At 47.3% G+C, this 70,567-nt stretch overlaps 3 protein-coding genes and 1 pseudogene across 7 annotated transcripts; all 4 read right to left on the minus strand.

Annotated features, from left to right (window-relative positions):
- Positions 1-10,942: 10,942 nt before the first annotated feature.
- LOC141572949 (mannose-binding protein A-like) lies at positions 10,943-15,434 on the minus strand. The gene is made up of 5 exons (XM_074339686.1): positions 15,231-15,434; positions 13,559-13,748; positions 13,031-13,147; positions 12,057-12,131; positions 10,943-11,401 (listed from the first exon to the last, which is right to left on the minus strand). The coding sequence occupies exons 1-5, from the start codon at positions 15,417-15,419 to the stop codon at positions 11,028-11,030; spliced, it is 945 nt and encodes a 314-aa protein (XP_074195787.1). The 5' UTR covers positions 15,420-15,434; the 3' UTR covers positions 10,943-11,027.
- A 6,070-nt stretch (positions 15,435-21,504) lies between these two features.
- On the minus strand, positions 21,505-26,530 carry LOC109456948 (pulmonary surfactant-associated protein A). 5 transcript variants are annotated; one of them, XM_019749508.2, is made up of 6 exons: positions 26,395-26,479; positions 25,874-25,938; positions 25,379-25,573; positions 24,977-25,096; positions 24,163-24,240; positions 21,505-22,979 (listed from the first exon to the last, which is right to left on the minus strand). In XM_019749508.2, exons 3-6 carry the CDS (start codon positions 25,548-25,550, stop codon positions 22,603-22,605), a joined length of 747 nt encoding a protein of 248 aa, XP_019605067.1. In that variant the 5' UTR covers positions 25,551-25,573; positions 25,874-25,938; positions 26,395-26,479; the 3' UTR covers positions 21,505-22,602. The 5 variants fall into 5 exon arrangements, with proteins under 5 accessions (XP_019605067.1, XP_074195788.1, XP_019605066.1 ...); XM_074339687.1 differs by having other exon boundaries at positions 25,743-25,938; positions 26,395-26,430; XM_019749507.2 differs by lacking the exon at positions 25,874-25,938 and having other exon boundaries at positions 26,395-26,530.
- Positions 26,531-38,144: 11,614 nt separating this feature from the next.
- On the minus strand, positions 38,145-55,409 carry MAT1A (methionine adenosyltransferase 1A). Its single transcript, XM_074339690.1, has 10 exons — positions 54,799-55,409; positions 51,507-51,584; positions 50,608-50,730; positions 47,641-47,753; positions 47,065-47,208; positions 42,693-42,911; positions 41,390-41,572; positions 40,928-41,061; positions 38,972-40,306; positions 38,145-38,914 (listed from the first exon to the last, which is right to left on the minus strand). Exons 1-9 carry the CDS (start codon positions 54,890-54,892, stop codon positions 40,204-40,206), a joined length of 1,191 nt encoding a protein of 396 aa, XP_074195791.1. The 5' UTR covers positions 54,893-55,409; the 3' UTR covers positions 38,145-38,914; positions 38,972-40,203.
- A 9,364-nt stretch (positions 55,410-64,773) lies between these two features.
- Positions 64,774-70,567, minus strand: part of LOC109456933 (small ribosomal subunit protein eS25) — an 8,132-nt pseudogene continuing 2,338 nt past the window's right edge.

Consider the following 70,567-nt stretch of genomic DNA (forward strand, 5'->3'; position numbering starts at 1 on the left):
CACTGCTAGCCTTTCTGCACTTTTATTAATTTCCTGAATACTTCATTTCAGGTGTAAGTAGCTGGGGCCAGGCCAGGGCCGCAAAGTCAGATGACAACTTCAGGTCAAGCAAATACATTATGTGACCAGAGGGCTGTATCAGGGCAGGAAAGGAAAGGTACCATTGGTTCTGGGTTTTGAGCAAGCCTGGGATGCCTGGCCCTGGCTTGAGAGGATAGGAAGGACTTGAGAGGGATGTGAAATCCCCAGAAACTCAATCCCCCAAATGAGTGAGGCTGTGAAGACCTCATCAGAAGGTTTTATGAAGAACAGCCTAGAACAGTCAGAAAAATGACTTTAAAAAGCACAATGAGAGTGAACTGGGTCATCTTGTGTTAAAGGGTTTTATACAACTAACAGAATTATAATAGTGTATTACAGGAATAGACAGTACAATGTAAAAGCCACCAAAAACAGGCCCAAGTATGTATATATACAATATACATCATCTATGCATGGTAAAAATAGATTACCAAGACTATAGGAAAATAACGAATTGTTCAATTAATAATGCTCAGTTAAATGGTTAGGCATTTAGAGGAAAAATAACATCAGATTCTTTTCGTTACACACAAAATTCAAAATCAGAAGAAAATATAAGTAACAATTATGTAGCTTTGGAGGGGAGAAGAGCTACCAAAGAATAAGATCAGAGAAGAAAATCCAAAACAATAATATTGATACATTTGACTACACAGACACACACAAATATGTAAAACTTCTCTGCCAAAAAGTAAAACAGCATAAGATTAAAATTAAAATGCTGATTTATTTGCAAAGTACATAACAGATAAATCAATAAGAAAATGATGAATGTCTAAGGAAAAATGGGATAAGAATGAGAAGAGAAAATTTATAAGAAAACTGATGGCCACAACATTTATAAGAAATAGTATTGAAAGATGAAAAATGTACAATCTTAATAGTAATTAAAGAAACTCAAGTTAAACAGCAATAAATATCCCAAAATCTATGGGCTAGAATTAAAACCATTCTCAAAGGAAAATATACTTTACTTTCATTATTTAAAATTAAAAAAATAAAATAAAAGCATGAGCATCGAGTGTGGTGTTAAGCCATCTCAGATGCATCCATCCATCCTGCATCTCAGACCCAGTCAGTGGTTCTACTTCTGGACTCTTCAGATCCCTTTTACATAGTGAATCCAAAATGCACACCCCTTTTTCTGATTCCTGCCTTTGGGGTGCTCGGGACTCAGACCTCATTAGTGTCAGGGGAGATGATTGCCCAGGAACTGGAAAATGGTCAGCTCAGGTGGGCAAGGTTTGCTCTCCAGAGGATGTTCTCGCTGGGGAAAAGGGTCACATGTGCAACTCTCCATATGGGATCTGATAATACTTCCATGATTGCCAAGGCCATGGGTCCTTATATGAACAGGGAGCTGCACTTGTCAAAGAACCAGGCAGGGTTGGACAATAAGATTTTTTCCGCACATCATCTCAAATCCCTTGGTTATACCTGCAGAGTTAAAATGGCTTCCAGGGTCTCATCCAGTCTGGGTAGGAGGTAGTTGATTAGCTATGTCTGCAAGTGATATGGGGGCAAAAAGGGGCAACATGTGTGCTACTGTTTGCCATTCTTGGCTTAAGAGGGCACTGCTATGCAGGACCTGAGGGAACCCAACTAGGAGGACGCCCTGAGCTTCTTCAGTGAACCAAGTGAAGGTACCTTCTGGGACCTCTGCAAGACTCCTGGTGCTTCCATCAGCTGAGCTTACAGGAAGCCCAAGGGCAGAGTTATAACAGTTTGACAGCTGGTGGGACAACAATGTCATCTCCATTTGAGACTGGAAGGGGTCCCCCATCCTTCTGTGGGCTGGGCCCTCTCCTGGTGCCTTCATAGGTTCCAAGGCAGTCTCTCGAGCAGGCCCTCAGCCTGAACTTTTGAGAGAATGTAGGGTCACCACAAAGATCAAAAGTAAACAGTAATGTTCCCCAAAAAACCTGATTCAGAGAAAAGTCCAGAATCTCTCCCTGCTGAGGGACAGAGTGTCGGGGGGATGGAGGGGGCTGGGGCTTGATTCTGATTGGACTTCAGAGAGAGACCCCGAAAGTGCATAGAGGGGAGCCCAAGGAGATGCCCACACACCGGCTTCCACAGGCCCAATCCTGTCCTTGTAGGGGTTCTGAAATTGTCCTGGACACAGATCTGAGGGGGGCAGACAAAGTGTGTGTGGGGAGGTGGCACGTGGGTCTTGCCCTGAAGAGCTCAGAGTGAGGGTTTGGAAATGAGACAGACACACAGATAAGGAGCAGACAACTCTGCTAGTACCAGGGCTTGCTGGACAGTGAGGGCTGTCTGATCACCCGGTTGGAGCGTGAGTCTGGATCTGGCCTTACAGGGTAGGGACATTTATGAAAGGCATTCCAAGTGAGTGTACAACCAGAGCAGAAGGGGAGAGGAGGAAAGCAGGAACAGCTGAAGTTGCAGACAAGGGGCTCATGGGACACCACCGCCACCCTGGCGGTGACTGTGAGTCTGAGTTTGCCTTTCCTCAGAGACAGCCAGCAGACGGCAGCATGAGGCCACGGCTCCTGCTGCTCAACTAAACCCAATTACCGGAGAAAAGAGGCTGTACCTAGAGCCATACTCCAAAATATGTCTAGCTTCTCTCTTGAATCCAGCTTGGAGCTGAGCCAAGCTCCAGAGAATGGAGTCAGGTCACACATTTTGGAGGGGACTGTCATTCATTCATTCATTCATTCATTCATTCATTCATTCATTTATTCAGTCACCAGTTATTCAATGTGAAGTGATTCCCAGTCCTTTTCTGGGGACTGCAGAGGTGAATGGCATGGTCTTGTCATCCTAATCACAACGACAGCGAGAGCGAATGCCTGCATGGCACTTACCGCAGGCCGGCGCTGTCCCAAGTGCCTTACTTGTATCAGTCCTGTGAGGTGGGCACTGTGAGTGGCCCAATTTTACCAAGAAGGGGACTAAAGCACAGGCAGTGTGTGTGAATTGCTTAGGGCCACACAGCTGCAAAGTGGAGGAGCCAGTCTGGCTCTGGAGTCCTCTTAAGGACTTTGCCACACTGACATAACTTAAACAAGTGAATGGACAAGATGATTTCCGATGACTATAACTGTTAATAAGAAAATAAAACAGGTGACTGGGGTTGGGGCAACCTAAGATTCAGTGGCCAGGTAAGGACTTTAGAAGGAAGGAAAATGGTGACATATGAGCCAAGACCTGGCATGGGAGGGTATCATATTATCTATCACTCAATCTCTGTTGAGCCCTAGGGGTCTCAGCACACAGCTCAGGGCCACCTGTGGACCCTTTTGTCCATGACCAAGCACCCACATACCAGAGCCCTTGGAACCACCCGAATCCAATGCTGCTCAGTGAGGGATGTGCAGAGAGAGGCCTGGACACAGGCTGGGGAAAGGTAGGGGCTGAGCTCCCTAGCAACAGGATGCTGGGAATTTCAAGCACTGGGTCTATAGACACTCACACACTCACACATGTACAGAGACCCTCAAATCCATGTACACACAACTCCCCACTCAGGGTCTCCCCTGCCCAGTGCCTCATCTCCTCTGACACTCCCCAGAGCTGTACCAGGCCCAGACCCCCAGCCTGAAGTCATGGGAGACAGTAAGACCCTGGAAATGCAGAGGGAAGAATTTGGGTTAGCAGTTGCTTTTTACTAGCAGGGGCACTGATCAGCTGAGGAGATTATTTGGGGTCTGATACTACAGAGTTAAGCAGGACCGCCTTAACCTCATGAAGGGCCTACAAGGTTGGAGAAGCTGTGGCTTTCTGGCTCCAGGGCCTCTCTGCAGAAGTGAGAAGCAGGCAGAAAGCAGCTATGGTGACTAGTTTTTGGAGCAGTGGTTTCCAAAACTGGCCCAACATTCGATCACCTAGGAGCCTCCCAAAGATGACAGATTTCTGACATTTTGATGCACTGGGTCCAGTGTGGAATCAAGATCCTATGATTTTGTCCAACCTTCCAGGCAATTCTGCTGGTCACTACTCTGAAGAGCCACACAAGGTGGCACAAACACTCTGCTTGGCAGGACACGACAGGTTAGACCTTGGGTTGGCAGTGGCTAGCTTAACCCAAGGCGTTTATTTAGCTAATAAATGGCTACTTGCACCCAGCTTCTATTGAGCGTGACATGTGTGTTGACCTGGACAAACCACTGGTCCATGGTTGGAGATGCTGTCTCCTCCATACACAGGTTGCCACCAGGGTTGGAAGCATGTCTTCCCAGATGGACCCCTGCCCTGAGCTCCTCCTCCTCTCTTCCCAGCACTCCTTCAACCACCCAGGGTTACTAGGACAACATTACAAAGTCTATTTCCTGACATCTCCAGCCCAGGCCCCATGATGACATTTGATCACTTCCTGGTTAATGAAAAATCAAAAAATCCCTGATTCCTGGCAGGTTCCAAAGCACAGATCAGTTACACAATTGTGAGCAAACAACCTTCCAGGTCAGAGGCTCTCTGTTACGCACATACGCGTAGTTCAGGGTCTGACTGTGTCCCCGGTGCGGGTTGATCTCTGGCAGCCACAGAGAAGGGCGGCAGGCTGGTCCTGGTAGGAAGGAGGATGAGGGATATGAATACCAGGGCTTCAGCTGGTACCCGAAGCCCCCATATTCTGGAGTGGGCATGGCTAAAAGTGCTACTAGCAGAGCTGCAGGACTCCAAAGAAAGATTATTCCGTAGGAACAGGGCCCTGCAATTCCAGGATCCAGAACCCAGGCTGGAGCCTGGCTTTGAATGTTGTGAGCTTTGGTACCTGTGTTCACTCTGGCAGAGGAAGCAAATCACATTGGCTGTGTCTATACTCCCACAGGAGACTGTTGACTTACAGACACAATTTAGATAAAAAATTCCCACCTCGAGAGCAAGGTGTATTTGCCATTCTAACTTACTCAGACTGGCTTTCTATGGACTTGGAAAATAGGTGATAAGTGTTCAGGCCACAATTACCTTGGACAAAACTGACAAAACTGGAAACAAAAACTGGTAACAAAAACTGAAAACAGTTCTGAGATCCTGCAGCTTTTGCTCCTGAAATGGGCCCTACAGGTCTGAATCTGTGTGTGACCATTGATTCATCCAGCTTTAGAAGGGGGAAGACTTGACAGGCCAATTTACAGCTAGGGAGATGGAGGCCCAGGGAGCCAGCATGCCACTCAGTGTATTAGTCAGGGAGACGCTTCCAAATCCTGAATCTCCCACCCACCAAACTGCCTCTCTGTCAGCCCTAACATGGCACACACAGACCTGGGCCTTGTTCTCCCCTGGGCAGAACCCTGGAGTCAGAGCCTGGGCTCCACAGAGGTCTAAACACCAGCTGCCTTTTCCAGCAGTGCTCTGAGGTATGATCTTCAGGTTCTTACTCTTCACAGGAGGCAGCAAAGGAAGATTGCAGCTCAGACATGTCTGCCAGTTTCTGTTCCAAAAGACATCCTGGGAAATGATATGGCTCAAGGGGTCACTCAGAGTCATCCCCATTCCTGAAGTCCTGAGGGGAATGTGCTGCCTGAGGTCCCAAAGGTCTGTCCTTGGAGCCCCTAGCTTCATAAGGTCCCCTGTGCAAGAGACGGCAATCATCGTATGTCCCTTGATGGAAGGAAACTGCCTGCCCTCAGTTCTTGAGAGAGTGAGAGACTATCCTGAGAGTGACCTTGAATCTATAATTTGCCTCTTGTTTCAGGTCTTGGAAAGCATGGATGAACTGCAGTTTCTATCTTTCTATCTTCTTGTCTCTCACGAGAATCCTGTATCTTTAGATTAACGCCTCCTTCTCTTAAGCTCACTTGCGTACGCCCCACTGCTTGCTGATCGCAATCGGGAGGTGAATGTAGGGAGGGGGTGGCCTCAATTCTAGATTGAGGGAAGAATGGTGTCAAGTGGGGACATCTAGAAGAGCTCTGAAAAGACGATGTCGTGCGGGAGACCCTGCTCGCTGCGCCATTTGTCGTGCAGGGAGGCCTGTAGGGTCTCTGCTCCCGCTCCCCATACAAGAACGCAGGATATGGTGAGGCCAAAAAGGAACACCCACGGAGCCATAGGTAGGGGAGTCATACCACTTTATTCTCTCTGGCGGCACTATACTCTCACTGGAGGCTGGATCCACACTGTCCGCAAACCGCCATCCACGCTTGCCAGCCCAGCCGCCATCTCCTTGCTAGCCCCATCCTTCTTCTCTTTCTCTTGCGTAGCCACAGCAGTTATATTGTGGCCAATGGCTCACTGGTTACAGCTGACGGCCAACTAGCCACAGCTGATGGCCATGCAATCACAGTTGGCCATTTACTACCTGAGCCAGCACCTGTCTATGTGAGGCCGAGAGCCTGGAAACTACTCTCTGGGGCTCCGCCCCCACACTCCACCCCTACAGGCTCTCGCCTCACAATCTACGCGACAAGCGTCTTCCGCGAGGGGACCTGTGCGAGGAGCCTGGGGGTGAATGCAATATCCTGGACACAGCCAGGCTCTCTGGGCACAGCCAGGGTTTCTCAGGGCACCACCAGTGCTTCTGGGCACAGCCAGACTTCCTGGACTTCTTAGGGTACCACCTGTCTTCCCGGACACAGCCAGGGTTTCTCAGGGCACCACCAGTACTCCTGGGCACTGCCAGACTTCCTGGACTTCTTAGGGTACCACCTGTCTTCCCGGACACAGCCAGGGTTTCTCAGGGCACCACCAGTACTCCTGGGCACTGCCAGACTTCCTGGACTTCTTAGGGTACCACCTGTCTTCCCGGACACAGCCAGGGTTTCTCAGGGCACCACCAGTACTCCTGGGCACTGCCAGACTTCCTGGACTTCTTAGGGTACCACCTGTCTTCCCGGACACAGCCAGGGTTTCTCAGGGCACCACCAGTACTCCTGGGCACTGCCAGACTTCCTGGACTTCTTAGGGTACCACCTGTCTTCCCGGACACAGCCAGGGTTTCTCAGGGCACCACCAGTACTCCTGGGCACAGCCAGACTTCCTGGACTTCTTAGGGTACCACTAGTTTCCCCGGGCACAGCTAGGATTTCTCAGGGCACTGCCACTTTCTCTGGGAACAGCCACACTTCCTGGACACAGCCAGGGCTTTCAGGGCACTGCCACTCTCTGTGGGCACAGCCACACTTCCTGGACACAGCCAGGGCTCTCAGGGCACTGCCACTCTCTCTGGGAACAGCCCGACTTCCTGGGCACAGCCAGGGTACCTTCAGGGCTCTACTACTCTCTCTGGGAACAGCCCGACTTCCTGGGCACAGCCAGGGTACCTTCAGGGCTCTACTACTCTCTCTGGGAACAGCCCGACTTCCTGGGCACAGCCAGGGTACCTTCAGGGCTCTACTACTCTCTCTGGGAACAGCCCGACTTCCTGGGCACAGCCAGGGTATCTTCAGGGCTCAGCCAGACCTCTCAGCGCACTGCCACTCTCTCTGTGCCTGCTGGAACAACAGCGACTCACAATCAAGGTGCTTACATATTCCCAATGGCGGCCAGTCAAGAAACAAAAGCAAATATCCCCCAGTTCCACTAACAACAGTTCCTAAACAAACAGTCAAGCGGTCCATTAAATTAGGGATGGAAGGCAATTCCCCATAGTCCATAGTCATTCACCAGGGCTGTCCTGGGGGTGAGGGACGACCTTGACCTCACCCTCATCTCCCACGGAGGACTCAGCAAGCGTTACCTCCTGGGACTATAAGTCCTGCATCCGGGCTGCCTGAGCAGGAACTTCCCGGCCCACAGGGCTGCAACGACCTTCGCTTTCTCCGGCCTGTGCTGGTTGGGGAACCGTCCACATCTTTCCACCTCTCCACGGGCTCCATCTCTCCAGCAGCTGCATGGCTTTTCCTGTGCTGGTGGGAGAACCGCCCACGTCCTCCCACCCCTCCACGGGGTCCAGCTCTCCGGCAGCTGCTCCTCCTGGTCTTCCTCAGACTGAGTGTTCATACACACAAACTGCTCCACCGTCCTTTGGAGAGCTTTGGGGCACCATATCCTGCCGACCACGCCATGTGTCGGAGACCCTGCTCGCTGCGCCATTTGTCGTGCAGGGAGGCCTGTAGGGTCTCTGCTCCCGCTCCCCATACAAGAACGCAGGATATGGTGAGGCCAAAAGGAACACCCACGGAGCCATAGGTAGGGGAGTCATACCACTTTATTCTCTCTGGCGGCACTATACTCTCACTGGAGGCTGGATCCACACTGTCCGCAAACCGCCATCCACGCTTGCCAGCCCAGCCGCCATCTCCTTGCTAGCCCCATCCTTCTTCTCTTTCTCTTGCGTAGCCATAGCAGTTATATTGTGGCCAATGGCTCACTGGTTACAGCTGACGGCCAACTAGCCACAGCTGATGGCCATGCAATCACAGTTGGCCATTTACTACCTGAGCCAGCACCTGTCTATGTGAGGCCGAGAGCCTGGAAACTACTCTCTGGGGCTCCGCCCCCACAGACGACCAGGTGTGAGATCTGGGGAAGAACAAGCAAAGGAGAAGCTGGAGAGGGGAATGGAAGAATTTGAGCCTGTCCTGTAGATTTTTATTATGTTTTCCTGATGAGGGGCAATACTTACATACTGGGAAACAATCCAGGTAAGGCACATGACTTTGTCTTCTTCAGTTTTACAGCTAAAGATACTGTCCTTTGTGCACAACATAAACAAAGGAGACATACCTCTCAGGGTAGACCATGATCTCTGTCCCTCTTACGTAAAATAGAAAGTTGTATAATGGTTACCTGTTCATTTTCTCATGGTTGACTTGGCTGTGAGAAAATTCAGGCGTGACTTTCGTGCTTGGTTACAGTAATTGTTTTGTTTTGAGTCATGTCATGTGTATCTTCTTTTCTTCTGAAGTTTCTGGTCTTTCCTTTTTCTACTTGCCATAACTTATGGTTTCATATGTGCCTCTAAATTTTAAGCAGTTTCCTGTTCCTTTGGCAAGCAGTCTGGATTTGAATTGAAAATAATGAATTGTCCTGCTCTACATGACAAAAATACTCTTTGCATTGCCCCCAAGGGCAGTGCTTAAATAAGAGCCACGTGGGATTGACAGGTCAGTGATGTGACAGTCTAGGTGTTCAGGAGACCGAGGACAAAGGTCCTGTCACCCTCACCCTACCAGCCCCAATGCCTTTAGCGTGTCCCAGCCCAACGTCAGCCCTGCCCTGACAGCCCAGCAGAAGGAGCTCACCTAGGAGAGCGCTCTCCCCTACATTCATTTCTCAGTATACAACCCACTCATCCACTTGGGAATTCTTTTGGTGTACCCAGTCAGCAAATACTCATCAAGCACTAAGTATGAACTGCTCGCTCTGGTAGTTCAGATACAAAGAAAAATACAACAAAAAATTAATTTTCACAAAAATACTTCATTAAGTTAAAGTGGCCCTTGGTCCATTCATGAGATATTTTCCAATCTCATTTTGTGAATGGCATAGAGTTGGAGCTGGCATTCACTCTCTTCTCCCAGTTTGCTGCAAGGGCCCTATAGAATCTCAGCTCCCCCGACACTGAGATGGCTAAAAATCATGCCCAGTTGTGGGCAAGACTGTGGGCCAACACAGCATCTGAACTCTGTTCAGAGGGAGGTGTGATTTGCCAACTGGATGACGCCGCGTAATTTGCCCCACAGGGTGTGAAACTCACCTTTGGGGAGTTTTTCCTCTTGCCTCTACCAGTAAGGGAACCGTTGACCTATGATGGGATAAGGATGTCACAAAAGGAAGGGGATACGGAACATGGAGGGACTGAGTTCACTGGTGTCCTCCAGAGAGGGAGGTCAGGAGCCTGCCTGACCATTTGCTTTCCCCAGTGGTGCTGGCATGTGCCACAGAATCAAATCAGTCTGCTAACAGCGTGAGGGAAGGAAAAGCTGCCCTTTGTCTCAAGATCACCTCAGTGGCTCTCAGGAGGCCGCCGCCACTTGGGCAGGGTGAGGGGATTCCCAGGGTTAATCATTGTTACCTGTGTTGTGTGGACAAAGAAAGAGTTCTACAGAAAGTAACTTCACAGGGTGATCTGACCATCAATTCCTAACTGGGCACGTCATGGTGGGTAGTCGTGCTCCAGGCATATAACTTCTTTAGTAAAAAGTTTATCTTTGCCTTAAGCAAGCCCTGTCCATTGTTTCTGGGCATTTAGTTGACATATCTTTGAAATGCCTCTTTTCAGACCCCTTGAGAGAAACCACACTAAGAGAGCACATTATCTTGTTAACTATCCTGTAATCCATCCCCTCCCCTTGCTTTTTTCCACCTTTATGTAATCTTCCCTACATTTCCTGAATTCCAAATGCATGAAAGAAGCTGCAACTGTCTTTCTGAGAAGCGCTTTCTCTGTCTGTTGAGATCTTGCTCTCAGGTGTATCCTTAGTTTGGCTTGAATAAATTTTTATAAAAATTCCCTACTGGTTTGGATGTTCTAACATCAACATTAGGTATTGCCAGGTGTTACAGTCAGTTGGTGAAAGGTTTTCTGGTGAGGCTTATGAACAACTAAACACAACATCCATGTCATAGACAGGGCTGGGCTAGCCATGGGAAGGAATTGAGGGCAGGAGAGTTTGGCATCATGTAGTGGCAATGCTTGAACAAAAAGGAATTGAATCTTTTGGAGGCTGAGACCTGCTGTCAACTCTGACACAGAAATGGCCCCCCACTGGTCCCTCTGGTGGGCTGCAGTGTCCTTACCGAAAAAGGAAAGGGCTTGACTTGGCCCTTTCCATGGTTGACTGTGACCCCGTGCTACGCTCTTATGCAAGACAGAGCATGTCCTTTGAGATGAACTGGACCGGGAACCCTTATGCCCCACCATCAGCCTCTTCTCACTTCTTCATCCCACAATCAAATACATCCCCTTCATTTTTCTCTGATTCCCACGAAGGAATGAGACAACACCGGGCACAGGGAAACCATCATTGACTTCTCTTTAAGAGTAGCAGAGAACTCAGCAGGGAGTCAAGGAACAGGCTGAGGAGCTCACTTCTTCAGGCTGGGAATTCGCAGACGGCCAGGTAGGAGGAAGAGCAGGAGACGTCGTTCCAGAGCCCTTCCTTTAAAAGGACCACGCAATCCTCCTGTGAGCCATAGTCATTAGGCTCATCCTTCTTCCAGTTACTGTAGGCCAGTCTCCCTCCTGTCACATACACAAAGGTGCCTTCAGTCACCTCATCTGTAATGCCCAGGAAAGCATTGTCCTTGGCCACGTCTTGGATGGCTTTGTTCTCTTCGGCATTCTTGGGGGTGGCCACGGTGGCCTGGAGCTCAGTACACAGAGCCTTCACTTTGGAAAAAGGCATCTTTTCACCATTGGTCACATACAGCTTCTTCCCAGACTTTCTACCCAAGGAGAAGGTTTGCACTGAAATCACAAATGGTGGATGAGGTTGACTTGGCTCAGAGCACAGCTCAGGGCAGTAGGGAAAAACACCCTTGTCTGGGAACTGAGGACTCTGGAAAACAGCCCCTGCTCAATCGCCTGAGGCCCGCTCCTAGTAAGGAAGCACTCGTCTGCTGTAGAGCAAGGCCCTGAAGGAGAGCCTGGCCTTTCCCGGGACATCCCAGCTTCTAAACAATCATCTGTGACACACTGTCCCAGTGCAGGTGGACATAGGGAAACATGCTTGGGCCCCACTTCAGGCTTGGCACCAGGACAAGAAAGAGGTACGGACAACCATCTGAGAACAGTGGATGCTGAGAAAGGAGCAAAGGTTCTGGAGCCAGCAGACCTCCATGCAATGCTTCCCCTGCCACTTCCCAGCTGTGTGCCAATGAGTGAATACCTATAATTTCTGGACCTATGTTCACTCACCTGTAAATAAAATAGGTATAATACCACACATAGTGTTGGTGAGAGATTGAATGAAACTATATTATGAGAAAGTGCCAATCTAGCACAGGCCCTGCTATACAATAAGTGTTCACAAATGTTTGTTCTCTTCCACCCTCCTGAAACCTAGAGTGCCCTGAAGAAAAGAGTGAGAGCCAGGGGTACATGGGGCAGAAAGAAGGCTTACACTTTTTGGTGTGGTCCAGTTCTGACTTCAAACTCCTTATTTCTCTCTCTAAGTTCGCCAGCTTAGTCTCAGCTACTACAAAGCAATAGGGAGAAAGACATTTATTGAGAAGAAGACCCCAAACTGGAGACATGGTATCTTGAAAAAAATATAGCTTACTAAAAAGTATACGTATGCCAGAAAAATAAGAAAACAAAAAAAAAAAGCAAAAAGAAAAAAATACAACCTTATTTCTCCTTTCCCAGATATACTTCATAAGTCTTGTGAGTTAAAACTCTGAAACTAATAATAATAACAATAGTAATAATACTAATCATGACTTGTAAACTATAGTTCTGGATCCTTTTCTTCACATACTGCTTAAATATTGAAATATTATAATTATTTATGAGAAGGGGCTCGAGTCATTTTTCCCTTCTTGAAAAATTTCCTTCATCATTCTCTTTCATTTCTTATTCTAGACGACCTCTTTAATGTTTCCATTATTTTGTTGGGCCAGTGGACACATATTAATATGAAGTCACCATTTTTCTTTTGTTGTTACTGAATTACTTCATTTCACCCTGAATAAATTGCTATGATGGTCACCGTTATCCAGAGGTTCTATGAGGCAGACCGTTTTCATGCCACTCTTGTGACAATACACATAAACCCGACACCCGGGAGGACCCATTCCATTTCCTGCCTGCAGCCTGGGACCTCATATTGGACTGTTCCAGTAGAAGAAGGGGCCCATCTCCTGCAGAGGCCTGTGGAGGGGGTGCCCCGGCAGGGTGGGAAGTCTGCACTCAGGCACCCGTGGGAGTCCTGTCAGGCCCCAGGTAAGACTGAGAGGAACAAGTGTGCTGGGGCAGGAGGCGGAGGTGAGCGTCTGGCAGTGGGGCAGCAGGAGAAGGGTCGCGTTTTACCTGGCCCTAGAGTGCTCAGGGCCCTGGGTCCCCTCAGCCCACACCACGCTGGGGGGAGGGCCTTACCTGAACTGTCTCCGCGATCTCCTTTTTGGCCTTTTGGTCCTTGCAACCCACGAGGACCTTCATTTCCTGGAGGCCCCAATTTCCCTGGAGGGCCCTGCATACCTCTGAGCCCTTGTCCTGTTGAAAGACGGAAGAAATGTGACCCAGTGGCTATCATTTGTTCTCTTCCTCCAAAAGCTCAATATGCGATTCACATTGACCCCAGAAACCACCAGTGAACTATGGGTGACCCAGAGAAGAAAGATCTTCCTGTATCCCAAGGGACAGCCTGTCCCAAGGGCCAGCTCCCTCTCTGTGGACAACCACACATCACCAATTCCTGTGTGGAAATGTGGGATCCTGAAGAACCACAGAAGCATCTTTGTTTTGCAGAGAATGACATTTACGCATACAAAAATTAGTCTGAGATTCACCACCCATCATAAGGAAAGGTTAGCCTGCTCATGGCTCTGTGCTAGATCTCTTACAGGGAACAGTCTCCTCTTGGGGGTAAAAAGATCCAAGAAGGCAGACCAGCCTGTCCTGTACCTGGTTCTCCCTTTTCTCCCTTGGGTCCATCTCTCCCATCTCTGCCTGGGGTGCCATTGGTGACAGGGATGCCGCAGGTAATCACAGAACAGGTCTTCTGAGCATCGTCACAGGTTTTCGTTTCTAAGCAGGACACTGTCACCACACATAGAAGGACAGGAAGCAGTGAAAACCGGAACATGGTCCTTACCTTAGCGTGAAGAAAGTCAAGGAAAATAATTCCATCTCATCTTGTTTAGTCAACATTTCTACCACCTCTAGTGTGTTGTACCCTGTGCTCAGGACAGTGGACACAGGGGGGAATTCACAGACCTTGGCTCTGAGCTACCCCCAGGCTACTAGGGAGACAGACAAGTAAGACGTATTAGAGTTAGATCAGTGCTGAAACAAAGGTAGATACAGGAGGACTGTAATAGGGGCCCATTCTCCTGGGGCCTCCAGTGTCCCTGTGGAGGCTAGGCAGACCCTATGCATTGACAGCCCACAGGATCTGGAAATGACAAACTAGGCCTGTTCCTGGGGGCCTGGAACAAAGACAAGCTCATTGCCAATGTGAGCTTTCATCCTCTCTTTCTCATCTCCATTTCTTGAAGGCCAAATGAGCCTCAGTTTCCCCCTTCTTTCCCTTCCTCTGGGCCCTAGAGCTAGACTCAAACTCTAGGAAGTGAACTCAGGTCCCACAAGGCCCATTTGTTGGTGGGGCCTAGTTTATGACATCCATTCACTTGTTTGACATAAAAATCCCTGTTTCATACTCTGGGGCTCCAACCACCATCAGAGCCACAGCTGTTTCCCCGAGAGCCTGTCAACCATTTTGTATAAAGTCTCTACTTTGTGACAGGCACTTGCTGGGGGGCTCATGACCCAGAGTGCCCTGAGACAGGGCTCTGACCCTCAAATGGGACCGTCTTTGGTCATCGATCCTGGCCACATGACACTTAAATTTGCCTCCTTCCCTTAGTTTGCGATTTTCCACTGAGAGGCCATTTCTGCCAGCCAGAACCCAAGCTCCTAAAAGTCTGTTCCATCTGGGCCTGGCAGGATTTCAGCTCATGCTTCTTCTCTGACAGGATTCTCTGCATGCTGCCTAGAGGCTTCCCCAGCTCTGTGCCCCCAACCAGCTGTCAGATTCCTCTCCAGCCTTTGCTCAAGCTGGCCCCTCTTCCAGGAAGCCCTAGCAGCCCAGCCCCCATGGGCCTCTTCCTGTGCTCTTCTCTGGCCACTACTCCCAATGTCGTTGGCCTTTGTTGCATAACTGCTCATCTGCCCTGGCCTGTCAGCTCCCTTAATCACTCCCATTCTCCAGGACTCAGTGGGAAGTAGCAAGTTGGAGGGGAACCTTCTGGATCACTTTCTTCTCCACTCTTCCTCTTTCTATCTCCTTCTTCCTTTCCCCTTCCCTGATTACACTTGAGTCCAAGGTCAAGCTTGAACTTGTTGCTGGCATACACACCCCACTGCTATTCTTCTCTGTGGCTAAAAAGACCACCCTTCAATTTGCAGATGGTCAAGTGGGTCGAGGAAGGATGCAAATGTCTCAGATCAAAGAGACACAGAGGCCCTGAGTGGGCCTGACAAGCCCACCAAAGCCCTTGCCTGGACCTCACCAGGATCAAGCCAGGTAACCAGACTCTTGGCTCAGGAACCCATGTCTGCCCTAGAAATGACTTACTAGGGCCTTCTGAGAGCACAGAAGCTGTAGCAGGGAAGCTGTCCTCCAGCCCAGGCCTCTGGCAGATTCCTCAGCAATGTCAGGCCCAGTTAGCCTGGGGACCAGGGGCAGTGCTGGACTGGCCTTTAACCCCAGGTTAATAAACAACCCACCATCTTTAGAACTGCTGTATGCTAGGCAGTTCTCCATGGCTGCTGGTGGGCGCTCCAGCATAGCACTGGGCAGCTCTCAACTTTAATGCCCTAGGCTCCTCCTTCTACTGCCTCCACCCATGCGTCCATCTCTAGCGACAGGCAATTGATCCTCCAGAATCACAGATTCTCAGGCTAGCTCTCTGCAGATATTTATTTCTAGAAGAGAAATGTATAGACATTCTACCAGAAAACACAGGTCACACACACTCCCACATAGATCTATGCATAGGACCCACTTCTGTATCCATTGTTCTGACTAGTTCACCCCTCTATTATTGTGTAGTTGACTCAACACAACACTGACAACCCGAAGTCATCTCATTCCTCCTTCTCATTCAGAACTTTTCTCAACTGTCTTCTTTGGGTATGTCACAGGGCTAGCTAGGCACCAGGAGAAGTATCTGTAGATATCTTACATTCAAGGCTGAATGTGGTCATTTGCACCAGCTAAGACATGCCCCTCTGTCTCTGCATCGTTGTTTGTTGTCATTCACTTTTCAGCTTGAATGTTATCTCTGGCAAAAGGGCTTCCTCTAACCATTTAATTTTTAGCATCCACTCTATCATGAAATGGGATTTCTCTGTCTGAATTCTCTGCCTATAATAGATCTCTATGTAACAATGTCTTCTTTATTTGATTGCATACTTATTGACCAATCTACTCCTTTAGAACAGAACTTCATCAGAACAGAGGTCTTGTTCCCCACTTATTGTATCCCCACCTAGAAGAGTGGCTGGGAACAGAGTCAAAGCTCAATAGACATTAATGGAACAAACGACTCCTCCAGCATCATGTCCTCTAAGCAGCCTTCTTGATTTGTCTCCAGCTAGAGCGAACATCTGGGCCCACTTGCTCAGTGTTTTTACTTTTCCAGGGCAGGAGCTGTGTTTGACTCACCACCTTGTTTCCAGGGTGCAACCCAGGGCTGGGCACAGGGGAAGGACCCACTGAAAGAGTGCAGAGAGAAGCAGAGACCATGAGCTGCACAGATACCAGAGCAGTCTGTGGCTCCTCCAAGCCTGGGTTTCCAGGGCTGTCCAGTTCTTACCGTCAGAGCTTGATCAAGTGACCTTTTTCAAGTCCCTGACGTGGCTTTTGAATCCTGTCCTCCTCATAACTTACACTCACTCTTTGAAACACTTGGTCTCATCCAGCAACTCAAGAGGTTTGCTTTTTCCCTGGTGGGGAGTGAATACCAGGCCACTTGTCCTTCACTTTGCTGTGTGATTGGTGTTTTGACTTCTCAAAGGTCATCAGTCCTGTGTATTCAAGTTCCCATGTCCTACTCAGCAGCCCTCCCAGGTTCCTGTTGAGAAAGGGCTTGCCAGGCACCATGAGGGGCCCCTTGTAAAGAAGATACCTCTCAGGCTCTCTTTCCTGATGCCATCAACGCAACTTTCAAGGGCCCATAGGCTCAGAGGACAAGGGAATTCAACCCACACAGCAAATGGGCAGAGTTCCCAGAAAGGTGGACATCTGAAAGTGAGTTATGTACATAAAACCAGGACCCTACATATGCTCAGATTTAGAGGAAGAATGGCTGGGATGGAGGGAGAGGATAAGGCAGGAGGAGGAAGAGTTGTGCACGGTGAGCAAAGTGCCTGTAAGAAAGCCTGGACTCTGGCGGGGAAAAGACCCTCCCTTGAGCAGGCATGTCTGCAACTCTGTCTTCTCATAGATCTGGCGTCTGAATGTATTCTATTATTATGATTTTCTATGATTATTACTGATACGTTTTGCTGTTTATGCCACGATACAAAATTGTTTTTGAAGTGTCCCAGCTCATTGCAACGTAGTACACTGTGGGGACGTAAAAGCAATGGAGGACCTTATTCTTTTCCCAGGCATCTCAGGATTTGCTCAGATGGAGATCAATCAAAGTTCACCTTGTAAAATTACTAAACCCAGGAGGAAATAAGCGGAGGGGAAGTTGACTGATATGAGAAGCCTCAAAAACAGACTTTCAATACTGTTGGCACTAGAAAACAGATAAATTGATATTTTCAAAAGGTAGTAAAAATAAGGAAGAAATAAATAAACAAACAAGGAAATGAAATAATAATATATAAATAAAATAAAAATTACATAATGAAATGAGTAAGGAAATAACTATAGAGCTAATAATAATTTAAAAAACTGGTTCTTTGTCAAAAATAATAAATTTGGCAAATACAACCATGATAGTTTGAATTAGTTTCCTCATTTTAACTTCTCCTTATCATAGAATTTTACATCCAGGACCTTTGCCATGATACTTTGCAGACTTTTGCACTAGAGTATGTGGAGTAAACACCCCAACTCCTTTTATATTTGGCTTGGCCGTGTGGCAGTGAAGAGACATGCGGGGAGTGGCCACTTTAAACGTACTAGCAGGTTTAATCTGGCCTCTTCTTGTCTTTTTTCAATCATGGGAAGGATATGTTCCTGGCAACCACTAATATCAGAATAAGTTTATGACGTGGTCCTAACATTTACCCACCTGAAAGCCTGAAGTAACAAATAGCTATTAAAGTCCAGCCATGCATAATGGTCAATAACACAGTCTCTGGAATCTGACTTCCTGTATTCACAGCACAGTTCTACAATGGAATGGCTGCTTGAACTTTGACCAATACTCTAATTCTGTTTGCATCGATATTCTTTTTTTTTTTTTTTTTTTTTAAGATTTTATTGGGGAAGGGGAACAGGACTTTATTGGGGAACAGTGTGTACTTCCAGGACTTTTTTCCAAGTCAAGTTGTTCTTTCAATCTTAGTTGTGAAGGGTGCAGCTCAGCTTCATGTTGTTGTCCTTTCAGTCTTAGTTGTGGAGGGCGCAGCTCAGCTCCAGGTCCAGTTGCCGTTTTCTAGTTGCAGGGGGCACAGCCCACCATCCCTTGTGGGAGTCGAACCAGCAACCTTGTGGTTGAGAGGATGCGCTCCAACCAACTGAGCCATCTGGGAGCTTAGCGGCAGCTCAGCTCAAGGTGCCGTGTTCAATCTTAGTTGCAGGGGGCGCTGCCCACCATCCCTTGCGGGACTTGAGGAGTTGAACCGGCAACCTTGTGGTTGAGAGCCCACTGGCCCATGTGGGAATCGAACTGGCAGCCTTCGGAGTTAGGAGCATGGAGCTCTAACCTCCTGAGCCACCAGGCCAGCCCCTGCATCAATATTCTTATTTGTAGGTTGGGGATAATTATAGCATCTACATAATAGGGTTAATGAGGATGACATGAGTTAATACAAGTATAGTGCCTGCTGCACAGTAAGTGTGATGAGAGTATCAGCCATTAGACCAAGAAGGGTATATCCTGGGAATGCAAAGATCTTCAACATGAAAAAAAACAAACAGCAAACAAACTCATGTAATTAACTAATTTAATATATAAAAGTTTAAAAGTCTGAATGAAGACATACGCAATCTTGAAACTCACCCTGTTCTCAAAACTAAACATGGTCTTAAAGTTGTTCATATATTTTCTTCCAAGACCACTGCAATGCAAATTTTCTAAGGTTGAATAAAAACAGAGCCCAAATGAATAATTATTGTCCTTTGTTTGTCACGAGGATCTCAGCTTCATCTCTGATTCATCACCACCTTGGCCATAGAGTGGTGTCTTCTTGAAGCGCAGGGTGGGCAGTGGCCTTCTCTCTTACTTATTTGCATATGTAGGGGGTAGAAATAATGATGACGTCAAGGGTGGACCGTACCTGCTCACAGGAGGAACCCCACGTCAGTGAGGACAATGCTGCTTCTCAGCCCACCTTGACAGGTTGTTGGGGCCCTTTGTATGACTGATTACAATTGACAGTCCCTCTCAGAAGCTGGTTCTTCACACAAGGGACTCTGTAAAAGCCTTCAGCTGCACATTCCTTACCCTCAACATCATGTCAGTGGACATTTCAGTTCTTAGTCTCTCGTTCTTTGAGTCCCTGTGTTCCAGGGAGCAACCTGCTCATGAGTAGGGTTTAAATCCCAGCTAGCTTCCATGACAATGACATTTATACAGACCTTGGGAAACTCCATGCAAGTGTTGGAGATCCACATTGCCCTCAAAACATTCCTGCTCCCAGTCGCATTCTCCCCTTTCTCCATGACCCCATGCCTTAGCAAGATCAGGCCCTCTGCTGGTTAGGTACCTCAGCAATTATAGAACAGAGACAGTCCCCCTATTCCTGCATTGGGGGACTTAATGGGAAAGGCAAAGTAACTGGGGTATCCCTACCTGCAAAGTTTACGAGGAGAATAGACCAGCCTCCTCTCCCACCCCACAGAGAGAGGAGAGGAAGGGATCATTTCTACCCAAGCGCTTCAGTCTCCTTTCTCCTCTTCCATCCTCCTTATACTGACCAAAGGCGTAGAAATTATTAAACCACTCATGCTGAACAGTCCCCTCCTTGCAGGTTCCGTGGTGGGGTCTCTGCAGCATTTCTCCAACCTTAAAAGGTAAGGCACTTAAAGCCTCTTGTTCTCTCCTGTGGGCTCCAGATGACAGCACCCAGGAATGGTAAATGACTCAATCCACATTTGACACCATTTTGGGGTAAACAGACTAAGGAAATTTAAAAAAAAAATCACCAGATAAATTTCATTACAGATTTATGATTAAAATGAATCTCAGCAGACTAGGAAAAAGGGAACTTCTTTAGCTTGATAAAAGGTATCTATCAGAGGGGCCGGCCTGGTGGCTCAGGAGGTTGGAGCTCTGTGCTCCTAAATCCGAAGGCTGCCGGTTCGATTCCCACATGGGCCAGTGGGCTTTCAATTACAAGGTTGCCAGTTCAATTCCTCGAGTCCCGCAAGGGATGGTGGACTGCACCCCCTTCAACTAGCAACTGGACCTGGAGCTGAGCTGCACCCTCCACAACTAAGACTGAAAGGACAACAACTTGACTTGGAAAAAAAGTCCTGGAAGTACACACTGTTCCCCAAAAAAGTCCTGTTCCCCTTCAAAAAAAAAAAAAAAAAAAAAAAGGTATCTATCAGAAACCTACAACAAGCAACGTTTTCAATGGCAAATTATTAGAAGTCGTCCCATTATACGTTCAGAGCCCCCAAAAGACATGAATTATTGAGTGTGTTCAACAATTTCTGTCATTTGTAAATATAATCATATATTTATAAAACATAAGAGGATCAATTATATTAGAAATATTAGGCCATAAATGAGATTCCAAAAAGATGGCTGGATATGAGCTCAATGAAAAATAATCAATAGTTTTCTTATAAATCAGCTATAATTAATTTAAATGTGATAAAATAATATAGTAATAATAGCAAATAAAACTATAAAGTAAGTAAAAATAAACCTATCAAGAAATGAGAAAACATCCATTTTTGGAGGCTTAGACTGTTCATCTACAAAACAGGGAAAAGATACTTCTCCTTCTTGCTGTTTTGAGTTTTGAGGAAGGATGAATAATTTCTGTGCTGGACCCCAAACACATGTGGCAAGGGACCAGATTAAAAATTGCCATTCATGAAAGAATGAGTATTTCTGCTCATTCCCATCTGGATTTATGGGGTTTAACTCACAGTCTCTTCTTGTCCAACAAAATAATTATGTGCATTGAGGAAGAGCATTCAAAGATGTGAAATTGAGAGAAGTGGGGACTTTTCTGCAGGTGGGACAAATATGTGGTTGCCTCCTCGTGCAAGTAGGAACATGATCTAATTTCCACACAGCCCTGGGGTATGGGGGCACGGTCCCATTCCATGCAGACCTGAGACTGAGATGGCTCACAGAGGCCTTCAACAAAGCCCTGATTATGGAAAACATCCACATGGCTGAGTGGGGAATGGAAGGCATGACATCACCACCCATAAATGGACCACGTGGACTTGGAGCAGGAGTATATTAATGTCAGCCATCAACACGGATGTTCTTCCATATGTTCTTCCAGATGTTGTCTGTAGCTCCCCATTTGCCTATACAATCTGAGGGTGAAGGGCAGGCAGTCCCTTGATGAAAAAAGGAAGCATAATCTGAGATTGAAGTTTCCTTTTCTTAGGTAAGTGAGCGCTCCGAGGTAGGATTCAGTACACGCGTACAATTACAGAAGTGTGATGTTTCTTGGAATCAGAGCAATGGAAACTGATGTTAACACATTCATGATTTATTACCCTTAAATCATTTCTGTTCAGCTAGATGGTAGGGTGGGTATGAGTATAAGCTTCAGGTTGAGGTTCAGAGGGGTTTGAATCCAGTCTCTGCCACTTCTTCATGTAATAAAACTCAAACATTGAACTCCTCTAAGTTTCAATGTTTTCATATGAAAACCAGGGAAAGTAATGCTGGTTCCTTGGCATTGTGTAAAGATATAATCGTATTTTATAAGATGTATTAGAAGTGCTTGTCAAGGTGCCTGGTACATAGTATGTGCTCAATAAATAGTCAGTGGTGTGAAGAGTGGTGTGAACACATCACTGAGATCTGGAGTAGTATGGGGATATACGTCCACCAGCAGGAAGTTACTTGAGTTATTTCTGGGGTGGGTGGGTGAGATCATCCCCAGAGGAATAAGCTAGTTGCTTTTAGGTCAGGGAGTTATTTGGCTGCCCCAGGCTCAAGGAAGTGAATAATGCATGCCAGTCATTGTGGTTGGGTTGGTTTCTACCAGGTTGGGGCACCAGCTGCCCTCTGACTTCATGGGGGAGACTGACCAGGGTTGCCAGATAATCGCAAATACTCCCTTAGCTTCATACATCTGGAATTTCCCAGAAGTTGGCCTGCTTCTTTCATTATGCTTGGCCAGAACTGCTATGTCTTGATGAGACTGGGGAGGCAGTGGGCTGCAAGGAAAAAGGAGAGGGGTCCTGAAAACCGGCACCCTGTGTGTGATCATGGAGGGACCTTCAATCTCAGAACCCCACTGTTGCCAGCTATAAATGAAGGAACTGGACAATAAGAGGAAGAAGAAAGTCTTCATGTCTTGGCAAAGGGCAAAGTTAGAAGTGGCTGCCTAGAGTACAGTGCTGAGAAGCGGCTCCAGGAGGCGTGTCAGACGAATTAGACATCATGCAAAGGAGTCAGGGCCCCTTTGGGAGTGGAGTGGCTAAGAATGCCTCCAATTGGAACAGCCAGAAATAAATTTGGTTGAAAGCAATGGTAGTATTTCATAGATTGGGGGGATACGCATTTATGGGGAGGCTGAAAGGCAAGGCAGGACCATATCTACCCTGTGGCCTTGGTGCCTGTTCAAAACTCACAGATGGCCAATCGGTACTGCAGGCAGTTCCTGTCATTCCACTGCCCATCTGTGTACATCTCCACACACTTCTCTTTGCCCCGACCCTTGGGCTCCCCTTTGTACCAGTTGGTGTAATTCACAGGGGCCCCATCCAGGTAGTAGAAGTCTCCTGCGGTGGGGCCCTCGGCCAGGCCCAGGTAGGCATAAGTGTTGTGCTTCTTCACGATGCTTGCAATGGCCTCATTCTCCTCTGGACTCTTCGGGACAGCAATGCGGCCTCCTGCTCTGGCACATGACTCTCTAATGGCATCAAAGTTGACCGACTGACCATTGGTGGAGAAGACCTTCTCTCCCACTACCAGCATGGAGCCCTGCAAACTGAGAACTGAGAGAAGGGGAATGCGGGTCAGGCCACTGACCTCTTTGGCAGGTGAAAGGCATCCTTTCATGATGCCTTTCCCCGCTGGTCACAGCCTCTTCCCAGACTTTCTGCCTCAGCAGAAGGTTTGCACTGAAATCACAGAGGGTGCCTGAGGTTGACTTGGCTCAGCGTACAGCTCAGGGCAGTAGGGAAAAACACCCTTGTCTGGGAACTGAGGACTCTGGAAAACAGCCCCTGCTCAACCACCTGAGGCCCGCTCCTAGTAAGGAAGCACTCGTCTGCTGTAGAGCAAGGCCCTGAAGGAGAGCCTGGCCTTTCCCGGGACATCCCAGCCTCTAAACAATCATCTGTGACACACTGTCCCAGTGCAGGTGGACATAGGGAAACATGCTTGGGCCCCACTTCAGGCTTGGCACCAGGACAAGAAAGAGGTACGGACAACCATCTGAGAACAGTGGATGCTGAGAAAGGAGCAAAGATTCTGGAGCCAGCAGACCTCCATGCAATGCTTCCCCTGCCACTTCCCAGCTGAGTGCCAATGAGTGAATACCTATAATTTCTGGACCTATGTTCACTCACCTGTAAATAAAATAGGTATAATACCACACATAGTGTTGGTGAGAGATTGAATGAAACTATATTATGAGAAAGTGACAATCTAGCACAGGCCCTGCTATACAATAAGTGTTCACAAATGTTTGTTCTCTTCCACCCTTCTGCAAACCTAGAGCGCCCTGAAGAAAAGGGTGAGAGCCAGGCACACGTTTATTCTCTAAGTCCCTTTACCTCACTTGGGCTCTGAGCCTTTATGCTCTCTCCAATCTCTTCATCTCTGCCTCTCTGTGTGTCTTCCCTCCCTCTTCCAGTGTTACCTTTTAAATTCTATTCATTCATTCACCCATTTAACAACTGCCTATTAACTGTCTTGGTATGTGCCAGACTCTGCCATTTCCTGGGATTCTAAAGAAAGCAAGACAGGCAGAGAACTTGCTTTCCCATGACATAGAATGCTAGTCTGCGTCTCCTCTGTCGTCTCTTGGCCATCAGTGTCATCAGAAAAGTGAAGCACTTATTCGTTACCCCAAGACCTGCTTGTCAAGTCTCTAGGTCCTGGAGCCTGGTGCTAAGGATGAGGAGAACATATGGGTGATCTCCTATCCTATAATGCCCTAAGAGGTTCCCTTACCTCCCAGTGACTGCAAGATTTGACGTCTGAAGTCATGGAGTGTGCTTTGGAGCTCCTCATCTAGATGAGCTGAAAGCCCTGTAGAGAGAACCCCACGCAGGAGACGGGGCAAGCCAACAGAGACTCCCACTTCCTGCCACGCAGGTGTGATGCGAGCCTCAAGCCTGACACTCTGCCCTCTACTTGCCCATACCCACTGCCCACGCCCCACGTGGTAAGGGTCCATGATAACGGAGTGTGTTTCTATATCCTCCCACCCTTGTCCTTTCACAGAGCCTAGCACTTGCTGAGCCCTTCCCTACTTTCCTCTCCTGCCATATGTTTTGCTGGCTCTGTCTGCCCATTTCTGTGGGGTTTACTGGTTTCTGGGCAGGGCCCCCTCTCCCACCCTCGCCCAAGGCCAAGTGTAATTCTCTCTGCACTCTCCTGAGGGACCTTGATCACTACTGCATGTGGGGCTCCCAATCAAACATCTGCCTGGATCCTTGGTCCACATAAGCCCATACACATTTCTGAATGCTTCCAGCGCTTCAGCCCTTGGAAGGGCCTGCCCTGTCTCCCCATGTTGCTTTGTTTCCTACCTCTGACACCCTGTGTCTCCCCATAGCCGCTGTGATACATGGAGCACCTTTAACACATTCAGTCCCTGCAATGTGGCTTACTACCCAGACCTTTCTGATTTCTGCTCAACCTCATATTCTACTTAGGTTGGAGCAATACACCCCTTGTGGCCTCCACGGATTTATCTGGTCCCCGTCATCCCTCATGTAACAGTGCCTGTGTTGCCACTGTCCACCTGCTGTACCCTGCTCACCTGGAGGGCCCCTCTCGCCAGGTTCTCCTTTATCTCCACGTTCACCAGGGATTCCAGGGGCTCCAATCAGCCCATCACGCCCAGGGAGACCTGGCATTCCTCCAGGGGGGCCCATGGGGCCTGCAGAGAGAAGGGGACATGGATGTATGGTATCTATCACTCACAACTGGATTAGACTCATGTGACTGGACTTGTATTGCCAGCTGGGTTGACTCACCTATCACTTCATGGGCACTTTGAGGAGTGACCCTCCAATGCTGCTCTAGTCTAAGGCCCCGGGAAACTCCTGCCCTGTCCCACCATCCAGCTGACCCTTGGGCCCAGACCAGAGCCCTGAACACATGGGTCTTCTGAAAACAGGTCACTGTCCCTCAGCTGAGGGTAGGGTCTCCCAGCCAGTACCTGGAAGTCCAGGGTCTCCTTTGACACCATCTCTCCCATCTCTGCCTGGCAGGCCGTGGGATCCCGGAGTACCAGGGATGCCTGCGCTTCCAACACAAACTTCCTTCACATCGCACTCCATGCCAGAGACCAGCAGCAGGATGAGGGTGAGGGCCAGAGAGCGCAGCAACATGGCTCTTACTCCAGCTGCTCCTCCTGCAGAAAGGAAGGGCTGTCAGCCCAACTGAAGCCTTTGCAAAAGTCTTCCCTTCCGTTTGCTGTGCTTTGTCAAGATTCAGGCACACAGCAGGGCCTGAAGGCCAGTGACGGCACAGACGGGAACTCTAGAAAGACCCAAACTATCCTGGGAAACTTCTGGCATCACCTGGCGTCTAACGTGTTCTCACGCCTCCGCGCTCTGGCTTGAGGCAAGTGAAGAGTACGGAGGAAAGAGCTCTGGAGAGTCAGAGGACCTTTCTAGCGGAGTCTCTGTCTGTGTGACCGCGGGGTACTCACTTCACCAGTCTTAACTGCAGCTGTAACTTCTGTGCCCTGGAGACAATCCTGACCCGTTCCCCAGGCTGTTGGGATGAGGGATGTGGTCACTCACTCATTCCATCTGTCCCTCATACTCTCAGCCACCCTCTTTTCAGGCTCTAAGCAATCATGTTCCTGAGGGTGAATGAAGATAACCAGGGTCCATAGCCTGGCCACTCCAAGGTGGTCAATGATGGGGAGACCCCTGCCCCTGCTGGGATGTTCCCTTCTCATTGGTTAGCTGTTCCCTTCCCCTGGCAGGCCCTGCTGAGTTCCTGTGGGAATGGACCTGGCCAAGGAGCCCAGCAAAGCATGAGGATATTTGCAAGCCCATTTGCCTGCACCCATAGTTATGAGTCTATGGAACAACTCTCAGTGGTGGGTGGGGAGGCCCCCTCCTTCCCAATCTGGCCCTTAGTTAAGCCTGTGACTGCTGGGTTGGTTCTCCCTGTCTGCAACTCATGCACTGGGGAATACCCAGGGGCTGGGGCTAAACTCACCCATACAAACAGAGCCTACGGATCTCTGCCGCCGGGTCAGAGTGGAGAGGTGGACAGCACCATTTATATGAATACAGGCTACCAGGCTCCCTCTTCACCCTGGAGAGGCTCCTGTCACAAGGACCTCTACTCCGAGGAGTTCCAGGCAGGAAGCAGCCATCTTGTTTACACAGCACATTTCCTCACAGAGCACTCAGGCTGGAGGGGCACTTAGGAAACCTGCTGAAGAGAAACTCCAGATCTGTAAGCAGGGAAATTTCCTGTGGGCTGAAGGTCTCCCACTGTCCCCAACCAGCTTCCCAAGCAGTGCAGGGCCCCATGGAGGGACCTGGCAGGGGAATCCTTCCCTTTCTGGGCCTCGGCCCCTAGCCCTGGCTAGTGACACATTCTCAGTCCAGGGCCACCAACCCCAAACGCCCACCACCAGGAGAGAACATACAAAGGCGGGACTCTTTTCCCAGGAGAGCAAAGAGACAGATCAGCAACATAGAAGGATATGTCCACGTGACTCCTTCCATTCCAGCTGCAGAGCCTCTTTAGCTCTTGGAAGGGTCCATGTGGTTTCACACAGTGCAGAGGCCCTGGCTCAAGCTGAGGGTGGTCAGGTTGATCTGGAACAAACTGTCTCTCATGGGATCATGGCATATACCTCAGCACTGAGCCCCACTGGCTTCCCAGCTCCTGCTTCTGGAGCTTGCCGTTGGGTGGGCACATGGCTCAGAGTCACCGGTAATGACTGTGGCATTCCAGGTAATGCATGTCCCCCTTTGCTCTGCACAGTGGACTCAGCTGTGGGAAGGCAGGGCCGGGCCTGGAACGTCGCAAGAAAGCAACAGTTTCTGTCTTTGGCATGGGTGATGTCTGACAATTAAGTTCGTGAACTCATCCTAGAAAAAGTGCTATATACTTCATTGCTGAATATTGCTATGGTCACCTTCGAAGTACTCCCCTTGGGAAGCTATGCACCAATGCCAGTGCCTAGTCCACCCTTCAAAGCAATTTTGGAACTTTTTTTCTGGAATGGCCATCAGAGCTGTCATCATATTACCCTTGATGTCCTGAATGTCATCAAAATGTCTTCCTTTCAATATTTCCTTTATCTTCAGGTAAAGAAAGAAGTCATTGGGGGCCAGATCAGGTGAGTAGGGAGGGAGTTCCAATACAGTTATTTGTTTACTGGCTAAAAACTCCCTCACAGACAGTGCCGTGTGAGCTGGTGCATTGTTGTGATGCAAGAGCTATGAATTGTTGGCAAAAAGTTCAGGTTGTCTAACTTTTTCATGCAGCCTTTTTAGTACTTTCAAATAATAAGCTTAGTTAGCTGTTTGTCCAGCTGGTACAAATTCATCATGAATAATCTCTCTGCTATCAAAAAAGGTTAGCAACATCATGGCAGCAATTTCGTGAACTTAATTGTCAGACTTTCGTATGACCCTCTAATTGATGAGATCCCCTATTCAAGCACTTGATTAGGAGGGAATCTCAGACTGTAGGAATGGTAACAATGGGGAACCAAGACAAGAAAACATTGCCATGCTTACCTGTAAGTGGTTTGAAAAATCTTGAGATCCTTAGGAAGTGTGGGAGGATTTGGGGTGGGGGGGAATGTGAGCTCAGCGGATGGAACCCCGCTTTGAGGAGCAGGAAGCCAGCCAGAGTCTACTGGGTGTGCTGAGTGCTTTCAGCTACCACATGGTCTGATGTGGGTGTTGGGCCCGGCGGAATTGGGACGCCAGGGCCAGGGCCAGGGCAGGGCTGGGGTAAGTCAGGGAGCAGTTCCTGCAAAAGGACTTCAGCTTGGCTTAGGGGAGGGAGGCCCAGTCAGCAGACGAAGGAGCAGGAACAGAGGTGTTCTTGGGCAGATTTTGAAGGGTGGTGGGGGAGGGGAGGCTGCTAGGATGTCCAGGGCCATGTGGTTTGTGGGGAAGGGTGTGGATTTAGGAGTCAGACACACCCAAGTTGCAGTTTGTCGCTGCCACTTATTATCCACGCGGCCTTGGTCAGATTAGGTAATTTTTTCAGCCTTGGTTTTCTCTTTTTATTATTATTTGGAAGCAACATCAAACTCATAGAAAGGTTGCAAGTACAGTGCAGATTTTTTCTGAACCTTGTGAGAGTAGGTTGCCAACATGATACTCTATCACTCCAAATACTGAAATTTATATTTCACACAAATATATTGTTCTATACAAGCACAGTGTGCTAAAAACCAAGACATTAGCACTGATTCTGATATTATCTTTATTAAAAAGTGATAGAATATCATGAGGTATTTTATTATTCCCTTAAGTCACCTGTTAATCTAATCATTTAAGGCACTCATGTAGCTTAATGGCAATATATAACAATGTGTCATGTAAAATTCTAATAAAATAACTATGCCGTTAGCTACCTGGCCTTACCTCCTTCTTCATCCTGGGTCCCACCACTCTCCCTCTGCAACCTCGAAAAAGAGAATGATCCAAGTGCACAGAACTGAGTGGTGCTTTTCATGTCTCTCTCTCTTTTTTTTTATCATGAGTTTTCTTTTGTCTGGAATGTTCTGACTGTCCTTTCTGCCACAGAAAAAAAGAAAAAGTAAGAGGGAGACAGAGGGAGGGAGGGAGAGAGAGAGAGAGAGACAGAGAGAGAGACAGAGACAGAGAGAGAGAGAGAGAGAGAAAATAATTATCCAGGTCTCCTGTAATCCACTTTAAATTCTCTACCATAATTAATATTCCCACAGTCATAGACGAGTGCGCATGCTACTTGTACCCAAAGACAAAGGGATAAACAAGTCAATTTTCTGCTTATACATAGATCCAGGTCTAATTTCAGGAATCTCGGGGGCAGTTCAACAACATGAAGGAAAAGAGAGAATTAAGCCTGTTATTGCCTGATGCAGTCAACACATTCAATAAATAAATACATATTACATCGGTGCCTCTCCAATAAATGCCATTTCATTAAAAAAAGAATCACATAATAAATAAATCTATTTTTATTACCGAAGCATGACAATTTGTTTAAAAATTCACGTTACTGGTTTTCCTTTTAATTTTTTTTTTTTTTTTTTTACCAACATGGCCCTCTTATCTTTCTCTCCGCCTTAACATTTTCAATACTAACATTGCGTGCCGTCCAAACTCCAGAGGAGCAGTAGGCTTTTTTTTTTTAACCTTTATTGACATGTACTTGACAACATTGTGTAGGTTTAAGGTGTACAACGTGTTGACTTAATACATATGCTTACTACAGTAGCATTAGTTAACAGCTCCATCGCCTCACATAATTACCATTTCTTTTTTGTGGTGAAAACATTTAAGATCTACTCTCTCAGCAATTTTCAGGTATATAATGCAGTACTGTTAACTATAGTCACCATGCCGCGCATTACGTCCCCAGAACTTATCTTTCTTTTAACTGGAACTTTGTTTGTACTGTTTGACAAGCCTCTCCCCCTTTCCCTCATCTCCTAGCCCCTGGTAACCACTACTCTGTTTCTATGTTTCAGGTTTTTTTTTCGATTCCACATATAAGTGAGATCATATGATATTTGTCTTTCTCTGTCTGACTCATTTCATGTAGCATAATGCCCTCAAGGTCCATTCATGTTGTTGCAAATGGCAAGAGTGCCTTCTTTCTCGTGGCTGAATAACTGTATATATGTCACCTCTTCTTTATCCATTCCACATAGACAGACATTTAGGTTGTTTCCCTATCTTGTCTATCATGAATCACGCTGCAGTGAACGTGGGAGTGTAGATATTTGTTTGAGACCCTGTTTTCTCTTCCTTACCTGGACCATTAGACTAGTTCAGCTGCCCTGGGCAGTCACTCACACCTGGCTCTGCTGTCCTCAAGCCCATCTTTGGTGTATCAAGGAATGTGATCATTCTCTGAAAAAAATATGACAAGGTCAGGCTTGAAGTCAAATATCCTTCCAGAGTTTCCTGTTTCCACTAAGGAAAAAGCCGATCTTCCTGTGTTCGCAAGGGTTTGGTTACCTGCAGCCGCCATGTCCCTCCCGCCTCATCGTCCCTCGCTGGAGGCTTCGTAGCAGACGGAAGAGAGAAGGCCACAGAGAAACTCCAGGAGAGTTCCAATCCCAGGGGGAGGAGCAGGCAGGAGGAAGCAATTCCCAGGGTGGGGGAAGTAGGGGTGCCTCGCTCAGTCCCTCCCACATCCTCGCCCACTTGCTCCCGCTGTGGTCCAGCTCTGGGCTTAGAGCTGGGAGGACCAGAAGGGGACTGACCAGAGGCCCTGTCCTCAGGTGTGAGTGTGAGTGGCTATGGCAGTGGGGACACATGACTCAGAGAACGGAGAGGCCCATCCAGCTCGGGGTGGGGGGGTAGGTGTGAGGGCAGCAGCTCCTCGGGCTCCTCGGAGGGAAAGACATGAGCTGGACTGAAAATTCAAGAAGGATCTGGTACAAGCGATGGAAAAATGGGCCTTCCAGGTGGAGGAAGCAGCCCAAACAAAGGGCTGAAGGGGAGCTCAGGCCTTCAATGCCATTGAGTCAGCTGTGTGAGTCTCCACAGAACTCTCTAGAGAGGCTTGCTCTTCCTGGTCCTATGTCCTGGATATGTTCCGTTCCTTCTGTGTGCCGTGCCCCTCTGTGCATCCTGTACTTAATTAACACAGATTACAGAAATAATACCTGAGTGCATTCTTCCTGGACTTTTTGATTGATGGCATTTCAGAAGGGACAAAAGCCTCTCTTCATAAAGGCCCGTAATGCTCAGCCCCCATGTTCTGGGATGTTGGAGCAATATCTCCTTATGCTGAGATTTGGGGCCTAATATTGGCTACGGTCTGGGTTTCATTTTCTAAATGACCTGAATGACCAAGAAGAGAGGAAGTCCTCTGGAGCTTTCAGCTTAAAGGGGCTGAACTCCGGCATCCTGACGGGCGGCTGAGCCCCAGGCATGAGGTTCCTGACCTCGGCAAGGAGGCTGCTCCCATCCTCGGCTGAGCTGCAGTAGGACCACCCACGCTCCGCAGGCAGCAGATGCTCAGGGCTACCTAGATTTTTGGGCATCACTATTAGAAATAAAACACAAGCCATGCATATAATTTACATTTTGCTGGTATCCACATTAAATTTTTTTAAAAAACAGGTGAAATTTATTTTAATGATATTTAACCCAACATATTCAAAATATCACTTTAGCGTGTCATCAGTATAAAAGCATTTGTTACCTAGTTTTTTCATTCATTGTTTTCTTACTAGGTCTTCAAGATATGGGGTGTATGTCACACCTCTAGCACATCTTGGTTTGGAGGAGCCGTGTTTAAGTCCTCCCTTGGCACAAGTGGCTGGTGGCTACAGGGCTGCACAGCGCAGGTCTGCCGAGCAAGCCTTGGCCCAGGTTGTGTTGGCCGCTCAGGAAGAAGCTAAATGTCCTGGGGAAGAAAATAACCCTAAGGGACCAACTGTAGGACGGGTGTCTGGAAAGGAGTCCCCTCAGCACAGGTGATACTTTAACTGAGACCTGCAGGATGAGAGGGAGGCAGCCATTTGGAGAGAACATATGAGCTTTACCTGCAAACAGAATGACGTGTGCGAAGGTCCTGGAACAGGACAAAAGAAGACCAAGGAGGCTGGAGTGTGGTAAGTGAGGGGCAGAGGAACCCAGAATGAGAGCGGAGACATGGGCACTGGTCAGGCATATGAGGCCATGAATGTTATTCTGAAAAAACAAACAAATCCTGAGTTTATTGTATCAGATATGAGAGTGATCAGATTTACACTCATTTTTCACTGCTCTGCTCTTTCCTAGATCATCAGTGACATCCCACTGATGAATCCAACAGGCCATGCCCAGGCCACCCATCATGGACCATGAGCGTCATTTCACACTGGGCCCCAGGCCCCTCTTTTCTGGAAACTCTGTCCTCACTTCCTCCAGGGCACCAGACTCTCCCTGATCCTCCTGCCCACTGGCCATGCCCTCGTAGCCTCCTGGTCTCCTGGTTCTCCCTCATCTGCCAAACTCTTCACAATGGAGGGCACTGCAGTGCAGTGTGAGGTGCCCTCTGCCTCACTGAGACAGAGGTACAGCATCTCCCAGGTACACAGACTTTCCTCCTGCCACCACCAGCCTTCTCTCTAGTCAGGGTCCCAGCATCTTGACTGCATCCCAGCAGACCCCACGATCCCCTCATGGAGAGAGACAGAGAAAGAGAGAATCAGGGATGGAGACAGCCAGCCATGGCCACGTGTCTGCTCGAGACATGAGGGGACACACTGGGCCACAGACCCCACACTGCCCAAGGTCAGGAGCCAGGCCTGGAGGGTCTTCCAGAGCCGGCAGAGCCTTCAGGAGTGCAACGGTGGCAGGTAACTACTATAGAGATGCAGAGACAGTGGCCACTAGCCACATCTGCTTCTACCAAAAAGCCTTGTCCAAGCAACCCAGCTGCACTGTCCCTGGGACATGTCTCATCGACAGGTCTGTTGATGCCTGTGTGACTTTCATGTCTGAGAGCAGAGGATGGGTGGGCAGCATGTGTGTATATCACCTCTGTGTGTGTCCACATGTGTCTCTGCCTGTGTCAATATAGGAGTGTCTGGATGTGTGTCCTATCCAAGTGTGTGTGTGTGTGTGTGTGTGTGTGTGTGTGTGTGTGTAGGGGTCAGTTTGCTAGGGAGGGCCGCTAGCCTTGGACAGGTAGTGCCACCTGGCTACTCTGAGCCTCCCGTGCCCAGGAGCAAACGAGAGCAGTGGCAGCCTTGCTGTATGTGTCGTGGGGACCACATCCACCTGTCAGCCCACTGTGATCAAAGTGGACAGGTCAGTCCTGGACTGAAGATTACAGAGCCCTGAAAATTGAGAGGCTATGCCGTGGTGGGGACATGGGTTGGCACCTCAAGCCAAAGGGTCCTGGGCCCCAAGCAAGAATTGCTTCCCAAATCTGCAACCCTTTCCCAACAAGAGGATTATTTTAGACTCAAAAATACCTTTTTCCAGACCAGTAGAGCCTGATGCCAGCCACCTATTCTCCTTACCCCAGAGATACCCAGCCATCCTCCCCGTCTCCCATCAAGGGCACCAGCCATTATCACACTAGGGCGAAGGGGTGCACAGAGAATGCACACACACATCGAATTCCACTCCATGCTCAATTGGGGCTTTGCTCCTCATTGATAGCGGTGACCCTCAATGGGCCTCAGTGTTACACCTGTAATATGGGCATAGGGACAGCTCCTAGCTGATAGACACTGGCTGCAAAGGACCTCATGGGACAGCATTCATGTACATGATCCTTCCCCCCTGAGAAATGTATCCCCTAATAAAGGAGAAAGAGGGAGCACTCCTGGAACAAGAGGGGGCACAGGCTCACGAAAACCCTGAGAAATCTGGTCAGACTGATATGTGAACATTTGTCTTAACTGTAGTTTCCTGTTCCGGAAAGATGGAACATTGGGGAATGAGTCCTGACTTTTCAGGGGCTCTGAATGGCCTCTTGTACCCATGGTGAGGGATGGAGGTCCCTGAGCTCTGAGGCTCATCATCATCCCAGTGGAGCACCCAGAACTCCCAAGAGGGAGGCTCTCTATTCCACAGGGAATGTGTGTGTCAGTTTTGCCCTCCAGTGGCTGCACAGAAAACTGCAGCCACCTGAGGGGATGTGCAGGTGAAGGTTACACATCACCCTCCCTGTTCATTCATTCATTCTACCTTCATGAGGGCTCCTTTACTCAGGTGCCATGATAGGAGAGGAGACACAGTTTAATCCTCTGAAATCGTGCCCCCCCAAAGGCTGTATCCACAAGAATCTCCCCCTGCTTCCCCTGCTCAAGCATGACTAGTCTGATAGATACAGTCGGCCCTATGTGCCTCCCCTTGTCAGGACTCTTTTGACTAATTGTCCCATCCCTGTTTGTCTACAGAGACTGGCTCAGTGTTATCCCTGGAAAAGCCTAATGTTAACCACTCTCCATTCCTGAGCCCCTGCTAGGTACCAGGCACTAGCCATATCCTTTATATCTACCATCTCTCTCCCAGACTCACCGGGAGACTTACTCCCTTGCAACAGAGACTTAGTGAGGTTCCATAGCTTAGCAAAGGTGGCACAGGCTGCAGGCTCCAGAACCTGGTTCAAACCTTTTTCCAGCTGACCCCGAGTATCTTAGGCATAGTTTCCCTGAAGAGCCCAGTGCATTCTCTGCCCACAATGCCCACAGCCATGGATCAAGTCCTGGAAGGCTCCTCCCAGGCCATCACTCTGCAAGCTGGACCTCTTTTAAGTCTCAGGTCCCAGGATTGCTTGCTGTATCACCCAGAGTCTCAAGCCTTGCTCTTTGGCTGTAACCCATATCCACCCTGGACACGATCGATCTTGGCTCAGCTGGATGGTTGGGCACAATGATTCACACTTCAACCCCCAGTCCCAAGGCTGCAGATGCGCCAGAGCTTGGCACAGGCTTCCCCAAGGCCCTTGGCACATGCATTGTGTACAGACAGTGGGGACACTAGGGCAGGCTCTTCACTCTAGATGAAGAGACTGAGGGCCCCAATGGACCAGATACCCTGGTAAGGTGGGGAGCAGAGCTGAGAATCCCAGCCTGTACTTGCCTTCTCCTGCCCTGAGTAGCCGAGCTCAGTCCAGCCCTGGCCAGAGCCCTGACAACCAGACGGCAGCAGCTCTGCTGGGCCCAGACTACCAGGACGCCCTGGGGTACCTCATTCTACACACCTGCCATCCATGCAATCAGCAGAGCCCAGCCATGCTTTAATCAACTACTGTTCACGGAGACCATGAAGTAACCGCCACTGTTCTCTTATCACTAAGCAACAGAGAAGCATCCACAGAAAGGAAGTGTTCTGATATTTCTAATCTCTCTGGTGTTTGAACTGCTCCCAGATGATAGAATGTTGTTTAAGAAATAGTGAATTGTGTCATCAAATTAAACTCTTTAAGTTTTCTAGAAATTATAATATAATAATTTAACTATTATTTACTAAATGCTATCCAGAAGTTTATATTACTGAGAAAAAGTAAAATCTGAGAAAATCAGAAAAAGTAAAACACTTCTGTGAAAGATTTTTAAACTAAAAACATATAGATAACTCAAAAACATGTTTGAACAGAAGGAGAGATTACATTGGGCCTCGTGGTGATTCGGGATTTGGACTAGCGGGAGCCAGGAGGCCACTCATTTCCATCTTCTGGATGAGGCTGTCCAGGGAAACCCCAGCCCCTGAGGGAGGATGAGGCAACGGCCCCTTCATGGGACACCAGCTCAGGGCTCCCCCAGGCTTCCTGGAGGAAGAGAACATCTGCCTGTCACGAACTTCTGTATAGAGCATATAAAATGTATTATAGATGTCGGATTGAGGTTTGCAAAACAAGTTGTTTACTTATAGGGACAGGACTATGGCCGCACATGTGTGAGACTGATAAGAGTGAAGTGAAAAACATGTTTTTGTGTGAAACTGAGCATAACAAAACTGAGAGATAAACTCGTTCACCGAAACAACTTTGGTTCTCACCTAAGAAGTAAACAAGCCCAAGGAAAAGAGGAAAGAAGCAGAGCAATGCTGTGAGAGGTCTGACTGGGCGCTCGGCTAAGACCCCCTGTGAGGCTCTGAGCGGGACACTCCAGAACAATTGTCTGGGTCCGTTAGTCTGGGCGATCTGACAGAGCCTCTGCGAGGTGCAAGCCGAGATACTCCAGGCCTCTCCGAATTTCTTCCTTGCAAGACCAGCTCACCTCAGACCCGTCGTGGGCCCAGTCACCTCTCCCGGACCAGGGACCTTCTCCACCTTTATTGACTCTGGGTCTTGGTTCGTTAATAAATTCTATTCTCTATAACCTTCTGTGATTACCAGAGCATTGGCCTCTGGAGGGACATTTGTTCCCAAATAAAGCTGTGTTACTCTATCTGAACCTGTGCATCAAGACTTTGTTCCCCGCTTGTGTCACAAGTATGACGCGGGGACATAGGGCCCTGCCGAGGGGTTAATGTCCCCTTGACTTTCAGGAAGAGACTGAAATGTGGTGACTGCCCTTCCAGGTGCTCGTGACAACTTCACATCTGGATTCACTGGACAAACAGTCTTTGAGAATGGAGGGGAGGAAGGGGCGGGGCGGGGGTGGGGAGCCTGGCAGCCAAGTGGGGGAGACGCAGAGGGGAGCTCAGGCTTCCTGACAAATCCGCCATCTGGATCACAGCTGCTTGAGGGAGAATCCATGTCCAGAAGCTCTGGTTTAATCACTGTTTCTGTTATTGTCTCAGGCCTATACCTCCTGTCTGGAGGTGAGGTAGTTTCAGCCTCCTGAACCCTCAACCAACAATCATGAACTTTCAGTTCAAGGGACAGAATCTGGTTCTGAGAAGAAACAGTTCTTTCTAGACTTCCTTCAAGATCTTTGAATCACTATCTGTAGCTGCAGATCCATTTTGGATGTTGTCCAGGACATTGCCCTGTGCAAAGATCCAACATCCGGGGGGACATTGGGCAATTCTGGCCTTTTTTCTTCTTCCACCCCAGGAAAAAGTTCAACGAGAGCTTTACAGTTCTCTAGAACTGGTGCTGAACTGCTACTGGCATGTTCCTTGTCTCACTGTGTAGAATGTCTTTCTTTCACTTGTTGAACCAGTCCATGAAAAACAAGAGAACTATGGCCTCGACACATACCAGGATACCCTCCACCATCTCCCCATTGAAATCCAGAGAGAGTGAAACTTGGTCTCACATCGTCAAGTTCTTTGGCCTTAAACTGCAGCATCCTCTGGGCTCGCTGCTGTAACAGCTTAGTCCCCAGGTTGGTGAAGCACCCTGTGGCCACCATGGCAGCTGGGCCACGGCACTGGGGAGACCAGGGTTCCACCCAGCACCAAACCTGAACCCATCCATTTACCACCTTCCCCCAAAGGCAAGCATTCCAAAGTGTTTCATGGGTGTCTTTTTGTTTGTATGTGTTCTTGCAAAATATGTATTATTTTCTAGGGAAAATATCCCATTGCACAGTCCACGTAGTGGCTTGCCAAGGCGTAGATTCTGTCTCAAACAAGACTGCGGGATCCTGCTGCCTTTGGTCTCTCCTCTTCTCTTTGCCACCTTCCAAGGTTTTTGCTACACACCTGCCCTTCCTGGCACCTCAGGTCAGCCTCTCTCGGGTCAGGGTCTCACCAAAGCCTTCTTGCCCGGGCTTTGCCCTCAGCCTGGATGGGGCCTTTCCTCCAGAGCCGACTCCCTTTCCCACCCTGCGAAAGAGAAATGTGCACCTTTTCAAAGGCTTGGCTCATCTCCCTGCACACCAAGCCCTTCATTCACTCACTTCACTTACTCAGCCATTTGACAAACACTCCCTGAGCGTCCACCTCGTGCGAGTCTTACTGCAGAGAATATACAGGACGGGGCAGAAGAATGAAACATAGATGTGGACTGAGGGCAACATGCATGGGGATCGAGAGCACACTCTGAAGACGCTTGGCAGCCAGGTGCCCTTGGTCACGTTCCTTGCCCTCTTTGGGCCTCAGGTTCTTCACGTCACAAGGGCTTCCTAGGACTGTCTGCCCCAGCGGAGCATGGAGCATGGTGAGGAATGAATACGGTAATGCAGTGACAGCACAGCAGCTGACAGGAGAAAACCTCAATCCATGCTGGGTGGGCCCCATGTGGATGGGAACAGAAGGCCCCCGTTTGGGGGACCGCTGAGGGGAGGACACCTACTTCGCTGGAGGATGGGAGAATCAGGTGAGGCCACTCAGAGGGAAGGTTTCAGAGGGTTTGCAGACAAAAACGAAGCGCAGAGATTTGCAACTTGAGTCTTTATTCACTGTCCTAGCAGGAACTATTAATCAATAAAGGCTCTATATAAACAATGTGGACAGAAAAAAGATCTCGTTTCTCTAGGAGTGGGGAAAGTATTAAATTCTGAATTTTCACTTAGAATATAGCCCGCATTAGAGGAACTCAGCCACCTGAAAGCTGTGCCTTCCTCTCCTGAAAATAACCTGAGACTTCCTGGGTAACTGGAGAGAGCAGAGCTTCCATAGCATATGGTAATTTGGGCTTCTTTTTCCACCCCTGATCGAAAGAGGAGCCTTAGGGTCTTTGTGCTTCAGGCCTAGAGCCAGAACGCAGGCTCTCTGCTCCCAGGTGAAGCTTCCTGTCCCAGCCAGAACCAGCACCGTGTGCCCCACAAAGAAGTCCAGTCTGCCTGCTCTCCCAAGGCCCATGGAGGCCCCCACCTGAGCCTGTGTCTGGGGAGCAAGAGAGAAGGTAGAGATGCTGCTGTCAGAGGCCCAGGCTGAGGACAGGTGAGGTGGGTGGTGCCGGACATGGATGGAAAGGCGAACAGATGTACAGCTTCTGAGACCCTGGCACACTGAGGATGCCTCAGGCCCCTCCGGAGTAGACCCATCCCCCAGAAGCCACCCGGCAAAGGCAGAATCTCCTATGACATCTCAGCCAACTTGTCCACCACTAGGAGTCAAGCCCTGCCACCGGGGTCACCACTGAACATTAGATATCGTGTCTTAGGACTGGCCTCTCAGGAACAGGGATCTGAGGGGCTTACCTACTTATCGTGCTGTTGGAATAAGTAGGTGAGCCCCTCAGATCCCTGTTCCAGAGAGGCCAGTCCAACAGCACGCAGACTACAGGGGGCACAGAGGGGACAAAGAGCGAGAGAGAGACTTGAAGGAGCAGGCTTCCAGTCCCTTGTTTCGGGGGTGGGGGCACCTGTGCCAGGATGAGCTGCTCCAGGAAGCCCAGATGGGACTGGACCAGACTTGGGCCACTTACTCCAGAGGCCCCCACACCCTAGCCATGCATGTGCCTGAGTGGGCAGGGGCTAGGGTTATATGGTTGCTTCTTAATTCCAAACTCCAGCCCAGCCAGGAGAGCCAGCTCACCCTGAACTTTCTTCTGAAATAAATGAGGCAAATGGAACAAACCTTTGGTTCTGTCCTGACTGCAGCTCACTGCCTAGGGCTCACCGAGAGCTGGTGGGTTAGTCCCCTAATTCAAAGCAACCTCAGGTCTTTAGGAGAGAGGCCACAGCCTCCCTCAGTCTGCTTTGTCACTGCACAGATTTGTTTCTGGCACGAGATAGGGGGAAGGGGTGGTGGTGTCTGGGTTCCTGAGTCAAAGCTCCTTGATTCATGTCTAGGCCCCAATACATGTGGCTGTAGGACCCTGTGGACGCTACCTAGATGGTCTGTGCCTCAGTCTCCCCATTTATAAACGGGGACAACAAAGGTGTTACCTCATCATGTTGTGTGAAGAAGAAATGACATCAGTGATTAGCTCTGTCCCTCGCTCACTGTGGATGCTTAGGCCACGAAAGCCCCTGTCCTTATCCTTGCCAGAAGCCAGCCTGGGAGGCTTTATGAAGGCGTTGGCTCAGGGCTCTGGCTGGGGTCCTGTGAGACCCTGAGATCTGTGAGACGCGCTGACCTTGGCACATGCCTAGGGATGGGGGGTGGGGGGAGCTGGTCAGGGTCCGGGCTATGGGGGAGGTAAGGGGATTTACTCCTGACAGGTGGTTTTTCCACTATATTAACATCCCTTGGTCTAAGGGAGAGGCAGAGGGACACAGTGACTGTCTTCAGGAGATCAAACCCTCAGCACCAGGAAGCCACCTGCCTCCTGCCATTCACGATGACAACAGCAGAGGGCTAAATCAGAGGGCTTTGCCTGCGATGGGACAGGGCAGGGGGAGGGGGTGTTGGGGGTGGGGGAGAAGGCATGCCCCGGAGGGCAGTCAGCAGCCTGGGGTCTGTGGGAGCAGAGAGTTGGGATCCTGGGGAAGAGGGATGTGGCCGCTCAGGTGCCCCTGGGGCAAGGCCGGGCCCAGCTCCACCAGCTCTAAAGCACAAGCTTCTTGGGAACCTCCCACGGGAACTCGCTCCTTCCGAAATGGCCGTAGCACGCCGTCTTCTGGTACATGGGCTTCTTCAAATCCAAATCCCTGCGTGTCCAGCAGAAGAAAGGCTCATTGTTAATGGAAAAGGAGCTGAGTTTCTATCTGTAATTTTGGGCCCAGGAGTAATTAACAGACTGTGATCGTCCCTATGTGGAATGTCACCACTTTCCCCCAGATTCCCTGCCTGCACCACGCCATGTCTTAGAAGGGGACAATCACTGGCTCTTGGGAAGCAGGCTCAGCGGCTCAGGGACAGCCTGACCACACAGGAACCAGGAACCAGGACTGCACTCTATACTTGAGGTGCCTTTCTCCTCTGTATTCCACGGACCTGGCCCAGACCAACGTCAAGTGGCCAGGCTCCAGGAAGCAGAGATGGCATTAGAAACAAGAAGAAATGGGACTGGGTTTGCCGACTCAATTCTCAGCCATTCAGCCTTATCATTATTTTCCTCCCCACCTGGAGTTAGCGTCTGCTGGGCCAGCCGGGATGGTACGCAGCCCCTTCAACCTGAAAACCGGAATCCTGCATTTGGGGCGTGCCCTGTGCTGGGCCCAGAGTTTGCAGACCCTCGTGCTTCAGGGAGGCTGAAAATCCTTCCTGTTTCCCTTGCAGTTGGGTTAAGCATCAGGGTGAGGGAGGAAGGATGTCTTGCCAACTTTTACCTGACAATGACGCCAGGCCGAAGGTCAAAGTTCTTATGCACCACATCTAGCAGCTCTCGCTCTGTCTTCTGAGAGGTTCCGTAAGTGAAGATGGAAATGGACAGGGGCTTAGCCACACCAATGGCGTAGGAAACCTTCCAGAAGAGACCAGAGTCAGGGACCGAAGCCACTGTGCAGGGCTCTGCCCCTCACAGAAAGTTTCACATCCTCAGGAAGGGCAGTTGGAACCACACATCTCTTGCCCAACACACTCCCACCATCTGTCTGCCTAGAAATCCCTGTCGTCTTTGTAGAGGGCAGTTTCTATACATGCCCTTCTCCCTGAAGGATTTTGTTTTCCCTCTCTCAGGTTTTCAGGGCCACCGTTCCCAACACTACACATACGGAATCACATCCTTTGGCAAAGTGTGTGGCCTGGCCAGCAGAGCTGGTGGGGTCAGAGTGGGGTGGGGTCCCACCCACCTGCACAAGCACTCTCCGGCAGAGCCCTGCTTTCACCAGGGACTTGGCCACCCAGCGGGCAGCATAAGCCGCAGAGCGGTCCACCTTGGTGTAGTCCTTCCCGGAGAAGGCCCCACCACCGTGTGCCCCCCAGCCACCGTACGTGTCCACGATGATCTTACGGCCAGTGACGCCCGCATCCCCCTGCAGAAGGAAAGGAACAGAGTGGGGAGATGGAAACCAGAGCCTCCTCACCCCAGAGCTGGGAGGAGGTGCCAGCTGAAGCACTGTGATGGCTGCTGGACTGCTACTTGGAAAACGTACCCTGAAGCTGCCTGAGGACATGTTTCAAAGGCTCTTTGGCTAGGAGTCTGCCAGACACCCTGGATCTAATCCCAGTTCAATCACTGACCAGTTACAGAAGTCAGGTAACCTGTCAGAGCCTCATCAGAAAGCACAAATGACTGGCCAGCTGGGGTCAGAGCTGCTCCTAATGCCTTCGTTTTTATGAGTCAATCGTAACAGGGAAATCCAACTGCAGGAAGAAACTGCGCCGTAATCAGTATTGCCTGAGCCGTGGCCCTTACTGGTGCTACCCAGGAAACACCACATTGTCCTTTTCCTCAAGGGTCTGCTCTGTGCAGTACCAGTCAATAAAGATGTTTTAAAAGGGGGCAGGGACGCTATGTTCAATGATTTGAGGAAAGTGCATAGTATAGACCCTTGTTTAGAGATTCACAATTCACACTCATGTGTCTAGCCTTTGAGAGGTCCTGCAAGAAAATACAATAAGCTTGACCCTTGCTTCATCCAGTGTTTCTGTGCTACATTTGGTTATAGGACCTGTTATGGGGACTTTGCTTTGTGGCAACACAGCTGAGGTCCCCTGGCAGTGGTCAGCAGCATCTCAGAGGTACTATGCCAGTCTCCACTTCCTCATTCCTGTGGCACAGGCGGAAGGGGTAGCAGGTGCCTACAGGGCTGGAAGGTAACCTGTGGCAAAGACCTGGTAAGCGCCACCTGGTAAAGGTCAGGCATTTGCGATGGTGAGGCAGCAGCTGCTTGGGCAAGTCTGCCATCCAGTGTGAGCTGTCTGGAGTGGGAGGGCCAGGCAGCCCTAGTGGGAGAATCCTGGGGGCATGTCCCCAATTCCTCAGGGACTGACGGATACACAGCAGGCCCAAAAGAGAGTGATCTGACTGCACGTGTCACCCAGGGCCAGACATGGCTGAGTCACACAAAGCCACCTCCTGCAGTCTTTGTGTTGGAGGAGGTCAGCAACCCCAATCAGCAACCAGGGCCTCATCCAGAGACCAGGGCGTACCTGGGGACCGCCAATGACAAACCGCCCGCTGGGCTGCAGGTGGTAAATGGTGTGTTCATCCAGGTACTTGGCCGGCACCACAGACTTGATCACCTGCTCCTTCAGGGCCTTGCGCATGTCCTCCAGTGTCACGTCCTCGTTGTGTTGCACGGAGATGACGATGGTGTGGATACGCATGGGGATGACAGCGCCATTGTCCTGCGTGTACTGCACTGTCACCTGTCAGAGGCAGGAGGAGACGCCGTGAGGCCCTGCCCGGAGCTGCCCGGCACAGACACCCAGGAGGCCGGCAGGGCTCCCATGGGCCCCGGTGGGGGTGGGGGGGTGGGGATGCGTCCTCAAAGGGCCTTCAGGAAACTTAATCGGAGACATTTTGGTATCTGCATAGTTGCCCAGTGCCACAGGATGACTGGGCATGACACAAGCTGTTCCCACCTGTGACCACCATCAGTGCCACGTGGAGCCTCAGGGTTTTCTCTCTGTGACCCACCAGACTTCTCTCCTTCTCCCCTGGCCAAAGCCCCCTTTGACCCTCTATGGCCCAGGGCCAAACTATCCTGGCTCCTACCAAGGACCTACGAGTCTACAGGCTACCTGCCAGCTGTCCCAGCCCCTCGGTGGACGAGTGTAGAAGCACATTGGGCCAGAGGACCTGCCGGCTGTAAGGACAGGGTGAGAAGACTGAGACCAGGGTGGCTGAGAGGGAGGGAGCTGCCAGCTCTGGGAGTTTTGGTAAATGAAAGAAAAGCAGAGAGCATCTTGAGGGCTCGAACCTGCCCGCAGTACCCTGGCAGGTCATTTCCACCAGCGTGGGTAAGTTCTGTGTCCATTCTATGCACGACCAACTAATGTTTAAGCCACCCCAGCAAGATAGGTATTATAATCTCCACCTTTATAAATGAGAAAAACAAGTCTCTGAGAAGTGAAACAACTTGTCTGAAGTCACAAGCTGGTCAGTGAAAAGCCAAAGGGCCAAACCCTGCTCTGCCTGATCCAAAAGTTTGTGTCATTCCCACAGCAGCACAGACAAAATGCTTCTCCCCCATTGTTTACTGACACCTCCATGAGTGTAAGAGCTCGATGTCACAGCCTGGTCTGATTGTAACAAAGGAGGGCGGCCTAGGCACCCTGGGCTTGCATTGTGAGGGGGAAGAAGACGGGAAGGATGGAAGGCGAGGCTGGGAAAAGAAACTGACTGCATGAGTGCTATATGCTAGAAACCAGGCCAAAAGCTATGAGAAGCTGTTACTGGCCCCATGTTAAAGACGAGGGACTGAAGTTCGAGAACATAAATGCCTTGGTCAAGGTCACATAGCCGGTGAAGCTGGGCTGACCTGGAGCTGTGTGGCCTGGTAGCTGGGGCTCTGCCCAGCAGAAGGCTGTCACTTAAAACCCTCAGGGCTACGCTGGAGCCACAGGCCCCATTGCTACTCAAGGCAGTGTGGACCCACAAGAGCAGCGCCTGGAGGGGCTATGGGGTGTGTGGGGCCTGCAGGAGTGCAACTGTGCTGGTGGCCCTGGTGGGGACCCTGGCTGGCAGGCACCACACTGCCCCGTACCCCAGGGCCTCGACAGGACCACAGGACAGCAAGCCGTGCCTTCCTGGAGCTGTTCCTGAAGCAGGGTCTCTGCCTGCTCAAGGCCCCTCAAATAGCCATCAAACACTGGATTTGTGTCAGAACTCCTACTGTGTGTACTTCCTGGTCCAAAGAGCAACAGGGTGGGGTCAGGAGAAGGAGGGAAAAGACCCTGCCCACATGGTGCTTGGTCCTAGTGAGACGGGCAGATGCACATTGACATCTGTGGACTGAGAACAACCCTTACAGCCGGCCGGGCTGTGCGAGCGGGAGCTGCGACCCTGCGGCTGGCTCTGGGACCAGATCTGCCCCGTGAGGCCTCAGGAGAAGGTCGCGCATTCTGAGCAGCTGCTGAGGCCTGTCCCCACTGCCCCTGCTCCCTCACCTCCCACTCTGCCACAAAGGCCAAGGAGCATCTGGGCAGAACCACAGAGCTGTGGCGAGCAAGGGGCTCCGAGCATCGCTCTTATCTCATTGTGTCAGCAAGATGTGGGGCAAAGTATACCACAGAAAACATAACTCCGACCAGGTACAAAAATAGCCATCATGCTGCCACTCAGGTCTCCATATCAGCAGCAAGAATTTGTTCAGGTGGAAAGACTCATCCTGTTCACAGTCAACACTGGTTAGATGATGAAAATCCTTTACCAATAGGGTGCAGAGAAGGTGTAGCAGCTGCTCCTGGCACGGTGCCCCGTTCCCACAGTGAGCCGCTCTGTGGAGGCGCTGGGAGAGGTCTGTCAGCAGACCCACACCCGCACCCTCTCACCCTCTCTGCTGCCGTGCCAGCCGGCTCAGGGCCACCTGTGGCAGGGGAGCGAGGCTGATTCCGGTCTCCAAAGTAGCATTTTTAAGAGAATTCAGTGTATCCTTGCAGAAAGGGAAACCCTGAGCGAGCCTACCCCACCCCTGGCTGCGTTTAGACTGGGAAACCTATTACAGAGCAAAAAGAGAATCTTCCCTGTTTTAGCTGGGCCAACAGGTGGGTTCCAGTCCTCATCTCACAGAAGGAAAAGAAAAGCTCAGTCACTCCATCACTTCCTCCCATCCCTGTTCTATCTGGGATTTCCTTTTCTGTGAATCTCTGCCCCACAGTACAGCTCGGATACAGGATGGGCAGGGCATACCAACATCTGCGTGCCCCGTTGATCTGGCACCATCACAACCTTCGCGTTTGAGCTCTCCTGCCCCACAACCTCAAAGAACAGCTGAGGAATGCTGCCGATTCCACCCCAGTGTGGGGCACGTGGATGACACTAGAAGCCCCAAGGAAGGGTTTCCTTCAGGCCACAAGTGTGCTTCCTTGCCCCAGGTTCAGCCACCATGGACCCTCTGCCCTGTGTGGCCTCACACTTGGGGTGAGGAGGGTGCATGTCTGTGGCTGCGGCAAGGGATGAGTCACGTGCACTGTGCTGAGCTATAAAACCACATGAGCAGAACTCCTACTGCGGGGGCAAGAGAAGGCACTTCTTGCTGGTGGCCAGGGAAACCATGAGGAGGTGGGGACTTCCCTGACCACTGATGGACAGATAGGAACCAGAGAGAGTGCAAGTGAGGTTCAGAGTGTAAGCACAGGGGCAAAGCACCAAGAAACTAGGGGAACACGAGTGAACTAATACAGATTAAACAAAGACTGAGGGAGGAGAGGCAGGGGAAGGTAATGTTGGAAGACCATAAAAGGCTCTGAATACCAGAATTCAAGTGAGGTTCCTCCCCCTGCCTCCCAGGAAGCAGAAAGTTACAGAAAATTCTGTGTGGACATTAGAAAATTAGAAGTAAAGCCCAAAGCGATTAACTGGAGTTTCCCGACAGGGAAAACCCTTGGGTGGGACTGGCACTGATCCTGGCCCTGGCCTGGGAAATGGGCTGGAACAGAGGGATGCTCTATGGGGGCGGGGGCACAGGCAGAGTGGAGACAGAGGCACTGAGCAGGACGGGGTGAAAGGTGGCACTCCAGCACACTCCCTTCAGCCCAATAGGAGGTGACAGTGGGCGGCACACAGTGGGCTCTTGTTTGTAGGATGAATGAGAAATGGGGCTGGCGATTCGTAGAGGCCTGCAGGGGGAAAGTTTGGGAGCTGAGTGAGCGGAGGTGAAAACTGGATCCACCAGCGTGGGTAGAAGGGGACAGAGTGTTTAGAAGTGCAAAGAACCTGTTAGGAGTGGAAGAGGAGCCAGGGATGGAAGCCCCAAGGAAAGGGGCCATCAGAGAATCAGGATTAAACAGGGCAGGCCGTGGGCAGTGAAGGCGGGCAGGACCCCAGGTGTGCTACACTTGCATCACGGCCGGCCTTTCCACACCACAGGGAACAGAGAGGTCAGGGCCCAAGGGGACAGAGAGGCAGAAACAGGATAGATAAAGTGGTTTCATGAGAAGCAAAGAAGGGCCCCACTGAGAGGCAGATGGCCTTTGTTTATGTGGTGCTCAGGATGTGGCAAGGCAGTGACCAAAAGTCTGAGGCCAGTTAAGAAGTAAGTTTGTGGCAGGAATTGGGGAATCGCATTACCAGCATCAACACATGCAAAGGAAGCCCCCCCCACCCCAAAAAAAAAAAATCTAGAACTGTTCTTCCCAGTTTTTGGTATTTTTGAAATTTTTCATAATAAAATGGGGGCAGAAAGCATCTAGAGCTGAAGATTTTTCAAATAAATAGTTTTTATCAAAATCAACAATTCTTTGAGTGCCCAGACTGAACGTTTCGATCTTGACACTAACAAGGACGAAGAGGATCTGGGGGCGCTCACAGTGTGTGCCTGGAGCTCCCAGACACAGGAGGGCAAAGGAAGAGACTGACCTGAGTCTTCGAGTCAGGCCTCAGCCAGGGGAGGGCCCCAGAGCGTCTCAGGTCCGCCATGCGGGCGTTGAGCTTGTGAGCAAGGATGATGGTGAGGGGCATGCACTCTTCTGTCTCATCGGTGGCGTAGCCGAACATCAAACCCTGGAGCAGGGCAGAGGGCGGAGGGAGCAACATCCACTTTAGACACAGGCAGCGCTCTGCAGATCTAAAATTCTGCTGCTCTCCAACCTGTACTGGGTGCCTCTTGCATGCAACATTTGCGCTGGGTGCTTGTGGAAGGGAAGACATGGTCCCTCACGCCCAACGCTCCAGGAGGGGCAGACGAGCCCAAACTGGCATCAGGACCACAGCCTTCCACAGCCCTAAGTCGCTGCCCTGAAGCAGGGATACCCGGCTAACTTTTGGCATGCACCCCCCCCCCCACTCCGGCGTTCCTCTAGGAGGAGGGGTCACCCCCAGTGTGATTCAGCCATTGTTCAGGTGCTGCCCCAGCTGGCTCCTCAGCACATGTCAGAGCCAGGATGCGCCACACTGGCCCCCCGGGCCCAGCGCCCACGCTCAGTGTTCACGCACCTGATCTCCAGCACCGACATCCGTTTCGTTTCTGTCTAGATGGACACCCTGTGCTATATCTGGGGACTGCTGCTCCAGAGCCACCAGCACATTGCAAGTCTTGAAGTCAAATCCTAGGGAAAAGGGAAAGCAGGCCTGAGTGGGTGCACATGGAGGACACAGGTGGCTGCAAGCTACCTGGGGGACTGTTCATTCCGGACATGGCATTTAGTGGTGGTGTGCATGGTCTCTAACCAGCTGGGCTCTGTCTGGGCCCAGAGCTGAGGCCCAGGATGCTATGCATCCTTACCACCATCTGGAACTCTTCAGTCACAGAAAATCCTCCATCGCGCATTTCACTGTATTACATTATACCTTGATTAGAAATATACAGCCTACACAGAACTGCAGTCTAGAAACCAGATAACAGTATGGCTGCTCTGGCTGAAGAGCAGGTGGGTGACTCTTGGCCTTGCCCCCGCAGCCCCTCCCAGAGGCACCTCCCAACACCCAGGTTGAAAATCACTGCACTGAAAACCCAGGGTCCTTCTAACACTGCCATTCAGAAGCCCAGGTGCAGCCGAACCCAAGTACAGACGGCCCCAAACTTATGATGGTCCGACTCAGGAGTTTTTGACTTCACAATGGTGCCTAAGTGATACACATTCAGTAGAAACTGTATTTCAGATTTTGAATTTTGCTCTTTTCCTGGGCTATCGATACTCAGTAGGGTCCTCTCTTGTGATACCAGGCAGTGTCAGCGAGCCGCAGCTCCCGGTCGGCTACGCGATCACGAGGGTAAGCAACACATACTCTCCCGTGGATTCACTGTATGAGGTGATTTTACCCAACTGCAGGCTAATGTGAGTGTTCTGGGCACATTAAGTGGCCAGGCTAAGCTATGGTGTTTGTAGGTCAGGTGGACTAAGTCATTTTCGACTTAGGATACTTTCAGCTTATGACAGGTTTATGGGGACGTAACCCCATCATAAGTCAAGGAAACGGTGTACTAAACGTACTGAACGCGAACTATTCAGAGAGGCCTCTGCTCCTGAGATGTGATCCTGAGGGCCTGGAGCCAAGGAGGCTGCCGCCGGGCTGCCCCTCCCCATAGCTCAGGCACAGAGGTGGAGGCTGGTGCTCCCAGGCCGGGCAGCGGCCTGGGGACCGGCCAGGGAATCTGGGCTCGCAGCAGCCCAGCCCAAGGTGTCCCAGGAGGTAGTGCTATGCAGACAGCACATTCTTCTCCCTGTCGGTCCTCCAACTGTGCAGGGCTCAGCTGCAGGGATGTGTGAATAAAAAGCCAAAGTGCACAGAGTTCCCCCCGACAAGGTCAAGTATGACTGTCCTGCTGACTTCTAGTCTATTCTCTTCTTCCTTCTAGTCTATTCTCTTACTCGTGCTGCCAGAGTGGGCTTCCTAAAGCAAACAAAGAACAAACAAACCCAGATGTAATCTATTGTTTACATACATGCTTCAAGTGGGGTCCTACTGCCAAACGAAGTAAAACTGAGCTCCTCAGTTCCACCCAGCCCCCGCGAGCTGGACTCCTTCAGCCAATGTGAACTTGGGTCTGGCCTTAAACGTGACATGCTCTTCTCCCTCCACTAGGTCTCTGCCTTCTAGCTCCTCCTCTGTCTCCTCTTCTCCACACCCCAAGCCGACCAGCTTTCAGTAAGTGTCCCTGGACCGTCCCGCAGCTCTTCCTTGCACACTATGCCATCAACTCCCTGCTGGGTACCTCATGCTGCATCATTTGATGCCAGGAAATGACCCTACTCCAGGAGCATCAGGTCACCTCTGTCCTCTGCTGCCTCCTGTTCCCAGGGAATGCTTGTGAATGTACAAACCAGTGAACAATCCTTGGACAGCTGCCAAGAACTCACCCATTTTGCATTAAACATTTTGCATTTTGCCTAATCACCCTGTCTAAATAATGAATCTTCTTAGTGCTGAAAGTCAATCAAGGGCTTCAAGTGATTTGGAAAAACAGAGTTTAGGGGGCTACAGGGAGAGGCAGGGCTTGGAAAGGGCAGTGAACTCAGCAGGTGTACAGCAAACAGCAGTGAGCCATGGTGAGCCGGGGTCCTTGCTGCAGTGGCCATCACAGTGCACGGTGACCCTTTTGGCACAGGCACATGGATCAGCTCGGCACGTGACGTTGGCGGCACTGTCTCAAAGCACCACGTGACCATTGTGCCAACATCACACGGCAAACGTGTGACAATAGCACAAATGTCACACGGCCAGCACATGACGATTGCGCGAAAGTTACACAGCCAACAGGTGACAATCCTGCAATGTCAGGCCCTCAGTTCTTTCCAGCTCTCACCCCCACCTGAGCACAGTGCTCCTCAATTCCTGCCAGGGCCTGTGCCCCTTCCCTGGGGTCTAAGTTCCCACATTGCCTGCCACTGGGGTCAACCAGGGCCAGACTGCCTCCTTCACCTGCTACCGGCTCTGGACTGGGTCACCTTTTTGTCTACAACGGGAAGCAGCACTGTTTGGCAGAAAGCATACGAGTCCCAAATGGAGGAGCCACTCACTGACTGTGTCACCTTATGTAAATCATTTACATCTCTAAGCCTCAATCTCCTCATCCGCATAAGTACAACAGAGTTCCTCAAATGATGAAGAGGACACATTACAAAGAGACCAGCACCAGTGCCTGGCAGAGGACATGTCCCCGACAGAGGGCAGCTCCTTTTACTCAGCTTCTTTCTCTGCAAAGCTCCAGGAAGGCAGGACCTTAAATAAGACCAGAGTCAATAACGGATGGACCGGGCTGGTTCAGCGGGCATTGTCATATGGGCTGCCATGCTGTTGCCAGAGACTTTGATGCCTGGTCCCTGATAGGTGGGCCTGGGAATGCCCCTCCCCCCCCAGCCCCCAGTGCTTCCAGAAGACCGAGAGCCTCAGGTGGGACCCAGCACTGAGGGCTCTCTCAGGAGACCAGCATATATTTCCGGCCCGGGGCCCGGCCCTCACCCTTGGCAGAGTCGTCGTAGCCAATGTGCTTGATGGTGTCTCTCACCACCCGCTGGTAGTCCACCATGGCCGTGGAGGTGATCTCCCCACACAGCAGCACCATACCTGTCTTACACACCGTCTCTGGAAGGGAAGGAGAAAAGGCAGTAGCCACACACCAGCACAGGGAAGCTCAATGGCTACACCTCTCCCAGGGCCGGTAAAGAGACTCAGAGGAACCTTACCAGGAATGGATTCCAGGCAGAAACTAATAAGCTAATAAAAAGAGTAAATTCCAGCACAGTTGCTGGCCACCTTCAAATGCTGCTTGGAGAACTACGCTTTGGAAAGAACCGGTCACACCTGAATTTTCACACCAAGTACTTACTACTTGTGTGATCTTGAACAACTTATTTAGCCTATGTCTGTTTCCCCAAATGTTAGATGAAGATAATAACAAGACCAGATTAAATGAGACAACGGTTGTACATAGTTATCATAAAGAGTGCAGTCAACATATGTGAAGCTCTCCCATCCCCTGTTGCTGCAACCCCACTGGAGGCTTTCGGGAGCGGGACCCTAAGCAAAGAATCAGGCCAACCTTCTCTCCAGCTATTTACAAAGATTTCAGGGTGACGTCTACCCTCAGAGGGGCAAGGGCCCCAATAGTCTGCAATACAGGGGTTCGAGTGCCACTGGAGAGGAAAAGATTGGTCTGTGCAGCAGACAGGACAGGGTACCGACAGTGAGACTAGGTACGCACCCCTACCCCATGACCCTGATTCAGCGGCACCATGAAGCCCTCAGTGAAGTGAGAGCTAGACCTGATCACCTCCTCTGTGCTGAGGGCTGCAACACAGGTAAAGGGCTCAACTCAGCACGCTTAGGTCTCCTGCAGGAAGGGCTTGGGAGTGTCTTACCACAGGCCACCTTGGCATTGGGGTCCTGCTTGAGATGGGCATCCAGCACCGCGTCACTGATCTGGTCGCAGATCTTATCTGGACAAAAATAAACATGTGTAAGAATCACAGAGATATTAGGTATAACAAACTGAAATGTTAAAATAATTAGATATTTTGTCAGTTTACATATCAAATCTACCTAACAATTAGAGACTCTTTTTTAAATATAAGAAGTTAGAAAATTTTATTTCTCCCTGCTTCTGTCTAATTTTGGACAATGTATAAAGTCACACAAGTCCCTAAAAAAGGCAATAAATATGTTACAAAACCAATTCTAAGAGTATAAAACAATTTCTCTCTCTCCCTCTCTCTCTCCTAACTAAATAGTCTCTCATTCCTCAACATATTCCCTTTAAAACTAATATCTAGAAAAGTCCTGGATATAGAAGTTAAAATAGCTAATAACGTCAGTAAGATTAGGTGCCAAGATGTAAAATCAGAAGGGACAAAAGGATGCATTGTCCTGCAGCTTCCATAAGGTGCACAGTGTATAAAACACCACACCCAGTCCCACGACCCCGCCCAGAGGATTCTCTAGGAACCTCCACACATCATCGCTGGTTTGCAGGACATCTCCATAAGCAGCTCCCAGGTAATCCCGCAGTCACTCGGCCTCCTGAAGGTTAGATGTTCTATTTTGACCTCCTCAGTCAAGGTGGGCCCGACAAGAGTTCAATATGACCTGCCATTTGACCTTATTCTATATTGCCTTAAAAACTCTACATGGTTGTGCATGTGGACCAATTCATGTCATTGTGGAAAAATCCACTCTTGCTTTGGGGTTATGGGAACTGTCAATGCTCGCAAATTCAGAAATGAAAGTGACATCTATGTACACATATTATATTTTATTTAGTGTTCAAAATATCCAGAGAGTCTGTTCTTAATAGATTAATAAGGTGTTTTTTTCTAGTTTATTGAGATATAATTGGTATACAAAAAAATCTACCTATAAGTAATGTGTACAATTTGGTGAGTTTGGACATATGTATACACTCGTGTTACCATCACCACAGTCAGGGTAATAAACATATCCGTCACCTCCAAAAGGTTCCTTGTGTCCCTCTTACTTTTTTTTAAGTTTTAGAATTAAGAATCCAGATCCAGAATCAAGCAGTTTTGCTCTCAAAAGTGCATATTAAGTTCTGTAGTTAAAAATGTTAATCTGTCCTTAAATGCAAACTCCTCAATCTTTCCTTCAGAAACTGCTGTTAAACATGTATCTGGGGGGGAAAAACAACAACATGTATCTGAGTTTTTCTCTCGCTCCTCCTGCCAGCGGCAGACCTGGTTGTAAATCCGTTTGTGTGCATCCGTTGCCACTGCACACCCCTCCCAATGAAGGCCTCCTGTGGCTCAAACATCCACGTCAGGCTCTGACCATGGATGACTCTGCTTAGTTAAAGGACACACGTCACGTGTTCTCAACACAGGGAAATGGAATAAGAGCTATTGGGCATGAAGCTGCCATTGAGCAAGGGTATTAAGAGTGCTCAGCAGACTCCAATAATATCTAACAAGGCCCTTCCGGAATTGTTTCTGTAGGTTTTCAAAATTTCTTTCGTTATCACTTAGCAGCCTTAAGATCGCCAATAGTTGGTTTTCTTGGAAGTTGAAAAAGAAGCATTAATTTTATCTTTCTGGAGGACAGGAATTCAGCCCTTAAACGACAAGGAGAAAGCCTTACTGGAAACTGATGGACTTGCTGGGACAATTAATTTACAGTGGAAGTGAAAGGAGAACCTGAAGTTCTGCCATTAAGTAGACAAAGCATCCAACTGATTGGCTGGAATGTCCATGCTCTGTCCAGTGAGCTCACTGCTGTGTGTATGATGGGACTATTGGCTGCTGTGTCTCAAAGTGCCCACTCCCTCCAGGTGGAGCAAATCCTAACCGATAGATGGCCTTCATAAGCCATGGAGCTTTTCAGAATGTTCCAGACATAGCAAAGGATCTGAGATTACAAGTACAGTAAACCTAGAACCTTTACAAAGTTATGCACAATGAAAGAGGTGGTTTACATTGAATTGGGTTAAGTCACACACAAAATCCAGGTTAAGCTAAGGTTTCTCAACAGCAGCACTATTGACATTTGGGACTGGAAAATGCTTTGTTGCAGAGGAATGGTCTTGTGTATTCAGGATGTTTAGAAGCATGCCTGGCCTCTATCCACTGAATGTCAGCATCACCACTCACCCCCTCCCCACTAGTTGGGAAAACAAAAATGTCTCCGCACATTATGAAATGCCTTTGGGGGAAAGGGGACAAAATCGTCCCCAGCTGAGAACCACTGGCTAAAGCATGTGGAAGGTGTAGTGCCTGGAGTTGTCTAACACTGAGTCACAAGGTATGAAAGTTAAATCTCTTTGAGGAAGATCAAGGATGAGGACAGTGAGAAAACAGTAGACTTGGTGATGAGTTACCCAAAACTTCAAATACTCAAATGAATTTTGAAGAAGTGGTTTTAAATACATAAACCAGTGTGTCTAGCCCCCAGGGTTTTCCTAGAACAGTGGTTCCCAAAGTGTGGTTTCCACACCAGCAGCAGCAGTGGCTCCTGGAACTTATTAAAAACGCAGATTCTTAGGGCGTGGGTGGAGCCCACCACTCTGTTTTACCCTGAAGCCTGAGAACCACTGTCCTAGAAGTCGAGGTTCTGATCATGTCACCACGGAAGCCTCTCTCATTTCCCCATATCACAGTCTACCAAAAAAATGCTTGTGTTTTCTATCTCTTCAGGAAGCCATCTCTTAGACAGCATATCTGAGACCTCCAGGACCTAGAGATCCATCCCAGCACCTATTAGAATGTCCTGCTGTCCATTTCTAAACTACACACACTTTACATGCAAAACCTACTGACCCACACAGTCTTGAGGGAATATTCTCTGTTGACTTAAGTTGCTCATTGATAATAAATAAAAGTTTTACTCAAAAATATATATATATAAAATGTTCATATCTGATGACACATTTTATACGCGTGGTATATTCAGCCAACCAGTTGCATGTTCTCTTTGCAGCCCCACCATGCTGAGGTGCCGCTGGTGGCAGCAGCATGGACCCTTGGCTTCAGTAACTTACAATTTATCATTTGCATAATGAGAGACTGTTCTACAAAGCTACACATTGACTGAAAAATACTTCATACTGTTCCTCCAGAGATCCCTTATAGTAACGAACACAAATTGTTTTAAGATGTCTAGAAAAAGTGACTCCCTCGGTGCAGGTCGCCATGGTGCAGGACTTACCTGGGTGCCCCTCTCCTACCGATTCCGATGTGAACATGAAGTCTCCATCGTCACTTAGAGAATGGTCACACAAGCCATCCACAGGGCCATTCATCTTTTCACACTTCTCCACTCAGTTTCTTCAAGGCAACAATTTTAATGTTGTGACTTCAAGTTGGTTTTTGTTCTTTTTTCTTTAAACCCAACAGGCTTGTCTTTGGCAGAACCACAGGGATCACTTCTGCCGAACTGCCTGCGAGCATTCAAGAGTAAGGTGAGGATGGGTGAGAAGGGAGGGACTGAACCTAGATGTGTCACTCCCTCTGACTGGTCAGAGCTTGCTCCTGAGTGACTCCTATATATGCAAAAGTGAAAGTGCCTGCAGAATCATGTGAGAAAATTGGAGGAGTCCATTTCGCGGGGGTGGGGTGGGGGATCGGGGGTGGGGGTGGGGGTGGGGGGGCGTGTCTTCTTACCTTGAGGAATTTTAGTCCTTAGTTCTGATTTCCCAAGCCCTAAGCATCTGGTCAGTGTATGGGAAAGAAGGCTGTATAGACTGCGAAACTAAAGCTCCTTTGGGATTTTTTCTTCAGCTCTGTAGCTAATCTCCATATTGTTCCAAGGTTAACATCCTACATTGGGGGGTGGGGGGGGGCGATGGTTACCCAGGAATATAAACAGGCAGCAAAAAACTCTTTTCCAGAAAGATGCTTGGGCTAAGATTGCAACACAGAGTGGCCTTTGCTGTTGGGCGCCCCCTCCTCGCCCACCTGCTGTCTGGATTTGCTTTTCCCGTTCTATCACCCTCTCGGTCAGAGCATGTACCTGTATGTACTCTGAGTCAACTTACATGTTACACAACAGATTCTTCGTGGAGGAAAAGCTTTTGAGTCCACATTTTTCTGCTAATAGAAATCACCTAAACTGTCAACTTCTCTAAGACATTGGCAGTCACATTAAGAAGCAAAATCAAATATATGGTGACGGAAGGAGAACTGACTCTGGGTGGTGAACACACAATGGGATTTATAGATGATGTAATACAGAATTGTACACCTGAAATCTATGTAATTTTACTAACTATTGTCACCCCAATAATTTTTTTTAAAAAAGAAAAGGAAACATTTCTCAACATCACACAAAGCACTGGTCTAGATAAACTGTTGCTGAAAAGTACCAAGCAATGTAAAGAGCATACAATTTGTCCTCAGTGCCTCACACTTCCTCTTTCACGGTGTCTTCCTCTCTAAGTGTTTTCCTTCACCACACCAATGCCCAGTGCCCTCTGCTGCTTTTCAGATACGCAGAGTCCTCCTACTTTGAGAACCTAGAACTGCCCTGGTTCACAAGACTTCAGCTTAAGGCTTCTGCTCATCTTGATCCTTGATCAACATTTAGGTAAATGGTTCTATAATTTTCAGGCAGAGGAAAAAGGAGGAGGATCCTGGATTCTTACCATTTGGGCTGTAAATAAATGTCTCCACAAAGAAGACAAGAGTACCCAGCTTTAGACTCTCCAGCTTTAGATCCCAGGAGTTGTCTCCATTGTTCTGGGATGGGGGGCGGGAGTAAAAAAAAAAAAAAAAAAGAAGCAAAATGTTAAAAAAAAAAGTGTCTAGAAAGATTACAGAGAACAATGATTTTTGGAAAAGGACTCTTGAGAGACAGATTCATTACAGGGAAATTGTCAGAGTTCAGTTTCCCAAAGCTTCCAGATGCTAAATTAAACTTGTACATATTCAGTCCTATATACTTGATAAACATCCCGCTCACATAACTCCTGCATTATTTGTGCTTTGACCAAGCAAAGAAGTAGACAGGATTATATCTTTAACCAATTCATGCACTAAATGACAGTAACTCTCACTTCATTCTCTCCCACTCCCAGATCTAGCTGCATCCTTAGGCCCAAGGAACAATAGGGAATTGAGATCACAGAGAATGAGAATGGGTGGAGAAACCAGTTCCCACTAGAAAGCAATAAAAAGTAATCAACCAAAACCTGGTGAATCAAAGAGTGGACTGTGGGAAGCAAAATGTAGGATGTAATAGCCCCAGTGAACAATTCTGGTGACCAAATCCCCCCGTACTTATAACATGAACATTTAAATTTTTTTTCTGCAGCTCTAAATCTTGTTTTGCAAGTTGATCAGCATAGCAGCACTGTCCCTTCAGCAATTAAGCTATATTGAAGTGACCTCTTCTTGGATAATGTTAGATATTTTACGTATACATATTTAATCAGTGGCATTTAACAATGAGTGAGCTGGAATGCTCAGATACACACTGCTAAAAATTCCGAGAGGAAAAGCCCCCTGGGAAGGGATGGCAATACGAGGACTCAAATAGGGACTTTAGACGATATAGCCCAGTCCTTGCCAGCACACAGGAATCCTGTTTGCACTTAAAATATTTCAACATCTCTGTGTCTTTATAAATTTCTTCTGGGTACATTGGTTCCCAACCTGGAGGCAGTATGAGGTAATGTTTAATGTGAACTGCAGACCTAGGTTACCCTAGCAGTTAGAACTGTATGTAGCCTTTATGCTCTAAATTTGCTTCAAGAGCAAGGTGAAGTTTAAGTACCAAGTACTCATCAAGGTTCAGAGAGCAAGCAAAAAGTTGGAAAACAAAGCAGCCTAACCGCCCTCTGAATTCCAAAATGAATAGCAGCATCACGGGTGGGGGAGGGGGTGTCCTATACAGAGAAATGGCACTTTCAGAAACACAAATTCAGAGTGAGGGAAGGATCGGGAAGACACCTAGTTCAGTACCGATCCGGTGTATGAGTCTCATATGACATCCCTACTAAATAAATCCTAGGCCACCTTCTATTCCTTCAGCAGATGCTTGTTAACAAGGAGCCCACCACAGCCAGCGGCTGGATGCCGGCTTCAGGCTGGAGTCCCAGTTTTGGGTCTAATCTACTGTGCACCCTGGGGTAGGTTTACAACCTCTTCCGGCTGTTGTTTCCTCATCTGTAAAGCAATTAAACAAATGCGTACCTACCTCATAGCCATCGTTGTGAGGACTAAGCGAGATCATTTGGGTATGCGAGTAATAAGCATAGCGGCAGCACAGAATAAGAGTTTAATGAATAGCATCTATTATTATTACTAAGCATATTCTATGTACATATACATGATTTTTTTTCTGAACAAAAGTAGCTCGTAGTATACAGGCAGACCTGGAGATATTGTGGGTTCAGCCCCAGACCACCAAAAAAAATGAGCCCTAATGTTTTTTGCTGGTGGAGGGTCTTGCCTTCCGTTTGTAAAAAACACAACGTATGGTGAAGCACAACAAAGATAACATAACAGAACAAGGTTTGCTTGTATACGTTATTTTGCGTCTTGCTCTTTTTCTTACAGTATGCTCCGGTCCTCTTTACACATCTCTACATACAAATAGACCTCATTTTTTAGCGTTTGAACAATATTCTACAATAGGATGTACCATAAATTACTGAACCATTCATTCCCTGATGTCTCTTTTCCACTTCTCTGTTTAATATCATTATCCCGCTGCGGTGAAGATGCTTAGTCACGAGCACGCTTCTGTGAAAAGATAAAATGCAAGGCCCTGACAATGCCGAACTAGCCAAAAGATTTGCATTTTATAATAAATTTTTACCAGTTAGATAAAAGAAAGAGCATCATAGCTTCCCTCTACCCCTTCAGAAAGGACTGGCAGATCTTGGCAAAGATGGACTGGGAGAGTTGAGCACACAAGAACTTTGTTGTCCTAATTTGCCATCCTAAACTCAAAGTCTCCCTTACGCACAGACTATTCTCCCTCACGCATAAGTTGTCCTAAGCCACCCCCCAGCCCCACTGACTACCTAAGTCCAATTCAATGGTCAAAGGCCTGCAATTGACCTCACTTCCACGTAGCAACCTTTGACTCTGAATATTCACTGACAAACCTTTGAAGAAACTTGGCTTTGAAAATAAATCACTTTCAGTCAGATTTACCTCTGATGGGTTTCTGAATGTAGATTACCAGAGGGAAGACGATGTTTCCAAAAGGCAGCGTATGTAAGCCACACTGAGCAGCTTCATGCGGGAGCTCTGAGGGCACCTGATGACAGGTAACACCACGAGGCAGCAGAACCAGTGGAAGCACCTGGCTGGAGGGCACCTTTCGCCAAGCCCCACACTGCCATGCCTGATGGCCATGCCACAAGCACAAGACAGGGCAGTTTTGGTGACCTAAGACTCTGGACGCAGAAGTGGAGCGTGCATCCACCTCTTAAATGCTGTTTAACTGCTAACTGTGCTAAACTTTGCTGAGAAGCTTCCCTAACTTAAATGGCATAACAACCACATGGATTATTTTCAAGAAGATTTATTTCTTTGCCCTCATTAATTTAAGCACAGACTTCCCCCTATATGTCATCCTGGAACATGATTTATTTATGAAAGAAATATAAAATCGATTCTGACTGTACACTTTAAAAATTTTAGGTACCTTCAGCAATATGTGATCTTCATTCAATAAAAAGTCCAAATAGCACCCCATCTATAATAGCTGTCCTGAAAGGGAAGAAAGAAACATGGAAAGGCTTCATGGAAAAAGCAGAACTGGAGCTGGGCCCAAAGGAATTACAGAATCTTGAAAGGCAGCAGGGAGACAGGGAGGCTCGGTGCAGGGTGGGGGGACAGGGAGGCTCGGTGCAGGGTGGGGGGACAGGGAGGCTCGGTGCAGGGTGGGGGGACAACCACACGGGGAGGTGGAGGGCGGAGAAGCCAGACAAGCCAGGAGCTGGGACCCAAAGCAGAACGCAGCCCTGCAGAGTTTCTGTCTGACAGGAAAATCCAAGCTACATCAGAAGAAGATTCCAAAATCAGAGAGAAGTTAAAGCTCCTGCCTTGCTCCTAGAATAACCTGAAGAGGAACAGACTCTGAGATGCTCACGTGCTGTATGCAAATCCTTTGGCGCACTGTCATTTTTCAAAACTTTTCTTATTAGAATCATCCCTTCCCCCAGACACACAATACCCTGACTTCCAAGGCTTGAAATCCTAGAGGTTATTTCAATTTCTGATCCTTTACCATCCATATCAAATTTCCCTCAAAGCCTGTCATCAATTCCTTATCAGTGGTGCCTTGAAATTCTCCACTCCATTTCCACGTCCACAGATAGTCACCTGTGCACCCCTCCTTGTTATTTCACATATGAGTTAGGGTTCAGCCTTCCACACCAACATAACCAGAAGGCAATGGAATGACATATTTAAAGTATTAAAAGAGAAATCAGGAGATCCAAGATGGCTGAGTAGATAAACACTGTGCCTCTTTCCTTTCATGAACTGAATTATAGAACATTACAACTAAATTATAGAAAAATTAACCTGGAGAACCATCTGAAAACTGGCTGAACAGAAAGTTTATAACTAAGGATATAAAGAAGAAGCCACATCAAGACTGGTAGGAGGGGTGGAGATGCAGAACTGGCTAATCCCAAACCTTCGTGTGGCCACTGAAATCAGGAAGGATATCTTGGCTGCGGAGGTTCTCCCGGAGGAGTGAGGGACCCCAGCCCCACACCAGCCTCCCCAGCCCAGAGTACTGGTGCCAGGAAGAAGAGCCCTCACAACACCTGGCTGTGAAAAACAGTGGGGATTCTGACCATCTGGGTGGGACAGAAGATGGCAGGAAACCCAGACATCCTCTTAAAGGGCCCATGCACAGATTCTCTCACTTGCAAGAACTCATCTTGACCTCCAGTGGAGGAACAGTAACTCAGGGGGTGTCAGAGACGTATGTGGGAAGGGGCAGACTGAGTTGTGTTGCTTTGGGTTGCAGGCAGGAAGATAGTTGCCATTTCCCTGTGAGGGGGAATTCCTCCTGTGCATCCGGCAGGTGGGCACCATCTTCCTTGTGTTGAGCCCACCCCCAGAACAGCCAAATCTGAATCTGATTGGTCTGGTGAACTCCACAGCTCCACCCAGCTGACTCACTGGGACTCCTCCCCATCCAACTCCCCCACCCCCTGAGGCACTTTTTTCAAGAGCAGCCAGTCCCACCTGCATTGCAAAACTATCAGAGTCCTACAGACCCCAGGTGGGCAGCAACTGGCCTCGGTGTGGCTCTGAGACTTTTGCTGAGTAACTTCAGGCTCAGTGCTGTCACCAAACCAGAATTTATATTAACCTGGTGACCACAACTCTTCCCACTTTAGTGACTCCCTAACCCTGCTTCACCTGACTTGTGTACTGCATGAGGTTTTATCTGTGGCTAAACCTTGAAGGAACTGGCAGGTGGCAGAAGGCCTTGGGGTGTCCTGGCATTTACAGAGCTACCCTAGGCCTGGTACTGGTTGCAGACATCCTCAGTTGACAGCATGGTCTCTCCCACACACCTCCAGGGTTAGCACAGGCAGCAAACAAACCACGGATCACTTTGTAGCTCCTACCAGATAGTCCTTGGCCAGTCACAGGCAGTGGGTGACTTGGACCTGCACTGGAGCCTCTCACAAGAGGCCGCAGAACCAACATACTTGGAGGTTGGCTTCAGAGCACAGCTGAGCACCACCCAATTAGCCCCACAAGCAGCACACACAAAGGGCCATCTCACAGTCACCAGAACCTGCTGGGGCCAATCCCATTCAGTGGGGTTAGACTCCCGCACAGAAGCCTGTAAGCTGTGGATGTGGCCAAACCCCACAACAAATTAGCCTGAGGGTCAATCCCACCTACTGACATGCCAGTAGCAACCAAGGCTCAACTATAACAAGAGAGCACATACAACCCACACAAAGAACACTCCTGGAGCACCTGATGCAGGTGACCAGAAAGACTGTGCCCCTGGGCCCCACAGGGCACCTGCTACATAAGGCCACCCGCAAAGATTGGGGGATGTAGCAGACCTAATACTTGTGCATAGAAACAGAGAAGCAGCCAAAATGAGGAAACAAAGAAATACATCCCAAGTGAAAGAACAGGAGAAAACTCCAGAAAGAGAACTAAACAAGATGGAGAGAAGCAACCTACCAGATACAGAGTTCAAAACAATGGCGATAAGGATGCTCAAGAAACTTAGTAAGAACTTCAACAAAGAGATAGCAAGCATAAAAACCATCAAAAAGAACCAGTAACTGAAGAATATAGTTACTGAAATGAAGAATGCACTAGAAGGAAATCACCAACAGACTAGATGAAACAGAGGATCGAATCAGTGATTTGGAAGACAAGGTGGCAGAAAACACTCAACCAGAACAGCAAAAAGGAAAAAAGAATCCAAAAAAATGAGGATAGTTTAAGAGACCTCTGGGACAACATCAAGCATAACAAAATTCACATCGTAGGAGTACCAGAAGGAGAAGAAAAAAAGTAAGGGATTGAGAATCTACTTGAAGAAATAGTGACTGAAAACTTTCCTAACCTGACAAAAAATTGACATACAAGCCCAGAAAGTGCAGAGAGTCCCAAAAAAGATGAATCCAAAGAGGCCCACACCAAGACATATCATAACTAAATTGGCAAAGGTTAAAGACAAAGAGAGAATCCTAAAAGCAGCAAGAGAAAAGCAGTTACCTACAACGGAGCTCCCATAAGGCTGTCAGATAATTTCTCAACAGAAATGTTGCAGGCTAGAAGGGATTGACACAAAATATTCAAAGTGATGAAAAGCAAGGACCTACAACCAAGATTACTCTACCCAGCAAGGCTATCATTTAGAATCAAAGGACAGATAAAGTGCTTCCCAGACAAGAAAAAACTAAAGGAGTTCATCAGCACCAAACCAGTATTACAAGGAATGTCAGAGGGACTTCTTTAAGATGAAAAGGGGGGGGGGGAGAAAGAGAGAGAGAGAGAGAGAGAGAGAGAGAGAGAGAGAGAGAGAGATCAAAATTATAAATAATAAAATGCCAATAGATACATATCTATCAAAAATTACTTTTGATGTAAATGGATTAAATGCATTAAGGAGGGCTGAATGGATAAGAAAACAAGACCCTACATATGCTGCCTACAAGAGATTCACTTTAGATAGAAAGACAGACACGGATAGAATTAGTAAAGGGACGGAAAAAGATATTTCATGAAAATGAAATGAAAAACAAACAAAAATCTGGGGTAGCAATACTTATACTAGACAAAATAGACTTTAAAACAAAGGCTATAACAAGAGACAAAGAAGGACCCAGTAATCCAATTCTGGGTATTTACCTGAAGAAACCCAAATGCTACTTTGAGGGGACACGTGCATCCATATGTTCACTGCAGCATTGCTTACAATGACCAAGATGTGGTGGCATCCTGGTTGTCTATCAAAGGAAGGATAGATAAAGAGGAGGTAGTACATATATACAATGTAATATTGCTCAGCCAGGGAAGGGAATGGGTTCTTGCCATATGGCATGGATAGACCTGGAGGGTATTGTGCTGAGTGGAGTGTTAGAGAAAGACAGATGCAATGCGATTTCGCTTACATGTGGAATTTAAAGAACAAAATAAACAAACAAAACAGGACAAACTGATACATACGGAGAACATATTGATGGTTGGCAGCTGGGAGGGGGATTGGGAGTGAGTGAAAAAGGGGAAGGGATTGAGAAGTACAAATTAGTTGTTACACAGTAATCATGGGGATGTAGGGTATAGCATAAGGAATATAGTCAATAATATTGTAGTAACTACGTATGGTACAGATGGGTACTAGATTTGGTGGGTTGATAGATGAGAGGGGGTTATGGGCAGGGGGAAAAAGTGAAGGGATTAAGAAGTACAAACTGATAGTTACAAAATAGTCAAGGGAATGTAAAGTAAAGCACAATGAATATGGTCAATAATATGGTAATAACTATGTACAGTGCCAGATGAGTACTAGACTAGTCAGGGGGATCATTTCTTAAATTAGACAAATGTCTAACCACTATGCTATACACCTGAAATTAATATAAAATAATATTGAACATCAACTGTAATTGAAAAATTATAAAAAGGGAGGAAAAAGTGAAGGGGAATAAGAGGTTCAAATTTCCAGGTATAAAACAAATAAGTCATGGGGATGTAATGTACAGCATAGGGAATATAGTCAATAGTGTGATAATGTGGTACAGCGTCAGATGGTTGCTGGACTTATGGTGATCACTTCTTTAGGTATATAAATGTTGAATAACTTTGGTGTGCACCTGAAGTTAATATAATATTGTACGTTGGCTATATTTTAATAAAAATCTTAAATAAAATAAAATAAATTGAAAAAATGTAAATCAGATTGGAAAAAATATATAAAAATTAAGTATTAAAAGAAATTGTCAATAAAGAATTCTAATAAAAGTAGAAGTAGTTAGAGATTTCAATATCCCATTCTCAATAATGGATAGGTTAACTGTACAGAAGATCAATAAGGAAATAGGGAACTTGAACAATACTATAAACTAACTAGACCTAACTGATGTATTTAGAAAACTCCACCCAACAACAAAAGAATACACATTTTTCTCATGAGCACATGGAACATTCTTTTTTTTTCTTTTCTCTCTCTCTCTCTCTCTCTCTCTCTCTCTCTCTCTCTCTCTCTAAGATTTTATTGGGGAAGGGAAACAGGACTTTATTGGGGAACAGTGTGTACTTCTGGGACTTTTCCGATTCAAGTTGTTGTCCTTTCAATCTTAGTTGTGGAGGGCACTACTCAGCTCCAGGTCCAGTTGCCATTATTACTTGCAGGGGGCGCAGCCCACCATCCCTTGCGGGAGTCCAACTGGCAACCCTGTGATCGAGAGCCCATGCTCCAACCAACTGAGCCATCTGGGAACTCAGCAGCAGCTCAGCTCAAGGTGCCGTGTTCAATCTTAGTTGCAGGGGGCAGAGCCCACCATCCCTTGCGGGAGTCAAGGAGTTGAACCGGCAAACTTGTGGTTGAGAGCCCACTGGCCCATGTGGGAATCGAACCGGCAACCTTCGGCATTAGCAGCACGGAGCTCCAACCACCTGAGCCATGAGGCTGGACTTTTTCTTTCTTTTTGATTTAATAAAGTTTTATTTTTCAAAATGTACAGTTGGTAGGACCTGTTGCTCTTCCATCTTTACCAGCAGCTGAGGCATCCCCACTCTTGGTATTTTTGGTGTAAATTACTTGAGCTCTGTGCTTTGAAACTAGTTTAATAAGTCCTTTACTAAGGAGCTCCTGAAGGACTGCCCTGGCCAAGGAACTGGAGATCTTCAGTTGTCTCTCAGAGACAAGAGCTCGGTTATAAGCTTATAGTTGGGAACTTCCTTACAGAGTTTGTCATATGTTGCTTTGTCAAACAAGATTAGGATATTGAGCTTGTCCTGAACTTTGCCTTTGGACCACTTCTTTTTGGCCTTGCCTCCAGATTTGTTCATTGGGTCTTTGTCTTTCTTGGCTGACTTTCCAGCATCTTTCTTCTTCTTGTCATCTTTGGGTGGCACAGCAAAGCTTGGCGAGAAGCTGCTACCACTGAAGCCTCACTAAGATGTCGGACCTAAAACATTCTTCAGGATAGACCATATATTAGGTGACAAAACAACTGTCAATAAATTTGAAAAGTTTGAGATTATATAAAGTCTCTTTTGAAAACAATAGATCAAAGATAGGAATCAGTAACAAAAGGAAAACTAGATAATTCACAAATATGTGGAAATTAACCTACATATCTTGGACCAAAGTAGACCAAAAATAAACACAAGTAAAATTAGAAAATACTCTGAAATGAAGGAAAATTAAAACAAAACATACAAAAACTTATGATATACAGCAAAAGAAGTTCTCAGAGGGAAATTTATAGCTATAAATGTTTATATCTTAAAAAAAAAAAGAAAGATCTCAAATCAATAACCAAATTTTGTACCTTAATACCCTAGAAAAAGAAGAGCATTTTAAACCCACAGCTAGCAGAGGAAGGAAATAATAAAAACCAGAGCAGAGATAAATGAAATAGAGAAGAGAAAAACAAAAGGATAAACAAATGAAAAGTTGGTTCTTCGAAAAAAATCAACAAAACTGATAAACATTTTAGCTTGATAGGCCAAAAGATACCAAAGAGAGACTGAAATTATTAAAACCAGAAATAAAAATGGTGACATCACTACAGACCTTCCAGAAATAAAAATGACTTTAAGAAAATATTATAAACAATTTTACACCACTTAGCCTGGATTAAATGAACAAATTTCTACAAACATACAAACTACAAAAACTGACTCAAGAAGAAATAGAAAATCTGAAAAGATCTCTATAACAAGTCAAGAGATTGAAGCAGCAATTGAAAACCTTCCAACAAAGAAAAATCCAGGACCAGATGGTTTCACTGGTAAATTCACCAAAATACTTAATTAAAGAATTAACACTAAACCTTCTCAAACTCTTCCAAAAAATAAAAGAGGAGGCAACACTTTCTAAGTCATTCTATTTGGCCAGTATTACACTGGTACCAAAGCCGGATACAGACATCAGAATAAAAAAACTATAGACCAATATCCCCTATGAATATACAAGAAAAAGCCCTCAACTAAATATTAGCAAAAATTTCCAGCAACATCTTAAAAGGATTATACATCATGACCAAAGAGGATTTATCCTAGGAATACAAGGATGGTTAAAAATATGAAAAGCAATGTAATACATCATATTGGTATTATAGAATTAAGGGGGGGGGGAGACATGATCACGTAGAAAAAGCATTTGCAAAATACAACTCTCTTTCATCATAAAAACACTCAACCTAGGGCTAGAAGGGAACCCCCTCAACATGATAAAGGGCATTTATGAAAAACCTATAGCTAAACTTATCTTCAGTGGTGAATAACTGAAAGCTTTCCCCCTAAGATCAGAAAAAAGACAAGGATGCCCACTTTCACCACTTCTATTCAACATTGTACTGGAAGTTCCAACTAGAGCAAATAGACATGGAAAAGGAATAAAAGGCTCTAAAATTGGAAAGGAAGAAGTAAAAACTATCTCTATTTGCAGATAACATAATCTTGTACATGTAAATTCCTAAGGCATCCACATGCAAAAAATAAACAAACAATAAGAGCTCATGAAGTAATTCAGCAAAGTTTCAGGATATATAACTAACATAAAAAATCAGTTGTATTTCTATACACTAGCAATGAACAATGTGAAAAGGAAGGAAATTAAGAAAACAATTTCATTCACAACAGCATCAGATAGAATAACATACTTAGGAAATTTTTAACTAAGGAGGTTCAAGACTTGTACACTGGAAACTATAAAAAATTGTTGAGAGAAATTAAAGAAAACCTAAATAAAAGGAAAGATATCCCATATTCATGGATTGGAAGATGACACTGTTAAGAAGGCAATACTACCAAAAGCAATCTGAAGATTCAATGCAATCTCCATCAAAATCTTAGTGGCCTCTTCTGCAGAAATGTAAAAGCTTATCCTAAAATTAATATAGAATTGCAAGGGATCTCAAATAGCCAAAACAATCTTGAAAAAGAAAAAATTGGAAGACTCACACTTTCAAATTTCAAAAATTATTGCAAAGCTACAGTAATCAAAATAGATGGAACTGGCATATGGGTAGACATATACACCAATAGAATAGAATTGAGAGTCCAAAAATAAATTCATACATCTATGGTCAAATGATTTTCAACAATGGTGCCCAAACCATTCAATGGTGAATGAATACTTTCTTCAACAAATAGTGCTGCAAAAGAATGAAGTTGAATTCCACCTCACACTATATACAAAAATTAAAATAGATCAAAAATATAAACGTAAGAGCTAAAACTCTTAGAATAAAACAGGAGTAAATTTTCATGACTTTGGATTTGTTAATTGATTTTCAGAAATGATATCAAAAGCACAAGCAACCAAAGAAAAAAATAATAACACCTTATCAAAATTAAAAACTTTTGTGCATCACAGTACACTATAAAAAAGGAAAAAGATGATCTAGAGAATGGGAGAAAATGTTTGCAAATTGTATGTCTGATAAGGGTCTAATATCTAGAGTATATAAAGAGCTCTTAGAAAACAGCAGCAAAAGGAAGGAGGGACGGAGGGACGGAGGGAAGGAGGGAAGGAGGGAGGGAAGAAAATGGGCAAAGGACTTGAACAGACATTTGTCCAAGAAGGCATACAAGTACATAAAAAGATGCTCAAATCTAGATTTGTTTTTTCAGGTTCAAAGTGTGTTGGGAATCAGACTCTTTCTTTCACCTTGTATGTCTTCTGTTCATTTGTTATGCCTCATTCTGAAACCGAGTCTCCAACTGGAATGCCTTTGAGGACAGATGCTTCTATAGAGATCGTTTGACCTAATAATTTAGTTCAGCGTTTGTACTAAGTTTTATATCCATAGCTGTTCAGAATCCTAATCATAGTCCATGAGAAGTAATGTGATGTTAATATTGGACTTAGCTGATGTGCTTGCATGTCTGCTAGTTTTTTTTCCTTTAAATCATAGCCATATGGTAAATTTTCTGTTTTGTTATGGTTCTCTTTTTATTGATGGGCATGCAGTGGGTGTTTCTTGGAAATGGCCAATTTTTACTAAAATATTTCTGGAAGAAAATTTAATATGACCTAAAAAAAAAAAAAGGTGCTCGACATCATTAGTTGTTAGGGAAATGTAAACCAAAATCACAATAAGATATACTTCAAAACCCAGGAGAATGGCTATAATAAAAGAAAAGAAAAATAACAAGTGTTCATGAGGATGTGGAAAAATTAGAACCCTCATACATTACTGGTGGGAATGAATATTAAATGCTGAAGCCATTGTGGAAAACATCTTGGGAGTCCTTCAATACGTTAAATATAGACTTACTACGGTAAATATAGACTTACCCAGTAATTCTGATCCTACTTATATATCCAAGAGAAATGAAAGAATATCTTGTACCTGAATGTTTATAGTAGTACTACTCACAATAGCCAAAACATAGAAACAAGGCAAATATCCATAAACAAGACAACTGGATAAGCAAAACATCCATGCAATGGAATATTTTTCAGCCATAAAAAGGAATGGAGTACTGACATGTGCTACAACGTGGATGAACTTCAAAAACATTGTGTCAGGTGAAATAAACTAGACATAAAAAGACATATACTATATGTTTTCATTTATAGAAAATGTCCATTGAAAGTAAATCCACAGAGACAGAGAACAGATTAATGGTGGCCAGGGGCAAAGGGAAAATGGAGAATGACTGCTTAATGGGAATGGAGTTTGGGGGGGACTGATGGAAATGTTTTTGGACCTAAATAGAGGTGATGGTTGCACAATATTGTCTATGTACTAAAATGTCACTGAAATGTATACTTTAAATGGTTAATTTTATGTTACATAAATTTTGCCTTAAAAAAAGGAAAGAAAAAGATGAATGAACACAGGATTCAAGATTATGATTAGTCTGGTTGGAGATATGATGGTAGATGAGATAGGAAGGGAAGGGATGGGCTACTGTCAAGAGTCAATTTATGTTCCCATAGCTAACGTCATACTCAATGGGAAAAAGATAAAAGCATTTTCTTTAAGATCTGGAACAAGATAAGGATGTCCACTTTCACCACTTTTATTCAATGTAGTACTGGAAGTCCTAGCCACAGCCATCAGTTAAAAGAAATAAAAGGCATCCAAATTGGAAAGGAAGAAGTAAAACTGTCATTATTTGCAGATGACATGATACTATATAAAGAGAAACCTAAGATTCTACCAAAAAACTATTAGAACTGATAAATGAATTCAGTAAAGTAGGAGGATACAAAATCAATATTCAGTTGCATATTTATACACCAATAACGAACAATCGCAAAGAGAAACTAAGAAAACAATCCCATTTATAATTGCATCAAAAAGAATATAATACCTAGGAATAAATTTAACTAATAAAGTAAAAGACCTGTACTTGGAAAACTGTAAGATATTGGAGAAGATACAAATAAATGGAAGGATATACTATGCTCATGGACAGGAAGAATTAACATTGTTAAAATGTCCATACTATTCAATGCAATCTACAGATCAATGCAATCCCTATAAAAAAATCCATGGGATTTTTCACAGAACTAGAACAAATAATCTTAAAATTTATATGGAACCATAAAAGACCCTGACTAGCCATGGCAATCTTGACAAAAAAGAACAAAGTTGGGAATATCACATTACCTGATTTCAAACTAAACTACAAGCCTATAGTAATAAAAACATCATGGTACTGGCATGAAAACAGACACATAGATCAATGGAACAGATGAGAAAGCTGAGAAATAAACCTATGCCTATACAGTCAATTCATCTTTGACAAAAGAGGCAAGTATACACAATTGGGTAAAGATAATTTCTTCAATAAATGGTTAGGAAAACTGGACAGACACATAAAAAACATAGACCACTTTCTCATATCAAGTACAAGAATAAATACAAAATGGATTAAAGACTTATATGTAAGTCCATAATACTCCTAGAAGAAAATATAGGTAGTTAACACTTTGACATTGCTTTTATCAATATTTTTTTGGATATGTCTCCTTGAGCAAGGGAACTGAGGCTGGCTTTGAGGCTGTTTAGCAAGAGGTTCAGGGCACGCTGAGGCCAGATGCTGCTTGTTTGCAGTTTGTGGACTTTTGAGAGATTTTGGGAAAGTCTCTTGCATAAGCCAAGACAGGAAATTTGTGTGCAAAAACCAGTGGAAGTAGCTTGAGTGGGCCCGAAAGTTGGGGTGGGGTTGCAGGGAATCACCAGGACCGGGGTGAACAGTGTTAGCCAGGTTGATGGACACTGAGATATGGGTGGGGGGAGGGCTCAACAAAGGAACAATGGTTTCTGTCAGGTCTT

This window comes from Rhinolophus sinicus, linkage group LG07 (assembly GCF_036562045.2).
Source record: "Rhinolophus sinicus isolate RSC01 linkage group LG07, ASM3656204v1, whole genome shotgun sequence".
Lineage (NCBI taxonomy): Eukaryota > Metazoa > Chordata > Mammalia > Chiroptera > Rhinolophidae > Rhinolophus > Rhinolophus sinicus.

Excerpts from the sequence above, each read along its gene's own strand:
- LOC141572949 (XM_074339686.1), bottom strand. The coding sequence starts at position 15,419 with ATGGAGAACTGCCTAGCATACAGCAGTTCTAAAGATGGTGGGTTGTTT. Across the intron at positions 13,148-13,558 it reads GGGAGAAAAGGGAGAACCAG|GACAAGGGCTCAGAGGTATG; the intron begins GTACAGGACAGG and ends GTCTTTCAACAG. Across the intron at positions 11,402-12,056 it reads ACTGGACCACACCAAAAAGT|TGCAAACCTTCTCCTTGGGT; the intron begins GTAAGCCTTCTT and ends TTGTGATTTCAG.
- LOC109456948 (XM_019749507.2), bottom strand. Across the intron at positions 24,241-24,976 it reads TGGCGAGAGGGGCCCTCCAG|GGCTTTCAGCTCATCTAGAT; the intron begins GTGAGCAGGGTA and ends TTCTCTCTACAG. Across the intron at positions 22,980-24,162 it reads AATCTTGCAGTCACTGGGAG|TTCTCAGTTTGCAGGGCTCC; the intron begins GTAAGGGAACCT and ends CCCTTCTCTCAG.
- MAT1A (XM_074339690.1), bottom strand. The coding sequence starts at position 54,892 with ATGAATGGCCCTGTGGATGGCTTGTGTGACCATTCTCTAAGTGACGAT. Across the intron at positions 51,585-54,798 it reads GGTAGGAGAGGGGCACCCAG|ATAAGATCTGCGACCAGATC; the intron begins GTAAGTCCTGCA and ends ATTTTTGTCCAG. Across the intron at positions 50,731-51,506 it reads CAATGCCAAGGTGGCCTGTG|AGACGGTGTGTAAGACAGGT; the intron begins GTAAGACACTCC and ends CTTCCCTTCCAG.